The sequence below is a fragment of the Chiroxiphia lanceolata genome, chromosome 6, assembly GCF_009829145.1.
Source record: "Chiroxiphia lanceolata isolate bChiLan1 chromosome 6, bChiLan1.pri, whole genome shotgun sequence".
Taxonomy (NCBI): Eukaryota; Metazoa; Chordata; class Aves; order Passeriformes; family Pipridae; genus Chiroxiphia; species Chiroxiphia lanceolata.
Genome location: NC_045642.1, coordinates 12,808,780 through 12,861,027, shown reverse-complemented (window position 1 = coordinate 12,861,027; position 52,248 = coordinate 12,808,780). Strand labels below are relative to the sequence as shown.

General features: G+C 40.0%; 2 protein-coding genes across 2 annotated transcripts; both read left to right on the top strand.

The window, feature by feature from the left end:
• The first annotated feature begins 2,652 nt into the window (after positions 1–2,652).
• Positions 2,653–11,358, top strand: PSMA1 (proteasome 20S subunit alpha 1). Its single transcript, XM_032690155.1, has 10 exons — positions 2,653–2,764; positions 3,724–3,768; positions 6,044–6,145; positions 6,654–6,757; positions 7,585–7,673; positions 7,924–7,994; positions 8,837–8,966; positions 9,615–9,694; positions 10,412–10,516; positions 11,011–11,358. Exons 1-10 carry the CDS (start codon positions 2,762–2,764, stop codon positions 11,065–11,067), a joined length of 786 nt encoding a protein of 261 aa, XP_032546046.1. The 5' UTR covers positions 2,653–2,761; the 3' UTR covers positions 11,068–11,358.
• Positions 11,359–13,033: 1,675 nt separating this feature from the next.
• COPB1 (COPI coat complex subunit beta 1) lies at positions 13,034–33,696 on the top strand. The gene is made up of 22 exons (XM_032691205.1): positions 13,034–13,194; positions 16,285–16,436; positions 17,139–17,368; positions 18,110–18,279; positions 18,937–19,051; positions 19,660–19,752; positions 20,265–20,402; positions 21,367–21,486; positions 21,934–22,041; positions 22,137–22,283; positions 22,707–22,852; positions 23,836–23,932; positions 24,500–24,660; positions 25,337–25,457; positions 25,822–26,049; positions 26,228–26,407; positions 27,466–27,610; positions 29,089–29,208; positions 29,643–29,788; positions 31,068–31,157; positions 31,909–32,064; positions 33,361–33,696. The coding sequence occupies exons 2-22, from the start codon at positions 16,346–16,348 to the stop codon at positions 33,418–33,420; spliced, it is 2,862 nt and encodes a 953-aa protein (XP_032547096.1). The 5' UTR covers positions 13,034–13,194; positions 16,285–16,345; the 3' UTR covers positions 33,421–33,696.
• The last annotated feature ends 18,552 nt before the right edge of the window (positions 33,697–52,248 follow it).

Sequence of the window (52,248 nt, the reverse complement as noted above, 5' to 3'; positions counted from 1 at the left end):
CAACATAGATGTTTTATAAGTAGTTTATTTAAATGTGAGGGTAGTTTTAGTTTTACTTTTCACTCCTGCAGACTTTTATATTGTGATTTCTTGTTGAAATATGTTGATTGCTGTTCACCATTCACTTTTTTTCCTCTATGATTAAATTTGTATTTTTTAAATCTTCTTTTTCTATTAATTCAAACCCTCTATAGAACATATTAAGGTTGGTGTTAGGGCTGTTACCAAAGAAAACATCTGATGCATTTTTCTGTAGCTTTTGGTATTATAAAATTAATACCTGTGATATGGATAATGGGGATATCTTTACAGTTGTTTAGTAATGGATCAGATAACAGCAGTGACAAAATCATTGTGAAGTGGTGACCCACATTGCCTCATCAATGTGTCTCATAACATGGTTTGGAGAAAAGGGCATTTTAACCATCTTGGTTACTCAGCATTGCTTTTTCTGCCATGTCTACCAACTGCATCCCTGTAGCCTTTTGTCATGTGGATTTTTTATCTCCTATGAAGCTGTCCAAAGCTATCAGATCATTTCATGCTGGCCACTGTACCACCATTACATATAGCAAGGGTGACATTTTCTCAGGTGCAGAGGTCAACATAGTGCTTATGCATCACTTAAATTTTAGTGAGATTCTCATTTGAGGCCTTCATTCAAATTTTCTTACAACTTTGGGTGACTGACACACCACTAACATCACTAACTTCAGTAACTACCACATTAGGGTAAAATACAGGCAAAATGCTTCCTTTCTGGTTTGATGCCTTTGTTATCTGAAAAACAGCTACTTGATTTTGCCTTGTTGATTTTGCCTTTCTGTCATTTTGTATTTAAATATTGGTTCAAATACATCGACGGGGAACAGGTTGGGTGCTCTTTAACACCAGAGAACAGAGACGTGATCAGAAATACATTTCAAACCCTCTGGCTTTAGCCCTGCCTTTAGAGGTCTCATACTGAGACTAAAGGGCAAGCAGGAGCATCCAGAAGGAAGTGAATTACTTCCTTCCACGGTAAGCATTTCCCCTTTCTAGAGATTATTCCTGCCTCTGACATCCTCTTGTGCTGCTGCCTTGGGAATACAGTAACAGTTGTGCTGCCTGCAGCACTGGAGAGCAGCTGGGGCTCCATCCCATGCCACCCTTCCTGCTGCCACGTGACCTGAATCCGTTTGCTTTAGAATAAATTTTTAATAGATGGACATCTGGTTAGTTTGGTTTTGAATATGGTTTGGGTTTTTTTCTATGCATGTAATAAAGGGGAAAAGATTCCTCTGGAAAATACTTCAGTTTTCATTTAATAAACCTGCACAATAGTTCATATAGCTTCCAAAACTTCTTCAGTTATGCAGCTATTACCAATATTCTCTGTGAAATTTCACAAATCCTGCCTTTTTATCACTAAAATCATGGCTCCTAACATTACTTGCTGTATAAATACAGCACAATACTAAGACTTGGCGTGGTTTAGTGCTCTATCAAAGTTAACACGGGTTTGCCAAAATAAGAGGAAATGTCTGTCTATTGTTCTGTGGCTGTGGGCGGAGTAAACGGATCTTTAGGGAGTCCCTTATTGCTGTAGGAAGTTATTGCAGAATGGCATTGAGCACAGACTGCGGGAATATTTACTGAGGGCTCGGTGAAACTTGAAAGCTCCTCAGCTCACTTAAAACGTTTATATATCCTGTTCCAGCGCCCACCAAACAACGCCGAAGAGAGGAAGTTATTTCAGATCAAATGAACTTTTATTGTTAATCAGAAAGCTTAAAATTAATAAGCTAGATAATTTAAGTCAGTCTGTTTAGTTTGTTTGGGTTTTTTTTAAATTTTTATTTCTTAGACAAAACTGTAGCCCTTTCCAGGGAAAAGAAAGGAGAAAATTCTCCACTGACAGGAGAATTTTGCCTGCAGTAATCAAAAGGTTATATATACTAGTTATATACCAGTTATATGTATATATACACACATATATATATAGTGTATATATTGTATATATATATGTGTATATATATAAAACCAGTGTACTACTAGTTATATATATGCAATTAGTATATATGTATAAAACTAGTATATAAATAGTTTTACATATATTTACTAGTTATACTAGTTATACACTATTTATATAGTGTATAACTATATATATATATACATTATATACATGTATATATATAAAACTACTATAGAACTAGTTATATATACATAAAACTACTATAGAACTAGTTATATATATACTAGTTATATATATATATATATACTAGTTTTATATATATATATATATATATATATATATATATACTAGTTTTACCAGTGATATGCTAGTTCGACTTTACTGTGACTTCACCAGCTGGACACTTGTTTTAAAGAAATAAAAACACACCAGTACAGTATTAAATTCATTCTCTTTTATCTTAATGCTTGGCTCTCTTGATCCCGCGGAGGAGTTCCCGTACTACTTTTTAACTCACTTTTCAGTTACAACTGTACAAAACCACTTCACATCGTCCAAAGCGAGAGCTCCGGTACACAACTAATTTTCGCCGAGCACTTGTAGCGCTTCGCCCTTGACGGCAAAAAGACCCATTTAGAAATTTAATTAAGAAACACACGGCAGCACTTTTCACAACGCACCGGTGGGGGCGCCCCTGCGCATGCGCTCGCCATCGATGACTCGGAGGAGCGGCTGGCGCTGCCTGCGCGCTCCCGCCCCGTTGCCCCGTCGCTTCCAGGAGCCGCCGGTGCCGGGAGAAGCGGGAGGATGGTGAGGGACGGCGCGGTGGGGCGGGATAGCGGCACAGCGGGATAGCGGGGTGAGGAGAGGGGTACGGAGCCCCCCGGCCGGGCCGCGGGGCCGGCGCGGGGGAGGCGGGAGGGCGGGCGGGAGGAGCAGTGAGTAAGCAGTTCCCGGGCCACGCGGGGCCGCGGGCGCGGCCGGGCCTGGAAAGGAGTGTGGCTGGAGAGCGGGGCCTGCTGCGGTCCGGGGACGGATACAGCAAGGGCCCTGTGGGGGTGCGTGCAGATATCTCTGCAGGGGGCTGGAGCACCTCTCCTACGAGGAGGGACTGCGGGAGCTGGGCCTGTTCGGTCTGGAGAAGGCTGAGAGGGGATGTCAGCGGTACACACAAGTATCTCAAAGGCCGGTGCCAAGAGGATGGTGCCACACTCTTCAATGGTAGCCAGAGGCAGGGCGAGGAGCACTAACCGTAAACTAAAACACAAGAAGCTGCACGTCACCACAAGGAAGAACTTCTCTGCACTGAGGGTGGCAGAGCACTAGAACAGGCTGCCCAGGGAGGTAATGGAATCTCCCTCTCTGGAGACGTTCAGAACCCACCAGGACACGTTCCTGTATCACCTGCTCTAGGTGAGCCTGCCTTGGCAGGGAGGTTGGTCTGGATGATCTCCAGAGGTCCCTTCCAACCCTAACAATATGACAAAAGGAATTGAAAACAAGGAAGAATTTTTTCCTCAAAAGGGTGATTAGATGTTGGAATGGGCTGCCCAGGGAGGTGGTGGAGTCACTGATCCTGGAGGTGCTTAAGGGAAGACTGGATGTGGTACTTCGTTGACACGGTGGTGTTTGGTCGTAGATTAGACTCAGTGATCCCAGAGGTCTTAGCCAAACTAATTGATGCTGTGATTCTGTGAAAACAACCCTCAGGAACACTCCTCCTGCCCGCTCATTAGTGGCACTAATGAGTTTTGTTTTCTGCATTCCAGTTTCGCAACCAGTATGACAATGATGTCACCGTGTGGAGCCCGCAGGTAAAGCCTTTATGTGCTTTGTCACTGGGTTTTTAACTCGCTTCTTGGGTTTTCACCACCTCACAGCAGCGGTATCAGGGCTGTGTAGGTTGTTGTCAGGTGCCTGACGTTCCTGCAGGCTGCTCCCCTCTCTCTTTGTAGACTGTGGGTGTCCAGAAAGCCACTGGCACATCTCAGGACTTCTGGTGTATGAACCTGAGTGGTGCTGAGGTGGGCCCTTTCACCTCAAAGTGCTTAAGGCAGTTGGTTTCTGTGAGGTACAAAATAGATGCTGTCACCTGAGGAGTTGGACTAGATGATCCTTAAAGGATCATTCTTCCAACCCAAACCATTCCATGGTTCTATGATCCATTTACAGATCTGTAATAAGAAGTTGGTAAGTGAAGTACCAAAAGCATGAAAGTAAGCTTAAATCTTCCCAGTGTTAGGCCACTGCTAGGTCATTCTCTCTTTTGTCCACTAGATAATATTGGAAAGGAACTATTTAGTTTATAATTGGGAATAATTTTTTTTCCGTTAATCACTTTATTCAAATTGTTCGGAAAAAAAAAATCAAATTGTTAAGAGTTGGTATTTTGTGCTTGAGTGAGAATATGCCACTTCTTCAAGTGGGATATAACAGCAGCAGTTTCTCTTTCTGTGCACAATTTTAACTGCCTTGTAAGCCCCTGTTTGAATGCCTGTGTCCACAGGGTAATCTGGAGCATGGAACCTGGGGTACTGACTTTTGTGGTACTTCATTTTCTGTATTGAAGTGGTCACAAACATTCACGTTGAATAAATCCCACATATAAAGCTTGTAACCTTGAGAGCTAGAACTTGAAAGTGGTTAAATGCTTTGTGCTGCAGTTTGTGCTTCAGTTCTGAAGTCTATGCAGATATGTGTCCCTAGTTTCCCGTGTTGTGGACTGTCAGGGAAGCTTCTTGCTGTCTCTGTAGTTAAGATTATATTGAGCTTTGCACTTGAATTTGAAATTTTCTTACCTCTGAGTCAGTTCCCCACTGTGTATTGTTACTAGAAACGTACACTGGGTGTTCTGAAACTTACACAGGGTGTGTTGACTTGAAAATAAACATTCTGGAATTCTAAAAGCCAGTGTCAGCTCAGGTGTTTAATGTTGCCTCTTCTCTCAGTATGGACATTTTAAGAAGGGATACTTGTGGAAAAGCAGAGCCTTGGAAAATGACTCATTTCTATATTTAGCAAAACTAGAGATTTTGAATCCAAATAACAGATTTTGTTCCTATAAACCTAGTGTATCGTTAGTTTGTGGGTTTGTATTGCTACTGAAAATCTTCATCATGTACTACTGTTGTATCTGATACTTATTTTCCCTACATTGCAATGGAGAGTGTTTCATGTTTTCAATCCTATATGAGGACAACCTTGAATATTTGCCTGTTTTTTTTAGTCAATAGCATGATAGGTGTAGATACCTTTGAACTGTTTTCATCCTTAATGGTTGTGTTTCTCTGGCAGGTTCTGTATCAGAAACTTTAGTTTTAATTTTTTTCATCTTATCTGTTACTTAAAAAATTACTTCTAAGACTCTAACATTCTCTTGAGACTTCTAATAGATGTGGCAAAACCACCCAGCTGTGGGCTGTGCTTGCAGGGCAGCTCTGCCCTGTCTGACGTGGGCTGGAGGGCAGAAAATGAGACACTTTGCCCTCAGTGGTGCCATTAAATGGACATTGTCACAGTTTCCTACAAAGCTTCTGGACACCTCTGCAGAACTTGTGGGGACTTGATTTCCTTTGAGACCTCTACTCCTCTTTCAGACTTCACTGCAGTTGGCCAATAACTTGTTCAGAAGTTATTGGGGAATGGATGGTGAGACACAACAATTGCGTAAGACTCGTTTCTTCAGGAAACTCGATTAAAAGTTAAGTGTCCAACTTCAGCTGGAAGTTCTGTCTTTGAATCACATCGGGTCAAATACTGATTCCTCTAAAGACAGTGACAAAAGTCTCGTGAGTCTTATGTCAAGATTAGTGTCAAGATTCTAGTGTCAAGATTATTCACCCTTTCTTTTTAGCTTTCCTGTTCCTTTGTGTGCAGTAGTGAGTGACTTAGAGATGGCCCAGTTTCTGTGGGTTAGTGGTGAGGTGTTGCAGAAGATAATGGTGGATATCTGTTGGTTGTAGGTTTAAACTGTGATGCAGAAAGTGCCCCTGTTGGGGTGGGGAATCAAAGGTCTGAGAGTCCAAACCCGTTGAAAGTTGATTCAGAGGATTAACTTGAGAATGATCACCTTTGATTTTGTTTTTGTAGGGCCGAATTCATCAAATAGAATATGCCATGGAAGCTGTGAAACAAGGCTCAGCTACGGTGGGGCTGAAGTCCAAAACACACGCTGTTCTGGTTGCTCTCAAGGTAACTTCAAAACTGTGTTCTTGGGACAGTAATGTTGGTAGAAAAGTTTTGGGTTGGCAGATTAACTTTGTGCAGTCAGAACTTCTGTGTGTAATGTAAATACAGTCCCAGTTTCCTTTTGCTTGAGTACCAGTATAGAACTGAAATATTTTTCATTACCCATGCAAAGCAGATTTTCACAAATTGGTGAAGGAAATGAATGGAAGATTTTTTTTTTCCCTTTAAAAGATGATGTCCTCTTTTTCTTTTCATTAGTTATTAAGTAGTAAATATATTCCTTTCTTTTCCCAAAGCTTGAGTGAATGTCTGTTTTTTCTTCCGTTCTGACAGGTTCCTACTGAAGTGAAATTAGGTTTTTCTTACCTTCTGTTGCAAGTTTATAAATTTAATATTTTTTTTTCATTGTTTCGTGATCATATTCAGTTCTTGCTATAAATGTTAGCAGATTTCTCCACAGTGCTTGGCAGGCTGTTCAGTTTGCCACATAGCTTTCTCCTTTTATGCATAGAGAGCACAGTCTGAGCTGGCAGCTCATCAGAAAAAAATCCTGTACGTTGACAACCATATTGGTATCTCAATTGCGGGACTTACTGCCGATGCAAGACTCTTGTGGTGAGTATCCTGGTTGTTGACATAACACAGTTCTGCAATAACGAGTGAAAGTTCATTCAGACTATTGCAAACGAGATTTTCTGCTTGGCTAAGGATTAGTCTTGAGCTGCTGCTTTGTTGTACTATGCCAAAGACCTCAGCGTGAAATTCTGGCAGATTTTTAACTGGTTGGCAGAAATCTCATTTGTTTGGCCCAAAATTTTGCTCCTTGGTTTTATTGCTGGTGAGACAGTCCTGTCTGGTTTCCTCAGCGTGATGGGGTTGCCAAGCAGTCTGAGAAAGTGCATCGCTTCTTTCCCTCTGGCAGCTGCTTCTGTGTACACACACTTTAAAAAGTTACTGAACACCCAGACTGACTGCTGTATGTGTGGGCTTCAGAGGGGCTTGCTTTTACCTGCTGGCCACAGAGTTTGATCAGGTGAGGTAAATGTACACAGAAGGAGGAGTGTTCCTCGGTTTGAAAGGACAGAGAAGGGATAGGAAGACTTTCTAAAATAAATTTTAATTGCCGTAATGTTACAAAGCAATGTTACCATTTGACTGTGGCTTTTTTCCGTCTGTTGCCTGCGTGAACTTTTACCTTCTTTGCATTTGTCTGGCTGAAATACTTTTATACTCTTTTCAAACCTGTGGTCAACTTTCTAAATAACAATTATAGGTCATGGTGAAATGAAATTATGTAAAGCCCTTGACCCTTTTTCTCAACAAGCAGAGCTGAAACAAAAATGTTTACCTTAGCAGACAAGTATTAAGACAAAACTTCGTTGTGTCTTTGATCTATGCATTGGTTTAATTCTTTTGTTTTTTTTTTAATTTTTGCTTTCTAGCAATTTCATGCGTCAGGAGTGTTTGGATTCTAGGTTTGTGTTTGATAGACCTCTTCCAGTTTCTCGCCTAGTGTCACTAATTGGAAGCAGTATCCTTTTTTTTTACACTTGCAATACTTTCGCAGCTTTTTACTTGTTCATAAAATGATTTTCATATGTCACAGCTTAAAACTCAAGTTGGAAAATCTGATTGGAAAGTTTTTCTTCATTCACACTGCTCATGTATTCATTCAGAGAATATCCTATAAGGATGCCCTTTGGTGCATCTCTGTTTGGCTTAGGAAAATGTTTTGGGTGATGAACACGTAATTTTGAGATCATTTCCTTAGCTTACTTCAGAAACCCAGATCCCGACGCAGCGTTACGGCAGGAGGCCGTATGGGGTGGGACTGCTCATCGCGGGCTATGATGTGAGTAAGCTGCTCTGGTCCCCAGTGACCTGCAAGAAAATGTGATTAGTGAAACTTTGTACAACAAGTAGATGTTAAGAGGGAAAGACAGAAGAGGCAAACTCATCAAAATTCTCAGAATAAGGAAATATTTGTCTGTATCTCAGCCTAAAACATAGCTTTTAGAAGTGTTAATTAATAGTTAATCCTATCTACACTTATTAGGTATTTTAAGGTGCAGTATGAGATACTGCAAAAATCAGGGGTTTTTTCTGTAAATGTTTTGCTATTGATTTGGAATGTTTACGAGCTATTATTCTGAACACTTTCTATTAAAAAATGGATGTGGAAATCATCACTGGCCTCTCTCTTACTTGTTTAGCAGCAAGAGTTTGCACATGCAGGGTCTCTGCCCTCAAGATTCTTGAAATTTTGAATGGCTTGGTTTAGTCTACAGCCAGTTTTTACTTTTGTGCAGATAAGACAGAACGTGTTTAAAAAACCAGCTGCAAGCCATGAAGTAGGGAGCTTACATACATCAGCACAGTGTAGAAGAGAGAAAGAAATGTGTTTTGTGCCAGCCATCCTGTCCACATAAAAGCTGCATCTTAATGAACAAAGAAGGAGTTGGTTTTGGTTTTTTTTATTTATTGGTGGGGGTTTTTTTAGAATAAGTTTTGAAGGAATTGTATAAGAACAGTGATATGATCAGCAATATAAAATATGTTTCTGTGCATACATACAGGCTGTGCAATATACCTGAAGCAAAACTCTTTCAGAAAACCTCATGTTCAAGCAAAAGACTTGGTATGAATTTATACATTTGTTTCACATTCTGTTGGTTTTTTCCTCTCCCTTTGTAGGATATGGGCCCTCACATCTTCCAGACTTGTCCCTCTGCAAACTATTTTGACTGCAAAGCAATGTCCATTGGTGCTCGTTCACAGTCGGCACGGACTTACTTGGAGAGGCACATGACTGAGTTCACTGACTGTGAGTAGTGGAACCCTCTCTAGCTAATGGCATTCATCAACTCTGCAGTTTATTTTCTGCTACTGCTCTGTTCTTTTGCATTTAGTGAGTTGAAGATAAATTTTGGGAGACAAGTCCGGCATAACAGTAAATCTGTGTGAGAACGTTACAGATTCTCATGTCTTAACATGTGGATGCTTTTATTGCATCTAATGAAATGAGAAAGTGTGCTCAGGAAAGCAGGGAAAAGAGTGAAAGGCCTCTGCCCTGTTTAACTCAGGGGAAGTGTAATTCTTGCCATAGCAGTGTATGTCAGTGCAAGTATTTAGGTGGTGCATTTAAAGTGTTGAATTTATTTTTGTATGGAACGATGAGGAGGAGCCTATTGAATAGCTTCTTGGGGGAAAAAAGTCAAAGCTGGAATATCAATGCAGTGGAGGCACTGGAGGCAAGTGTTAAAACCAGATGCACTTGACCTCAAATATAGGGAAGGGATGGTTTCTCAAGGAATGCTATTATAACCAACTCTGTGCTCAGTGCCACAAGGGAGAGAACCTCTGGAAGACAAGTTAGCCAAGCTGATTTTATAGTTCTCAAATAGGAATAGGAAGAAGGTGAAATGAATGTCCAGAGATAATACCATAACTGTCTTTCTGATTCCATTTTAAGGCAATCTAAATGAGCTAGTTAAACATGGACTGCGTGCCCTGAGAGAGACTCTTCCTGCTGAACAGGATCTGACCACCAAGGTAAGTTCTAGGTTTTAGGTTTTCTTAAGGAATTTTACTGCCATTGTTACTAGAAATTGCTGTGACACAATTCTTGTGAAGTTTGTCTGACAAAGCACTGAAACTTGAAAGCTGAATACTGGTAGGTAATGTTATCTCCATTTAATGTCACTAGTTTATCTACCATTTCTTAATTATCTCAGATTTAAGTTTCTTAACAAAAACGATGCTTTCACTAAATAAGACATTATTTCTCTAGTTGCTTCATTCTGTTTTAAGCTTTGATCAGTGTTAATAAACATTACATGCAACTAGAATCACAGCTTTGCTTTGTGAACACAGTCAGTCAGTCACTGGGAGGTGAGGGAAGGTAGTGCACCAACAGCTGGTTGAGTATCCAGCATCAGAAAGGTGTACAAATTCCTGACAGTGAATTGAGGAACTGTTGAACGAGACAATTCTAAGGATATCCATTAGTTGGTGTTCTGCTTGTGGCCCTTTTCCATCACCTTGTTTTTTAGAACTCTTAAACTATTGAAAATGCAAAATGAGATTAAAATAAGGGGGTTTGAGAAATTGTGTGCATTCAAAGGAAGACAAAATGAAAGAAGTTGAAACCCTCGAATGATTTTTACTTGCACGATTTTTGAAACACGATAGCTTTTGTCAGTGAAAGCTTACAAAAAAGGTTAATTGCAGAAAAACACTTCTCCCTGCTTTCAAAACTTTGTTTGACAGAATGTTTCCATTGGAATTGTGGGCAAAGACATGGAGTTTACCATCTACGATGATGACGACGTAGCACCATTCCTGGAAGGTCTTGAGGAGAGACCACAGAGAAAGGTGTGTGGCTTGGATACAAATGAATAGGCTTTGTTGAAAGACAGCATTTAGATACAATCTATTATGTTTAAAATAAATTTAACTCTAGTACTCTAGTGGAGTTTTAGAAAGGCAGTTTTTAAAATTTGAAGTTACCATATGAAGACTGTATAATCTCAGCTGGAAACTCGGAGGCTTTTTAAATCAGTTTATGCTGAATTTATGCCAGGCTGTTCCAATGTCATCTTCTTTCCTCAACTCTGATCAAGTACAAGTTTTCCCTGTTTTGCAACAGAATTGGCTGCTTATGTTTCTCATGCCCTTCACACGATGCCTCCATAGTCTCCTAATTACCAGCTCTGTCCTGCTCATGCTTAATTTGGGTAACACTGCTTTTTAAGCTGTTTGCTGACATGAGCAGCATTTGCCACTTGTGATGCTCAAATCAGGATAAAGCTGGTTTGTCAAGTGTTGTCTTCTGCCTTCCTAAAATATTTGTTTTTCCTCTCTTTTAGCCGGTTCCGCCTGTAGAAGAAACTGTGGAAAAGGCTGAGGAGCCAATGGAGCACTAGTTGGTGGATGAGTTCCTCTGTGTTAATGTATAATACAGGAACATTTATCCATTTGCTGGTAACTTTATCCTCACCTATACATTTTCTGACGCTACATTCTGAAGATTGCTCTTAAAGACACCAACCCACCCATCCTTAAAAGGTAGACAGGAGGTCATACTTGGGTGTAACTGCTTGGACAAGAAAGGTGTAATCATTTTCTAAATAGTACATGATACTGTTTTTTAAAGAAAAGATACTGTCTTTAACTCGTAAGGACAAGTGGAAATAAATCACTTTCTTGGACTCTGCTGTGGGTTTGTTTTTATTTTAATCTGAACAAACAGCAATTAAAATACTTGTGTCATATCAAGGTGCCATCATGTGTCTGACCATTTGTCAGAGTGAGTGTTTACTTGCTGTACAGAGATGTGGTGCTCTTGGAAACTGTTGAAGTGAGAGGACCTTAAAATGCCTAAAAAACTGTAAAATAGTTGTGGAACAAACAGGAGACAGCATGTTTCCCTGTGTCAGCTTGTCTCAAACTGAACATGAAAAGGCATTTGTGATTGTGAGTGTTAACCAGGAACGTTGCAGGCTGAAGAAGTGTGAAGCTGTCAACCAGGTTTTGTTTGGGTTTTTCTGGGGGGGCTGACTTAGTCAACCCCAGCTCGTTTGGAACTGTTCCTTTAGATCCGTCAGCCAGCCAAGGGCAGCAAAGGGCTTTGAGCTCACTAAGGGCTGAAACTGAAGTAACAAGAAAGCACAAGAAATTCCCATTTCAGGTCCCCTGGGCTGTGGAGTCTCTGCATTCCTGCTCAATGAACAGGTTCTGTGGGGTTTTGTCCCTTCACCATGTTCTGCACCTGGTGCTGTTTGGATTTAAGCTGAGTGCCACAAAATTTGGGTCTAACAGTGTCTTCCTCAGAGAATCCCAGAGAGTTGGTGCTTCCTAGGTACAGAACAGGTGCAATGCCATATTTTAAGCAAAATGAGCTCAGTGTTATTTTTTTCATTTTCCATCTCAGAAATATAATACTCGCTCATGATTGCATTGAAAATTACAAGAAACAGCTTTTTGGGGTGGACCCACATAGGGACCTGTTAGCCTGCTCACTGTACTTTAAAAAAAAAGTTGCATCTTGTTTAATTAATAAATATAAATTAATAAAAATTAATAAAGCATGGTGCTGTTTTGAACAGGCTTTAAATACTGTCTTGAATCCATGTAAATAGTTCAGTCACAAAAACAGCTAAATAATGATGTCGGGGTTGTGTGTTTGGTTTTTAAACAGTGGACAAAGCTGCTTTTATTTTTTCTAAATTTATTTTTATTCTAGTTTTCCCCTATTATTCTTCTATTTTTTCCCATTATTTTTCTGTTTATTTCCCCCTTTGTTAATTTTTCTCCCCTTTACTCATTTTTTTCCCCTCCCTTATTCATTTTTTCCCTCCCTTATTCATTCCCCCCCCCTTAATTACTTTTTTCACCATTATTTATTTTTTCCCCTCAATATTTACTTTTTTTCCCCTTGGGTTTTTTTCCCCCTTGGGTATTTTCCCCCTCTGCATTTTTTCTCCCCTTATTTATTTCCCCTGTCTATTTTTCCAATTACTTAGTTACTTTCCCTAATTATTTACTTTCCTCAATTATTTGTTTTCCTAATTATTTATTCCCCTATATATAACTTTTCCCCGATTATTTATTTTCCCCGATCGTTTCCCACAATTATTTATTGTCCCAATCACTTACTTAGTTTCCACCTTTTTTATTTTTTCCCCTTACTGTTTCCCACCCTCCCTTTTTTTTTCCCCACCCCTTATTATTTAATCACTTTCCCCTTATTTATATAACTATTTCCCCCTTATTTGTTTATCCGCGCGGGGTTTTTAACCTTAATTTCAGCTGCTGTTTTCGGGTGTCCCTCAGGCCGCGCGGGGGGAAATCCCGCGGCCGTGACGTCACGGGGGAAGCCCCTCCTCACGCGGGCGGGGCGGCACCGCCCCTTTCGCGCGTGGGCGCGGGGCGTGTCCCTGCGCGGCCGCCGTAGGCTCGATGTGGCGGGGCGGGCGCGGCTCCACGTCACCATCGGCGGAGCGGCCGCGCCGGGCTCAGCTCCGCTCCGGCACCGCCCGGCGCCGCACTCGGTACGGGCCGCAGGACCCGCCGCAAAGGCCGCCCGGGGAGCGAGGGAGCGCCGGGCGCCGCGGGTGCGGTGCGCCCCGCAGGCCCCGAGGCCTCAGGGACCCACCGGCAGGGCCGCGGGGCGGGTGTGGGGGGGTCCGTGGCGCGGGGGGCTCGCGGTTTGCTCGGGGGAAGGGCGGGCGGTGGCATCGAAGGGAGTTTTGCCTCAGAGGTAAAAACCCCCCCGGGTTTGAGCTGAGAGTGGGTGCCTGGGACATGGAGGGAGAAATATCCCCAGGGCGGCTGTGGATCTGTCGGGATTTTTTAGTAAACGTTTTTTTGCGCTGTGCATTACAGATGGGCGTCAGTAAAGCGATGCGTCCGCAGGGATTTGTTTCACGGGGTGCCCCCGTTCCTGAGGCTCCCCAGGGATGTAGGTGGCGAGCAGGCGTGGCTATTTCCTTCGCTTGATAAACTGTAACTTTCGATTTCCGCTGTAAATTTCGATTTCCTCTCCTTGCCCAGAGAAGCTGTGGATGCCCCATCCCTGGAAGTGTTCATGGCCAGGTTAAATGGGGCTCTGAGCAACCTGGTCTAGTGGGAGGTGTCCCTGCTTGTGGCAGGGGGGTTGGAATGAGTTGATCTTTAAGGTACCCCCCCAAACCATTCCGTGACTCAGTACAGGTGGTCAGAAATTTTGTTGCTGGAGCAGTAGAGCAGCAGCTCCATCTGTGTCCGTGGGGCCTCTCTCTTAAGATCAAGCTGATTTCAGGTCGAGGAGGGCAACTGGATGCTGGTTCTCCCTGCCACGTCTCCCAGCTCTGCATTTTAGCAGAGTTGTTTTCACTGCTGCTTCTCAGAGCCTAAAGTACACTCACTTATCATGCTTCAGAGACATGTTTGACTGCGATTTTTGGAATTTCTGCAGTTGAGGTCTTGGTATGAGTAAAGATGCCTGGTCTGCTTTCGTGAGGCTGTGCTTTGTGGTTTGTATGAGTTGTTCTTGTAAGTGAAGGTGCTGCAGGGCTTTGAGGCAGGAGTTCTGGCTAACAGCATGGAAAAGTAAGCAAAAAACCTGCTGCTGAGGCAAAAAAACCAGTCGTATTTCTACAAATGAGCAGTAGTGACAGAATCAATAAGGTTGGAAAAGACCTCCAAGATCGAGTCAAACCTTTGGCTGATCACCACCTTGCCGACTACACCATGGCACTAAGTGCCACATCTAATTTTTTCTTGAATGAGTTGTTTATGTAGATATTTTTAAACAATAGCCTTGAAGGATCTAATCCTTAAAATAAAGAATTAATAACAGAAAGAGGCAAGTTTCTTTTAAAAACTTGTATTGCAATTGTTTTCTGGGGTAGTTGCTGTGGTACTGTTGTAATTTGTTGTTTTGTTGTGTAGAAAGAAGCAGCAGCCCAAATTAGCACAATTTCCTGCTCACTGTTCAGTTTGAGGCTCCCTAGGTGCCCATTTGATGAGAAAAGAGACTTTGGACCTGGCACCAGCTTGTGTACTGCCTCAAGTGCTCATTCAAACACTGCAGCTCCATGTCCCAACTTCCTTCTCTCCTCAGAGCTATTTGTAGGGAGATACTTTTAGCCATACTAGGAATGGGTGTTTGTTGATGTGCTGGATTTTGTTTGTTCCTGCTTCAGTAATAACACAGGAGTGGAGAGTTTACAGGGTTCACACCTCAGAAGTTGTCTGCACAGATAAAAGAGGTGATGTGGGGTGTGAGCTGGTGTCCCCAGACAACAGCTTCTTAAACTGGCCTGTTATTGAAAGCTTTATGTCATGGAGGTCTGGCCCTGCCATCACGGAACCTCGAGGAAGAGCAATCTGCAGGGAAAGCACAGCCTTGAGTTGGAGAGTTGAGTGTTTCCATCCTTATGTAAATCACAGCCTTTGGTGGGGATCATTTTGCTCAGTTCCTTTGGCACTGTTATTAGTAATAAAAATTGTATAAAACAAATATGCCTTTACACATTATTTGGCTAATGTGTGGTATCATAATTTAGAATAAAAAGGCATCTTCCTTGTTTTAGTCATTTATTAAACTAAGTCGGAGACTTCCAGAAAATTAATAAAAACTTATTTGTTTTGACACAATTTCTGTAGAAAGTACAAAATTGCTTATGTAATAAAAAGTAACAGTTTTCTCTGCTGTGCCTGTCAGTATGGTATCATAGCATTAAACAAGCAAGTTGAAACTTGGGCGTTTTTTAGGTTGATTTGATCCTAGATATCTATTATATAAGGAATAAACAAACATGAGAATGAGGATTGATAGAAGAAAAAGGTTTATTTGCTCCTAGGTACCTATTATATATGGAAAAAACAAACATGAGGCTGAGGATAAGCTTAATTGGTAATTTTATTACCTGAACTGTCAGCCACACATCAGCTCTGACAGATCTCTAACCTTCTCGTACTTCTTCACCATAAAAATACATACTTTCCTCATTAGTGTCTAGCAGAGACAGTAGAGTTGAGATGCTCTGATGATCCTTGGCAGGCAAAATGCAATCCTGCTTCCCTCTCCACCATGCTTTCTTTTCGCCCATCCTTGGTTTCTACTCTGTTGGATCTTGTGCTCATCTTCAGAGCTTCCTCCATAGGCTGATTCAACTTGCTAATCAAGTCAAGAGAACTCTATGACTGTATCTTTTTTTTTTTTTTTTTTAATGTTTTAAAATCTTTTAGCTCGTGTCAGTTCACCTAGAGGGGCACAGGACTGCAGTGAAGGTAGTGGGGATATGTAGCCAGGATCAGGGAGTAAGTATATGAGGGAGAAGCTGCTGCATCCCTTGGGCTGCAGTCAGGTGCCTGTTCACTTCTGTTAGCCCTGACTGTATTGGGAAGTAGCCTGAAGTACTGGGAAGATTTCTTTCTTTTACTTTTTTTTATTGTCTTTGGAAAATCTCGTGCTCTTCATCTTTGTGGTGCTAACAGGAATATTTTAGTGTAACAGAAAAGTGAGAGGGCTTTTGAATGCGGCTTCTGAAGAAACCCAACAGTTCCTTCAAACCATTAAGTCAGTTGTGATAATGTTTTCGTGTTTGTTAATAAAATCTGTTAACTCTGGGATGGCTTTCTTTGCTTGCTTTTAGGTTGTCTGATATTTGTGTCAAAATAATTCTTCCCTTGAGAAAACTCCTGTAACCAAGAACCATGACTGCTGCAGAGAATGTGTGTTACACGTTAATCAACGTTCCCATGGATTCAGAACCACCGTCTGAAATCAGCTTAAAAAATGACCTAGGCAAGTATGGACAATGATTGAAGGATACTCCATCTCACCTGAATTGTGATATTCTCTCATTGTGCCTTTCCGAGAATATTGTTTACATTTTATAAACTCAAACAAGTCAATTTGATGTTTATTTTCTGTTGCTTTTTGAAAGGTGTACATTCCTCTGTTTGCTGTGGTTTGAGAAGCTTCATGATATTATCTTATGTATTTTAGTTTTGCTATGTGTGTCCTCCCGTCTGTGCAAAATTTGAAATTTATTTTTTTTTGACATTTTAAGTAATACCAGTTTGGGCAAGGGCAGATTTAAGCACTGTAATAAGCAACAGGTTGTCTTGTCACTTGTTTCAGTACACTGCAGAATGTGCTGACAGAAACAGCAGTGACAGTGTCTAGTATATATATGTATGACAACATAGCACATTGTAGTGTCCTGATATAAAAGGCTGTTTAAATTTAAGTATTAAAGCAGCCTTGGAGTTTGTACTCCTTCAATTCCAATATATTGATGCTAGAATTAAGTCTGAACTCCATGCTTATTTTTAAATGTCTCTTGCTTCCTCTTTATCCTATAATAAGAGGGCATGAATTTTATTAGTATGCTCTGCTGCACTCCTTCAGAGGGGTTTGTGTCTTCTGCCGCTGAAGATTGGTATTCTTGTTAAACTAACTGTGACATGTCAGCCTTCCTGGCTTCACTTCTTCCTCCTCTAGAAAAAGGAGATGTCAAGTTGAAGACTGAGGCCTTGAAGAAAGTAATCATTATGATTCTGAATGGTGAAAAACTGCCTGGGCTTCTGATGACCATCATACGTTTTGTGCTGCCTCTCCAAGATCATACCATCAAAAAACTGCTGCTTGTCTTTTGGGAGATTGTGCCAAAGACCACTCCAGATGGCAGGCTCTTGCAGGAAATGATCCTCGTGTGTGATGCATACAGAAAGGTAGCCCATTGTTTATTTCATTACTTGTCTGGATCTTTACAGCAAGTGGATCACTTTGTGTTATTTTATCAATATAAAAGTGGTTTATACTCAGCATTTCCTTCCTGGAAGTGATGTCTCGGTGCTTCAGGGCTGAGTAACTGTAGATAAGCAACATGGCTACTAACAAGGAAATTTTGTGTTCTTTTACTGTTATAACTTAACAAAAATGTAGTTCCTCTGTCAGTGAATGTCAGAGGTGAGGGTAACATAATTACTGTCTTCGTGGTATCTTGGGACAAGCCATGGCTCATAAAGGACACTATTTTTGGAATAACTTCAGTGTGGTATATTTGGGACACTCCTTCATAAAGATAGTAAAGGCCTTCAACTTTGGGAATGGGTTGGAAGCAGATGAGTTAACACACACTAAAGGTTAGTATCCAGTGTGTGGGAATGCCCACAGGCCGAGCTTTCACACCCATGGTAACTGGGGAAAACACATACAATGCAAAAAAACATACTACAGGCTTTGTAAGTGTTACTGCACAGAAACACCTGTTTTTAAATATTGGTACATATTTAAAACGCTGGGGCAGCAGTGTTTTAGGAACTTATTTAGTGAGAAGACTGAGGTGTCACTGTGGTGACACTGTTGGGAACTTGTACCTTCGGGAGGCTGTGTGGGAGAAGGCTAGCAAGCTAGTGAGTGCGTTCATCTGGAGAGTCTGGCATTTCAGATATGTTTCCTGTTGGTTTTAGGATCTTCAGCACCCAAATGAGTTTATCCGAGGCTCCACTCTCCGCTTTCTCTGCAAGCTGAAGGAAGCGGAGCTGCTGGAGCCTCTGATGCCGGCCATCCGCGCCTGCCTGGAGCATCGGCACAGCTACGTGCGCAGGAACGCAGTCCTGGCCATTTACACCATCTACAGGTAAAGGCCAGGAACAGTTGGAAACTGTGGGTGCACAAGACCAAGGCCAGCTATAGTGATCTGCATGGGTTTTGAGATCTCAAACATTTATTTATCAGTCACTGCTGTGGTGTTTGGGCTTTTTTTTTTTGGTTTGTTTGCTTTTTCTCCTCTATCTAATGGACTTCTTTGGAGAAGCAAAAGGTACTGCTGCTGCTTTCTCAAGTACGATAGAGGTCCTTATATTGCAGGTTAATTTGCATGGGCAAATACCTTTCTTGTTGATCTAAATGTTATTATTTGTAACCAGTGTCCACAACCATGAATAGGGAAGAATCCTTGTAGGAATATGCGTATATAAATTTATTTGAGCAGGATGTTTTTGATGTGCTGCAGTTACATACTAAACATTATTGCAGTTTTTACCTGAACCCTGTGGCTGAGTGTTGCTATCAATGTTGTAATCATTGATGAGGTAATGTCTTAGCTGTCATGACAACAAACAATTTTTTAAAGCTCCTTGAGTCTGTTTGCTGTTTAAATAGCTGCACAAAAGCTCTGTATCAGTCTTTTACTCTTGAGTTTTTGTGAATGTTTGTCTTCAGGGTATGCACTTAAGCCTTGGGTTCTGCTCCTTACCAGTAGCTCTTTTAATTAGGATTTATTTTTTTTTTTAAGAAACTTTGAACATCTTATACCTGATGCTCCTGAATTGATCCATGATTTCTTGGTGAATGAGAAAGATGCAAGCTGCAAAAGAAATGCATTTATGATGCTGATTCACGCAGATCAGGTAAGGATACTTGCCCTCAGACTCATTTGGTCTAATAACTTGAAAATGTGCTGAGTAACTAGCCAGGAATTTGTTGGTAGTATGAACTATTTCTATTCATAAAAAAACCCACGTTTGACAATGTTAATGCTTTTGGTGGGATATTTGGTACTGAAAAAGTTAAAGTAGGTCTTCAGTGCTGTCTTCATTTTGAAGGAGAATTACTGTGTTTGGTGAAGGCATATGCTGGTGCTGAAATCTCTAATTAGTTTTGGCAAGGGAGCATAACCAGGCTGAGAAGTGCTCTCTTATCTACTGTTTTATAGCTTTTGTAGCAGCATGAGAAGGAAATGGCAGTTTCTGTTTAGTGTTTTGGATTATTTGCTCTACAGGCAATTGCCTCTTGTGCCTGATTACCATTAGTTTTGTCTCTCTTTTGCAATCTACAGACAGAACAGATTAATTTGCTCTTCGGGTTTACAGTGTTTTCCTAAATTGTTTTAATTTCAAATTGAAGGGTCACATAAATGCTGTTTTGTAGTTTGATTTTAGAATGTGTTTTGATTTAAAATTCAACTGAGTGAGCAAACGCAGTCTAATTTAAAATAATTTATCTTTTATTTCTGTAGGATCGAGCTTTGGATTATTTGAGTACCTGTATTGACCAAGTCCAGACATTTGGTGACATCCTGCAGTTGGTTATTGTTGAACTAATTTACAAGGTAAAATGGAAATGTTGTGGCACGTTAGATTATATCAGACTGCTTTTTAGAATGGATAGAATGTTCTGGAAAAGGTTTTATAGCTAGCTTCTAGTCCATGTCAGGAATATGTCATTGTTTAATACAGCTGAATAAGATTCGTCTGTTGAAATGATAAAGGCTCAAGTATGCACAGTGTAGAGCAATATGTCTCACCTGATTTGCTGTGATGGGGACTGTGTATTATCAGTCTGGTTTCATGGGCATGAGCAGGGCATCTCTTACAGAAGCTGGTAGAGACTGTGCCCTTCCTTTTGATCTGAGATTAAGACCTGGTGGCATTGCACTGAGTTGTCAAGAACAGCTTTTGAATAGCTTTTGTAATTAGATTTTACAGCTGTGAATGCCCCAGAAAAGGTTGTCACCTTTTGCTCACTTCTCTCCTTGTTGTAAGATAATGGAACAGGTAAACTGTAGGATTGCAGTTTCCTTTTTTCTTTATGTGCCAACTGTGCATCCTTCTTCTTGTTGAGGTCTGTCACGCGAATCCATCGGAGAGAGCTCGGTTTATTCGCTGCATCTACAACTTGCTGCAGTCATCGAGCCCTGCAGTGAAGTATGAAGCTGCAGGTACTCTTGTTACACTCTCCAGTGCACCAACAGCTATCAAGGTATGGAAGTGATGTTTTCAGATGTTCACTAGCTTTTAGTGCACTGAAATGGGTGCTGTGTGCTGCATGTAGCTTGAAAAAGCAAAGGCTTTAGTAACACTTCACACGTGAAAGTCTCTCTTAGAATTGGTCACAGAAAAAGACTGAAACTGCTTTGCAGACCTAGAGCTAGGGGACTTCATGTCACTTTGGTAGGGGACAAGCATGAATACTGTGCAGACTTGTGCAAGGGTTGGTACTAACCTGCAATCCTCTTGGCATAGTTAGCAAAGCAGACTAAAGCTGAAGATTTTCAGAGATTTAATTACTTTCTTTAGTCTTTATTCCTGTTTTCAGACCAAGGGGGAAGCATAAATCAGTGAAGATTGGTGTTGATTTCTAATTGACCTGGGGTTCCTAGATTTCATATTTGTACAGCTGATTATTTAAGAGCGCTCAGAAGTTTTGAACTTGTATGGAAATTTCAAAAATAAAATATGCAAGTCTAGATTCAGAGTAAAAGCATTGTAAATAGTAGTTTCAAAAGGTCAGGGGGAGTGTGAATTCCAACATTCTTTCTTTGGTATATCATTTTTGTTGAGTAGTCATTAAAACGATATCTAGATAGGTTAACTGCCAACTGTTTTAAGTTGGTTTTCATGCCCTGTTGTGTACTTCACTGCTGACCCAAAGTATGTCAGGTAGATTTATCTTGTTATGTCTTTCTTTGAATTTGAAATCAAGTCTGTGTGTTGTAAGCTGATGTAAGTTGATCACCTTCCAGTGTGATTTTTCTAATGTAGTGAAATCCATTTATAATGGACCAGAAAATTTTAAAGTCTGTTCTCAGGTTCATTTCTGTGCCAAATCAGAGTAGCTGCTTTAAAAGTAATATAAAAGGACTGTTTTCCAGAATTTCTCTCAGAAATTTGCTGGTTTCTCCTCTTCATTAATTAAAAAATTATTTTGATCCTTTTAATTTTAGGCAGCTGCCCAGTGCTACATAGATTTGATTATTAAAGAAAGTGATAATAATGTGAAACTGATTGTCTTGGATCGGTTGATTGAATTAAAGGAGCATCCCTCCCATGAACGAGTGTTACAGGTATGTGAGCTGTCTCTTTTCCTGCAAGCTTTAGGAAAGAAAAGCCTTCAATAACAAAGCTTTCAGGTTTTGTGATGTATGGAGAAATGGTACTTCTGAAGTTTACACTTTCTGTTGGAATGTTTTTGGTAAAAACATATTGGAGGGACTTGTATGTTTATGATTTCCTGCTTTTATTGTCTGTATAAGAATTATCAATAGCAAATGTTGTCCTGATCTTAAGGTTTAACGATGTAGCTTGCATGGTAGACTTTCATGAAAATGTAGAATGTATTAAATGAACACTGTGAAGGTCCTTATGCCTGGGATATGTTGCTTACTTGTCAGCAGATTACATATTATGTATCCAGAAAGGCTTTGAAAATCACTGAGGACTGAAAATTAGAATTGCATGAAAAGGAAGTAAGTTAAAACAGCAAATTACTTACAATTTTGTTATTGTTTCAGGATCTAGTTATGGACATCCTCAGAGTGCTGAGTACCCCAGATCTAGAAGTACGCAAAAAAACCCTCCAACTGGCTCTGGATCTTGTGTCTTCGAGAAATGTGGAGGAGGTAAAATATATGTATTTTTGATTCATTGCACTTTTTTTTTTTTTTCTTTTGAAAAGTATGTCACCTTTTTGAGTTTTATTTGATCTTTTCTGCAGCTTGTGATTGTTCTGAAGAAGGAAGTGATTAAAACTAATAATGTGACGGAGCACGAAGATACAGACAAGTACAGACAGCTGCTTGTTCGGACCCTGCATTCCTGTAGCGTTCGGTTTCCAGACATGGCTGCAAATGTTATCCCAGTGGTATGCAAATGTTTAATTATATTGCCATTAAATAGGTTCTAGCTATACCCAAAACCTAGAAAATAGCTGAAGTGTTCCTCACAGTGGCGTCACAGGAAGCAATATTATTTTTAATCCCTACAGAAATACAGGACTTCTGACGCTGTTATTATTTGTCTTCTGAGACTTTACTTTTAAATGCTTTTGCAGAACATGAGCTGAAGAGGACTTTTACTTAAAATGCAATAATTTGTATCATTAGAAAACCAATTTAGGATTATGATAATTGGCAATTGTTTGGAATGTATTTAAGGTTGTTTGACTTCAATTTTGTTTAATGGAAGATACATATGCAGTTTTATTTTTCTGAATGTAGAAGGAAAATATTATTGTACAAACTTATCTGTGCTGCTGTTTGTGCTCATGTTCACTCTTCTGTGCTAGCTGATGGAGTTCCTCAGTGATAATAATGAAGCAGCAGCTGCTGATGTCTTGGAGTTCGTGCGGGAAGCAATCCAGAGATTTGATAACCTCAGACCTCTTATTGTTGAGAAGATGCTTGAAGTCTTTCACTCAATTAAATCTGTCAAGTGAGTCCAAAATACAGTATCAAACCAACATTGGAGCACCTTGTGGCTCACTCTCATTGCCTTTAAATATGTACCAAAATTCTTTCAAACTCCACACAAAGAATAACTGAAGCTGAGATATTTTGGGAGTAGATGATTTCTAAGTGCAACCTACTTGTACAAAAGAAATTAAATGCTTTTTGCCTTGAATGAAGAAAATATATTCAAATTTCATTTCTATGTGCAAGTGGTAATTGTATTTCCACTTGCTAGGAGATAGTGTTGTTGATGAAGGCCAACCATAAAGTGATATATTTGTTAAAACAGAGTTAGTAAGGCATTTGCTCTTGTAGGCAACTGGAAACACTAAGGCTAGATTTATTAGAAAACCCAATCTAACACAGACCAGGCTTTGCAACCTCCAGAGCTTCTTTAGCACCTTTCAGGGCTCTAAAAACTTTCTTTTCTGTTGGATATGTAATGCTTAAGTCATATGAGAGCTTCTCTGTATGAAGACAGCATTCTGTCATTCTTGTAATACACAGAAAACTCTGAATCCTATCTCCATCATCATCTCATTAAGTGTGAAAAAAAAATCTCTGAAGCTTTGGTATTCTTTTCCTAATCTTCACTCATCTTCTTGTTTTTCATTTTCTCCTTTAAAATCGAGAAATTAGTTTGTCTTAGTTAAGTGGAGAATTTACAGCTGACTTTATTCACATAGAGTTATTTCACCATGATCACAGTGAAATTTAATTTTGTGTATGTCAGGATTAACGCAGATGGAAATAAATTTGTACCAGAGAATATATCTATTTTGATGTACCTGTTCATGAGCTTACTAAAGCTGAAAGGGTAATTGTTTTTGATCAAACCTGCTTTTTGTCCTTGTGTCCTTTTGGATTTGCGAAGAGTAACCTTTACCACCGAACATAAATCACTTCTCTTGATGCTAATTTGAATTTATGATGAAAACATGACTTAAGTTACTGTTCTTGTCTTAGGATTTATCGAGGAGCGTTATGGATCCTTGGAGAATATTGCAGCACAAAGGAAGACATACAAAGTGTAATGACAGAAGTGCGCAGATCACTTGGAGAGGTGTGTGTGCGCTTTGGGTTTTTTTGTGTTTACTAGCTCTTTGTGGTTTTTCTTGATGTTATGCAGTGGGTTTTCTAGGAAAAAGATGTTTTTAACAGTGTTTTGGGGGCTTGAGGTGTGTTAATGGCACCACACAGGAAATCTTAAGTAAAAAGAAGTTAGGGTTTTGCGTTCATGATCAATTTTCTTTCAAGTCTCATACTTGAGCTGAGAATAAGGGATATCTTTTAAGAGGGGAGATGAGAAATTCCTTATTTCAGAAAATTAAGGCTGCTTTAAGGTATAATTTAATTATATTCAGTGGCAAAGCAAGAGTGCTTTAAGTGGGTTGTTCTGAGAGGGATTTAAGGCAATCTGTGCAATTTGAGCTTTATTGCATGAGTAGGAAGCTTCTGGATGTATTTCAACATCTGCCTACTCCTCAAATTCTCACAAAACTGTTGCATTTTAGCTGACTTTTTGCTTATAAGAACTTCAGTAATGCAGATAATCTCTATTAAAACCTTCTGCAGAACAAAAATACATCTTTTATTTTAATTGTAACAATTGTTTCCTGCTCATTTCTAGATCCCAATAGTAGAATCTGAAATCAAGAAAGAAGCTGGGGAGCTAAAACCTGAAGAAGAGGTGTCTGTGGGTCCAGCCCAAAAGTTGGTTACAGAGATGGGCACTTATGCAACACAGAGTGCTCTCAGTAGTTCACGACCTGCCAAAAAGGAAGAAGACAGGTATTTAAGACTTCGTGCTAGGCCAGGAGTGACTTGGTTGGTTTTGTGGGTTTTTTTTTCTCTATTTGAGTGGTATTTTCTCTCAGACGGAGTTCAGTGGTTGAGGGAATTTCCTGTTTTAAGGTATTATCCCAGGTGGATGGTAGCTGATAGGATGTTGCCTGATTGCTTAGGATTTGTAGTCAAAGCTCACTGTATCAAAAAGGACTTTATTAATTATGATACCCTAAATTCTATTTGTTTTTTTATGTGTAAAGTTCTCTCACAATTTTAGTTGGATACAGAAATGTTGCCTTTAGATTAAAACATTTTCTTCCCTTGATATCATCTTGCAGTACTTAATACTTGCTATAGTTTATTTTGTTGGTAGGTAGAACAATTGTTATATTTCCTTAGTTACTGCAGATGGGCTACTTCATCTTGACCGGTCGTTATCATCTCAGTGCTACAATAAAATTATTATACATTACACCTCTCACTCCTTTGTCAGTGTGGAAATGACTGTGTGACTTGTGAATGTATCTGGAAAAAAATACTTTGAGTGGGAAGAAACCCCAACCTTCTGGGATGTTTCAAGCTTGTTTTGCTTGTACAGTGTAAATGTTGAGGTATCAAGAGAAGTAGGCTGAAGGATATCATCCAAAACTAGTTTTCTGATGATGATTTGTCTTTGCAGACCTCCATTACGAGGATTCCTGCTCGATGGTGATTTCTTTGTTGCAGCTTCCCTTGCTACAACTTTAACCAAGATCGCTTTGCGATATGTGTCACTAGTTCAGGAAAAGAAGAAACAAAATGTAAGTCATCTCTTGTGTTTTCACTGTACATACAGGGAAGAGCTGGTTGTTGCCTCTTTTGATTTTAACAGATGCAAAATGTGTTAGTGCCAGTGAAGTGCCAGTTATGTGATTGGATAATAATGATAATTTAGGTCACAAACAGGACATACTGTTCTCCAGTCACTCTATCTAGATAGTCTCTAAATCATACTGCTTGGTTTCTAGATAACAAGTACTAAAAAAATAAGTAATTCTGCTCAGAGTTTTTATGATTTGATTAATGTGCACCTTTTTGTAAATAAGTCAGAAATAAACATTTCTGTAAAGCTATGGAAAATACAGTAACCTTCTTCCATTCTCTTTACTTTGTCTTCCTTCTCAGTCCTTTAATGCTGAAGCTATGCTGCTGATGGCCACTATTCTCCATTTGGGAAAGTCTTCTCTTCCCAAGAAGCCAATTACAGATGATGATGTGGATCGTATTTCCTTGTGTCTGAAAGTTTTGTCAGAATGTTCTCCTCTCATGAATGACATTTTCAACAAAGAATGCAGGCAGTCCCTCTCTCATATGCTGTCAGCCAAGCTAGAAGAGGAGAAACTTTCCCAGAAGGTGAGCTATTATAAGTGTGTAACCAGAAACACTTGTAGTTTTTTGATGGATGTTCACATTCAAACTGGTCCAGGAAATGTCACCATTTGACTCTGTGTAAGTCAGCCATTATTCAGCTGTGTTTCTGTGCTAAGGGGTGGAATTCAGTGTGAATTCTTGAATTATTCTCTTCCTGCAGAAAGAATCGGAGAAGAGGAATGTGACGGTTCAGCCAGATGATCCCATTTCCTTCATGCAGCTCACTGCTAAAAATGAAATGAGCTCAAAAGAAGACCAGTTTCAGCTCAGCCTTCTTGCAGCAATGGGAAACACACAGAGGAAAGAGGCTGCTGATCCTCTTGCTTCCAAACTTAATAAGGTAATGGGAAATTATTGTTTTAATTATATACATGTTGCACTGCTTATGCACAGGATCAGCTTTGGGAATCTTAGGCTTGAACTAAAGAACAGACAGTGCTGGCTGATTGAAAAGACACAGGTATTTCCTGGTTGGGATTAAGACAGAGTAAAACCCCTGTGCTTGTAGCTGTTACCTTCTTCACATGGGGAGGGGAGGAATAAGGAGGAAACTTGGAGTGCTGAACTGGTGGAATATGGAGAAGAAATTGAAATAGTTTGCTGGTTTGAAGAGCCCAGTAAGGTTCACAGGGAAAAGAGTAAGGACATCAGTAGAGATTAAGAACCCCTTTCTTTCTTTGGCTGCTATATCCTATTGCCAAGTGCAGTGCATCCTTATCTTTATACTTTTTTTTTACTCCTGATTACTAGGACCTGCACAGAAGGTCCAAAGAGAAGAAATCTCTTCATTCGTTCATCAGTTAAAAAAACAAGCTTTTAAAGACTGGTTGAGTTGGTTTTAAATTTAAAGCTACCTTTTAATTTTAAGTCAGCATTTCTTTGTGCCGCTGATCTTCTTAAGAATAAATGGCCTTACAGTTCATATTTTAGCAACCTAGCAATTCAGAATACATTTCATCTAGAAAGGTTGTACAATTGTAATCTGTATACAAAAGGATATGTGAAGGAAGGATGCAGTTAGTATTCCTTTTTATTAAAAATGTGGACAATCACCGTGTATTTAGCTGTAAATTAATGAAATCTGTTTGTTTTGGAAGACTTATGCAGGAACTCTAGATTTCCTAAACATCACAACTTCTTTAAATACTGCTTTCTAGGTAAAATTTGTGGTGATTTTTTGAAGTGTTTTTCCCATTTTTCTTTTGCTTTCCTGTTTTTCTTATTACTGAGTACATTCTGTAAAATTAAAATCTCTTTGCACACCTACTTGCTTTGAAGGCTCACATTAAAGAATAATGGATTTAACTGTACTTCGTTCTTATTTTTTTGGTGATTGTTTGACATGATTCTATGTTTAAAACTCTTCCATGACATTAAACCCCCTAACCTCTGTCACAGGTTACTCAGCTGACAGGTTTCTCAGACCCTGTGTATGCAGAAGCGTATGTCCACGTCAACCAGTATGACATTGTGCTGGATGTGCTTGTTGTCAACCAGACCAGTGACACTCTGCAGAACTGCACCCTGGAGCTGGCCACGCTGGGTAAGGAGAGCTGGTGGAAAGAAAGCAACTGTGAGGTGCTGGGCATTGGCACCCAATTGTGAGGAGTTTCTCAGACACTTTGAAATACTTACGAGTTTATGCCAGTTTCCATTTTGGAAGGATGTTTTTGAATGCCTTTCAAATGTATTTGTTTATATATTTGGTGGAAGATTTTTATGTACTGGCACTGACAGTACCATCTGATGATACAAACTGCAGTCAGATTTTGTATCTTTTCATGGCTTTTTCGCTAAGGAAATAGCATTACATTTTCCCTTCTCCTTTTTCCCTGAAATACGGACAGGTTTTTTGATATACTTATTCCCCATTGTGCTGTTCTTATAGACATCAAACATAAATTTCCAAAAAAGGACAAAATCTCAAGTTGTATGGGGCACATGTCAGGCAGAGAAAGCCATCTGCCCTAGGGGATTTTTACACTCAAACTCAGGTAACACTGCATTAAATACTGCATTTACTCAGCTGAAACCATTCCCTGCACCAGTAGCTGTACCAGAGTCTTGCTTTAACAATACTGAAGCTTCATTAACTTCTTTTAGAGGAGCGACTGGAGCAGATAATCTAAGAACAGTGACCCTTTTCTTATTAGTTGTCCTCTGCTTTGGCAGTCAGGAGGTGAAATATGTTTACAATACACCAGGAGAACTCGTTACATACTTTTAATTATTGTAAATATGACTGGAGAGGCATAACCTTTCTCCTGAACTTCTAAATCATTTCATCAGACTAATGATGGAAATGAATAAAATGAACATATTACTTAATATTTTTCTATTTGGCAGCTCAGTTAAGTGGAATTCATTTCCCAGGTGATGTCTTCAGATGTGGTGCAGGAGCTGACTTGATGCATCACTCCTGTGTGTAGAGCTCATGCTGTTCCTGCTGCGTTCTCAAGTGGCAGTTTAGTGGAACTAAGGAGTCTTTCACAGTTGCTTGCTAAAGGATTAGTAAAAATGCAACCCTTAGTGCTTCCTTGGAGCACTTATATTCAGAGTCAAGGTGATACTTTGACCTGTTTATAAATAGCTTATTGCATGTAATACTGGACGTTGAACTTTGGTTTTGAGGCACTTGACTATAGGATTAGGTCTTATGATGTTGTCAGTGATTAAACACAAGGTAGAATTAACCATTTCCTTGTTAAAAAAATAATACTATACTTAATCCAAAGCCCACTTAAGCTGGTATTTGCATTTGTTTTCAGTGGGGTTTGGGTGAACACAGTACTATTTTAACCAAAATTTTGTATGTAATGTAAATTACTTTATCTTACAGTTAGCAAACTGTAAAAAACCCCACATCAATTCCAAGTCAACTAATATCTTTATGGTGGTGGTTAGTGCAGCTCTGTAGATACAGAAATTGATTGACAAGAAAATAAAATGTTTTTCCAAAATCTAAGCTCATTGTGTACTGCTAATGTTCCCTGATGCCCATCTCCCAATTTCTTTACACAGGTGACTTGAAACTTGTGGAAAAACCATCTCCTCTGACACTGGCTCCACATGATTTTGCCAACATTAAAGCTAATGTCAAAGTCGCTTCAACAGAAAATGGAATCATTTTTGGTAATGTTGGTAAGTAAAAGTTTAGTATGCAAAATTAACATTAACATGAAACATTTCTTAACTACTTAATGAGCCCAAAAATAATTAAAGCTTTATATACTGAGAAAAGAAATGAAATGGTCTACCATGCATGAATATTTTGTGGTGATTTAAAAAAAAATACATGTTGCTTTTACTTAAAATCATGGTAGAACATGCTGCCTTTAGAATGACTGTCAACTTGAACCCAAGCCTCTGAGTTTGGAACAAGCTGGGCAGCCCTGCCTGAAAGACCAACACACTTAACTCAGAGTTCTGTGGCAACTGGGTAAAGCTCTTGAAGAGGACAGAGGTCAGCCATGAGACTGAGCAAGGGTTGAGTGCTGTTAACTGGCGGGTGGTAACCTTATTAAGTGCAAATTCACTTTTTTAAACATTAAGGTGGTTTGTGTTTTATGTTGCAGTGTATGATGTCTCTGGAGCAGCCAGCGACAGAAACTGTGTGGTTCTCAGTGATATCCACATTGACATCATGGATTACATCCAGCCTGCTTCTTGCACGGATGCAGAGTTCAGACAGATGTGGGCAGAGTTTGAGTGGGAAAACAAAGTTAGTTTTATTTTTTGTATGTTATTTGGGGTTTGTTTGTTGATGTGGTATAATTCTGTTTCTTGTTCTACACCAACTGATTAAATCAGCATTATTATTATGTATTGTCCTATAAACCTTATTCAACATCCACATTGGATGTTTGCCTCAAGTAGCTCTTTCTCTTACTGTTATCTTATCAGTTTCACAAGCTTAGCAATGCAATAACTAGATATTTTTTCTTGCAAAAGTGGTATTTGCATTGAGCTTTATCTCCTGTATGGAAGGTGTCCAAACTGATTGGTGACAGCTGTGTATTTTGGCTCAAAGGTGAGATGGCAAGCAGGTATAAGTTTATGCTGAGGCTGCAGAATGACTCATACTGCTCAGCCTCTCCAGTTCTGAATTGCGTTGTGTTTTGGGTCACAGGGGACCTTTTAAAGGTCATTTAGTGCAGCTCCCCTGCCATGGATAGGGGCATCTTCCTTTTACTCTGTCACTTTGCAGTACAGCTGTAGCATAGAGTTATGGATGCTGTGCAAGACAAACGAGGTGGTGGGTACACTTTATATTAACTGAGGGTGCCCAAACAGACCTGTTAAAAAAGGGTTTGAGGGACATAATCTCATAGAACAGAGCAATATAATTTAAGAATAGAGTAGAAACATTAAAACAGAATGGAAAATATTTTACATGAACTGTACCTTGTTTGGTACATATATTCACGTGTGTTTGCTTCAGACTAGATTTAAATGTCTCAGGGGAAACTCGTGCACAATAAATTTTAAGACATGGTATGTGAAGCCTTAAAATTTATAAAGTTGTGTTAAAAAGAAGATTATACCAGACCAGACCAACAATAATCAATATGAGGAAGCCAAGGCAGCTTTGTTGCTAGGAGGGAAAGATAAAAGTAGTTTTTATCATTAGTTAAAAGCAATCTTTGGACTAGATACCTCTTTTTTTGTGTTTTGGCAATGTGCACACTGTATTAAGACAAGAAGTCCACTATTTGCTCTGGAGAGTCTACATGTTTGGCACAATATCATATTCACCCAATACATTTTGGAAACCATGGTAATAGCATGAAATCCTCCATCTCTAACAACTGGATGGCAGGAGGGGAAGACTTCTTATGATACCACCACATAATGGGGAGTGCAGCCAGCTTACTGAGTGTGCAATTCCTCAAGGGGAAATGGAGTGGTAATCTCCTTTATGGAGCCCCAAAGGAGAGATGGTTTCAGAAATGCCTGAGGTGCTAATTAAAGTAATTGCCTTTTTTTTTTTCTTTTTGAAGGTAACAGTGAATACAAATATTGTTGATCTAAATGAGTACTTACAGCACATACTGAAGTCAACCAATATGAAATGCCTGACTCCAGAGAAGGTGAGCTATTTCTTGGAGGCTTTTAGACACCCTTTTTAGTTTGTGTGCTTTACCATTTAATTTGTTCAGCATTTGTTATTAATATTATTAGAAATTCTTACTTACAAAATGAAATGGAACATATACTTCAAAGTTTTTAAATGAGTGGTCTGAAATTACTAAAAGCAAATTAAGTTACCAGAATTCTGTGTTCCTTAATCACTTTGGCTGTTTCTTCCCCAGTTAGAAAGTCAGAATGTCCCTTTTAATTTGTGGTAGCCAAGCTGTAGTATAGACTTAATGGCACCATCTGTTTTTATAAAGGTTTTTTTTCAGTAGCTCCAAGTTTTTTCCTTCTCTGCCAAAATTTACCTTTCTTTTGCAAGTTTAGCCTTTTTGTTGTAAAGCAAAATAAATATATACAATATTTGCTATTAAGGTATAACATGTATAATAGCTGTTAGCTAACACATGTATAGCAGCCAGACAAGATCTGTTGTTACTATTTAGCTTCTTTACCACTTTGCTGTTGGTTAAATCCGACCATAAAATGCCATCTTACCTTGTTTTGAGGAATACTGTAGGTTGCATGTTTTCTGATATTCTAGAAAAAGGCCACCACTCTTTCCCAGAGCACGATTCCCACATTTTACGAAGGAAAAAGGAATTTAAGCGTTCCGCGCTGACGTGTTCGCCTCGCTAACCTGGGGCGAACCAAAATGTGTTTAAAGGATTTTGGCCTTTCTGAAGAGTTCAAATGTGCTTTCCACAGGCACTTTCTGGCTATTGTGGCTTTATGGCAGCCAACCTTTACGCCCGTTCCATCTTTGGGGAAGATGCCCTTGCGAACGTCAGCATTGAGAAGCCGATTCATCTCGGGCCGGAGGCGCCTGTCACCGGCCACATACGGATCCGGGCAAAGAGTCAGGTAACGTGGCTTATATTGTCTCCTTGCCACTTCTGTGAAAATGTACCAAGCACTCTAGAAAACCTGCAAATTGTTGTACGTTTGTTTCCAGTGCTAGATAAATGGGATTTTTTTTGGGGGGGGGGCGGGAAGGTGAATATAGGAACTTTATACTTAGTTTTAAAACTCTCTTTTACAGATTTTGTGAGGGAAGAAAATCTTTGTAATTGGGTGTGATCATACCCCAAAACCGTGTTGTAGGTCTTTTCTCCTGGTGTGTTACCATAAAATAGGCCTTTGGGCCAAGATTTCCTTATTTTATCTATAGCACTGCGAATAGGATGTTATGTTTTATTTGGTTTTAAATAAAGAGCAAATATGCCTCAGGGTTCCATGACCTTTTTCCTGCTAAATTGCACATTTTAGTGTCACACAACAAGGACATTTTATGCATGTAATTGCTGTTCACTGAAGTTTTTTTAAAAAAACAGCAAAACAAAACCTGGAGTCTTTTAGTAGGAGTATTTTCTGTAGGTATATCTATGAGTCTGCTTTGGATTTTAGAACTTCTGCCTCCTTACTAAAAATAAAGTATGGGATTTGGAATACGTACAGTAAAAAACCAGTGTAAAATAGAAGTATTTTAAACGGGGTACAATAAAAGATTACCAGTGAGTTTTCACATTTAGAGAAATCATTTACTTTGTGTGATGTCACTGTAAAGATTTTGAACTGGTTTAAATTCATGTTTCTGATAGGCTTACAGCGCCATTTTTACATAAGACTGCATTCAGTTACATATTACCAGCATGGTTTCACCTGGAAATCATTCTGCTATTGAATATGTGGATTTATTCATGCGGTTTCTTATGAGATTTCTTCAGTTTCTATGCAATAATAATGTGGTTCTGTGATTAAATTATTTCTCATAGCTTTAGTGCATTCAGTGCTAGTACCAGCTCTGAGACTTTCAACAGCTGAATTTCAGGAACTGGACTGGCAGTTGTAATTTCTCCCCTGGCAGTCTACTTTCAACTGGTGGGAGGTCAAAAGGCTTAAATTTTTAATTCTTCTGATGACACATGTAACATTTGCCAACTCATTTAGGTTTCATTGTTTCAATAATACATGTAGATCTAACCTTTACCTGGTGTTAAGGAAATGTGCAGTATGATGTGTACAAATAAGCGAACAGCTAGAAATTTCCATGACTTCACAGATTTCTATATATGCAACTTCCATTTTAATATAGATAAGATAAAGTAATTTGGAAGTGAAGTATCTGTGCCATGATTGTCTTCTTTCTTTTCCTTACAGGGAATGGCCCTGAGTCTTGGAGATAAGATCAATCTGTCTCAGAAGAAAACAAGTTTATAAATTTTACCTAATGCCTTTTCAGGTCTTTTACAATTTAACCTTAGGTATGTGGCTTTTGGGATCCAGAACATCTTGTATTCTTCAGTGTTCTGTAATTGTAGAAGCCAAGCTTTTGAGCTAAAAGCATTCCAGCAGATAATTTATAGATTCTCCATGATTGATATTGAGCAAAACTTTAAATCTCCAGGTGTTTTTTTCTTTGTCCTGGAAGTCATGTTTTCTTTGTCTCTAATATATGCTGATGCTCACAGTACAATAAACAAATTATGCCAGTTACTGTTTTGTCTGTAAATTATAAGCTCTATATTATCTCATCTATACTGAATATTTGGCTAGGACTATTTTGCTAAGAAAGTGGGAGTCTGTAATAGCTTAGGTGTTTACAGTAATGACTAGGCCTGAACTGTGTGAATGTGTCATCATGGCTCTTAAAATACTCTGGTATACCTAGGAGAAAATATATTTGCCATTTAAGTCAAAGGCTGTGTGTTCTAGAAGGTTGGTTTAGTAATGTAATAGCTTGGCACAGACAAGTTTGTAGTATCAGAAAGGAGGTTGTCAAAATTTAGCTCTTTCCGGCAAGTTGTAGAACCTTAAACTTTCTGAACTGCTTTTCTAACGGCGTTATCACAAGTAACGTAACATTGCTGGTGGTGTTCTTGTTTTTCAGTTAATGTGGAAAAGGCAGCCAAATGCAGTGTTAAAGCTGTTGCAGCATAAGCAGTATTTCAGTGAATGCAGCCATTAACCACATATGTGAGTTCAGGAAGGAAGGATTCAGACTGATTATGGTCTTGCAGTGAATTGAACTAAATTGAAAAATTGCAGAAAAGGAGGAATTGTAAGCGAAGGTCAGGTCAGGATGTGGAAGTCAGTTAACACCATTTGGTTCTAAATATTATGCAAATTAACAGTAGATTAAAACATATAACCATTAGATTGAAAACAGTGTTAGCTGAATCTCTTAAGCATCAATTCTGAATTTGTTAAATTACTGGAAGCAATTACTTCTACAGAAGAATCTCCAGAGCCAACAGTACTCTTCCAGTTGGCACAAAGTCTGCTGCTGAAGTTCAGCAGCTGTGACCTGCTCCATTAGGACAGAAGAGAATTGAATTAGTATTCTAAAACATTTAAGGCCTTGGTGATGAAAATACCTATTTTTCACTCTGAATAAGCACAGGAAGGAGCACACATGTTAATTCTGAAATGAAAGAGTCTGGGCTGCTGTATTTTATGTGGCTAAAGGATGGCCCTGGAAGTGCAATGCAAAACCTGAGACATTCATGTAAAAATTTAATTACTTGTTCTTCCCATGACTACTTTTTGCTGGCCACCTTAGGTCTGTTCTTATAAGCATTAGGTTCACTTTTCATTCCAATTCTGTTCTTAAGCTTAGGTGTTAGAAGAAAGTAGTTTGCCAGATCTGTCAACAACTAAAGCTTTGTACTGATGCAGCTCTACAAAGCTGAATATTTGGTACATAAAAATCATAAAAGCAACAAAAGTCTGCTGGCAGTAGTTATTTTTTAAGCCATTTGCCATCAAAGCCATGCTGTATCTAACAGTACTGAAGTCTGTGTTACTGTACTCCAGTGTGCACCCCTCTGTTACAGACAAGCCTGTACACCTGCTAGGGCCATGCTGTTTGTTAAATATTCTAGGTTTGAAATATGTGACTTCCAAAGCTATGGTGTGTTTATTTCGCTGTTTTCTCATAGGCACACATCTCACACTTACTACATACAATAAGAAAAAAGAAAGGGTCTGTGAGAAGCAAGGGTCTTGCCATGAGTTTGTGTGAGCAGAGAAAATAATTGAAAGTAGCTTCTGAAGGCTCTGATTACCTATTGCACTTCCGAGAGCATTGAATGTGGCAATGAAATGCACAGGTTGCAGTAACACTTGTTTTGTTTATAAACAATAGATACTGTTGACACTAAGTATCATGACAGTGCAATTTTAAAAGCCTTCACCTCCTATTGTGGGGGTATCCAGCTCTTGTATTCCAGCAGATGTTAGAGACAGTAAATCAATAAGATAGTGCATTTTGGTTTTGCTGAATGACCTGTTTGTTTTGCATGTTTTGAAATCCCTTTTTGGCTCTGCCATGACTTTGTTTTTTAATGAAAGCTCCAGCTCATGCACAACATGATACCAGCAAGAGCTGAAGCTCTGGGTAGGCAGATCTGCCTTGGTAATGTAGTTATGTGTCTGCATGATCCCACAGCAGTTATATTCTGTTCTGGGAAGTTATGCCAGATTCACAAGGATGTAGTAGACATAATCAGATTGTGATCTTAACTGCTTCATACCTCATAATTTGGGGGTGGAAGGTGGTGATGGGAGAAAATCACTAGAGGTATGTTGTGTGTGAGCTCCTGTGAAATTCCATGGATATTGATATGCTGCTGGGGGGGGTGCATGTGAGGGACCTCATTCTGCAATCACTTGAAGCCAAACCAAGAGAAGAGAAAATCCTGTAAAGACTCCAGTGAGTGGTTTCATCTCTCCGTGAAGATGCTGTGAGTAGTAAGACGCTAACTGAGACTGAGTCGTGTCTCTGTGTACTGACTGGTTTGAATGAGATGGATTTGCTGACCACAGGCAAGGAAAGGATGTTTTTGGAGAAGGAGAATGACTCACAGTATTTGTTATCCAAGCCTTGTTTCAGTCACAATCTTCTGTCCTCATTGGAGAGAAGAAAAACATCCTGGCATGTGCAGACATCCAAATTTCAAGCGACTCTTAGTCAGCTGGGAGGGGCACATAAGTTTGTTTAAGATATCTTTTGCTATCTAGATTTTATGGAAGGACATGAAAACACCTGTTTGGCAGAAGCTACCATGACTAGGATTCATTTTCCACCTGCCATGTGTTTCAGTAATTCTCCTGCAGAATTGGTTTTTTACAGAAGTTTTGATTGAGACTACATTTTTTCAATAACCTGAACACAAAAAAAAATTAGATAATGTGTTTCATGTCTGTACTTCAGAGGTGAAATTCCCTTCTTTTTTATATCTTTCCTATTATATTTTGGCTAAGCTTTTGCTCAGTAGCAAACTGATTCTGGTTCTGTGTGTACAAAGGAATATCTTGCACAGGCTATCCTACTCGAGGATCCACTTTGCAGCTTTTTCATTGCAGTAAAAGCTCTTGTACAGCTGTGGATCTACTGAATTGTTCAGAACTTTGTACAAGGAGGTTACTATAACCTGTGTTCTGCACAGCAGTGTGTATTGCATACATGGTGCTTGGGTTAAGGTAGTGTTATTCCACAGCTCTGATTTCAGAAACTTTGATAAGAACAGGAATAAATTACCAGGAGGAGTAAACTGAGCAAGAAAGCTTGCTGGTTTTCCATTAAAAGTTTTATAAAGTCATTGTAGGATGCAGTGCTGACATAGCAGGAGGCCAGTTCTCTCCTATGCCCCCGTTCCTGATGTCCCTGCTGCTGTAAGTCAGGGCCAGGTTTCTTTATTCAGGGCCTCATGAGAATTTATATTTGACTTATTTAGTGATAACATCAAAGGCAGGAATGTCCATCTGACGACAGGCATGATGTAGGCAACTCTCAATTATCTGGAAGAGGAAGGACTCATCCTAAGAAAGCATGAATAGGAAGACTGGACTCATAGAAATTTTATAGGTAATGTAAAAAAAAAAAAGGCCACAGAGAAACTTAATTTGTACACTGATGTTCAGAAAAATTTGTAAGTGGTTCTGTAGAGGCAGCTTTACGCACCTCTGAGAAATGTGAAGCCTTGTGTGAGGAGTGTTTGCTCTGTATCATGCACTTTTCAGCACAGAACTGCAGCTGGAGTGTCGAGGAAAGACCCAGTCAGTTAATCCTATTAGTTAGCTGCACCCTCGTCACAAAATTAAGGTATTTTATAAATTCATTCAGGTTTTCATGTGTTGCTACACCAGGGGGTGCTGTCTCGCAACGGATAAATTTTGGTAGGGTGTTTTTTCAGTTTGGATTTTTTAACTGTTAAGGAAGAAAGTAAAGGACCTGCTATAGGGATCTGCTGCAAGTTTCATCATATAAGCAATACAGAGTAATTTTGGCCCAGTCTTGGGGTCACTTTCAGTTGTTTTTTGTGTATTTTTAGGTTGCCTAGCTAAGTGTAAGCAGTGCACAGCGATTCACAGCTCAGATTACTAATACAGTACATCTGTTCGAACACTGCCTTCTCTCTGGAGATTTTACTGTTCTGAAGCACAGTGAGAGAGATTTGGCTGTAAACAGCTGGCCTAGGGAGGATCTCCTGCTTGAAAGACATGATAACAAGTTCATTAAGAAAGGGATATAGGTGTAATATAAGAAATTCTGGCTGTAACTTTGCCTGTACATTTGTAATGCTAATCTGAGCCATTTTCTGTTTGAGCAAAGCCGTAAATATCTCTTGTATTTCACTAGATATTTCTCCTGATTTTTTTGGTATATATTCTATAGCTTTAACCTTTCCTAAACTCTATCATTTTTTGATTTCATCAGTGCAGTATATTTCATCAGAGGAATCCACAATTGTCAAGAATAGAATGGAGTTTCTACCAAAATGTGACTTCTTTTGTTTTGAAAGATTGACATAATTCTTATGGCTACAGATTGCAGACATTTCATAATTTGGTTATAAAATATATATATATTTTATATATATATATATAATGTAGACATTTTATAATTGAGTTATTGGAGGCAGTAAAAACCAGTTACTTTGGATAGGTGTAAAATCTGCAGTTTCTGTAGCTTGCAAGTGCCTATTTTGCTCTCTCTTTCACTGGAATTTCATTTAGGGGAAGCAGAACATACTAAGCCTATTGTTATCCTGGCCCCAACACAAAAGTAGTGTTAGTGGGTTTCACTGTTCCTACATCTTATTCACAGTGTTTTTCAGGTTTGATGTTTCATGTTTTTTCTCTAATACCTGATCAAAGGTCTAATCTTCTACAAGAGGTGTTCACATGAGCATCTTTTCATTTAAAATGTGATCTCTTCTTTTTCTAAGGTTTTACTGTACCAGAAAGAGTTGTAGAATTTATCACGCTTCTAATTTCAGTTACTTCCAAAGTTTGGAGATGACAGCTAACATACGTATTTGAAAAGGTTAGAAAACCATTTTCTTTTACAGAAATGACCATTTGAATTTCAAAATGCAGTAACGACTTTTTACCCTGATATTTCCGAATATTTTCTGTCACTCATATTCAGATACAAGAATAAAGAATTACTTCCACTGGGTTGTTCTTAAGCTATATGTAAATATTTTATTACTTTGTAGAAATTTCACTCAGATGTGATTTCCCATGTACTTTTTTCATTTTTTCCTTCCCAGCTTGTTGCAGGGATCTCCCTTTTTTACCTGTAAAACTAAAGGATGTGGGACCTGTGGGCACTGTGAAAACCCCTGGGTTCATTTGTTTTAGTGCATGGGTTTAGGTGTGAATCTGATTTGTACCTATAATAGTCTTGTGGTATGCACTTGACCTTAATGCAGTTTTCTCCTGGTGGGACTGGGCTGAAATTGTGAACCAGGGCACTGTCTTGGTCTCTCTTGCAAGGACCAGGACCTTGCAAGTCTCTGCCAGGACCTCCAGCAGTTAGATCTGTATGTGTGATGTGCACGTGGGACCAGCACCTGGTGACAGCTTCATTCCTAGGTAAGACTGAGCCTGGACAAATGGTACCAGAAAGGCAACAGGCCAGACCCAATCCAAGCTGATCTCCAAGTTGGTGTCTTCTTGAGCTTCACTTCAAGCATTAACTAATCTCTGTCTTTCCTACCTCAAGCAGTGGCTGCTGGTGGAGAAGTAGCTGGCATTATCCCATGCACAGACATCACTCAGGCTGTTCCTGTACCTGTCAGTAAGATGCTACTCAGTGTCATGAGGCATCTTGTCAAGAGACCAAAGGTACAGTTCCTTGTACCAGATGGGAGTTATGCTCTGGGCTTCAATCTATGAGGTCTTAAGCAACATTTCTGCTTGTTTACAATATTATAATATCTGAAAACTGCAGCTTGAAATGGTCCACTTAATTTATTATACGTTACGCACAGATGTGATACCAATGTGTAAGGCAAGTGTCCCAGTTTATGTGGTTAGTACAGCTGAGGTTGTCACCATGTAGAAAGTGATGGTGTTCACTGGCTCCTTACAATTAGATCCATATGTATTATTTTCCTAAGGAGAAAGAGTGAATTCTTATTCTGCAGTAGCTATGGTTCTTTGAAATGTTGTCATCTTCAAGGATCCTGTATCCCTTCATCCATGCTTGAGCTTGAGGGAGAAGAAGAGAAAGCAACTTGAATCTGTAACTTGTGGCACATACAGCAAAGCAGATATTATTGTCTGCAGAGTCCCACACCTGTGCCCAGGGAGAGTCCTGTTGACTGCACCCACTCCTAAACCCCCTATTTCTGTAAATCCAATCTTCCCCAGTTTACTAGGCTGCATTCAGGCAAGTGTTTGCCTGCTCAGATAGCACCTACCTGCCAGTAAAAACCCCACTGCAGGAGCATTCTGCTTTTCTGGTTCATCCAGCATGGACTCGGTAGAGGTTGTCTCAGAAGAGCAATTTCACCCTAAACATGGTAGCTGGCTCCCTGTGCCATCCTGTACTGCCCAGTGAAACAAATGTCTGTCTCTTGCCTAAACTTCTGGCATGTAGAAGCCAACAAGGTGATTGACAAAGGTGACATTTTCTTTCTTATGGTTTACTTACATAATGTAAATGTTTCCATCATGGAAAAGGGATTTCGCTCAGATTATGAGGAACTGCCTTGGATTCCTATATGAGATATTTTTTTTTAATGCCATATAAAACTTTCTTTTACAAAGGTGCAAGAAAATAACCTGCCTTAAGGTATTTGACCTGTCCATACTCTAGTGCTTGTATTTTAAAGCAGGTAAGACTATGTTAGTGCATCCTTAACATGAGATACAATTATTCCAGGGTTTGTGTGCCTACTCCATAAGTAAGAACAGGTGTTTTTTCCTACGCCTGTTCTCACTTACACTTTCAGACACACAAGTTCAGCAGTGCTACTGCATGCAGCCTTAGTAAACGCGAACGTTGCCGTAGAAACAGTGTCACTTCGGGAGAGGTATGGAACGCCAGAGAAACCTGTTCTTGCAGCGTGCAGATGCTAAAAGCAGATGAAGACATTTATCAGTTAATCAGTCAAGCTTAATATTTGTGGAAAACACGGATCATGTGAGGCTATGGAATGCATTTGTTAATTAAGTGAAAAACCAGGAATTGTGTGCGCTCCAACCAATTCCTCATGTGTTACTGTAGAGCATAAAGATTCAAGTCCTAACAAATACATACTTTCATTTCTGGATGCAAAGTAGCCCCTAACTTCCCAAGTTATATATATTAAAGCACATAAATAACAAAGATGCAAATCTTGTTCAACCTTTGCTCGTTTTTTTACCGACATATTTTTGCATTACCAGTTTTCTTGGAAATTAGTGGAGTTTGTAATTGAGGCAACAATGTTTTCTAAAGCTTGTAACTAATTTTTGTAGCAGTATTTAATGGAAGCTTATGGGAGTAGGTCTTGAATGAAACAGAGTTCTGCAATTTTTTTTTAATATAGCCAGGAAATCACCTTAGGGCCTCAATTTCACAACTGAGGAGATATGTTGCCTCTGTTGTGATGAGTTCTGAGATCTGTTGGTGAAAAGTTCTGTATGAAAGCTCAGTTGCTGTTGTGCTTCTGCAACAGTATCCACTTTCTTCCTCATCAATAAATGGGAAGTGGGTGAGTGTAAGCAGGTTTCAGAGAAAGCTCTGGGTGGGTGCAACAAGACAGAACTGGGAACTGGATGGCTGTGCACATCTTGCAGGGATGTTCTGGTAAGCAGCTGGCTGTCAGAAGAACAGAGACTCTGCCAGCTCTGTGCTGTGATTACATTTTGCTGTAGTTTAATATGAAGACAGTAAGCTCTCAGCACAGCAAGACTAGTTTTTGACACATGAAAAAGCTACTAGACAGCTGGGTGTGTGAAGGTGTTGTTTAGCAGCAGCAGGACCAATTTGCAAGAGTGTCAGCCTAGTGTGTTTCTAGTGACCTTTCCCATGAGGTAAGGAAAGGAAATGGATAGATAATTGAAAGCTGGGCTTGACAAGTTTGTTCTGCTGCTCTCATGCTGCCTGAAGTGAAAAGACTTGTGCAACACCTTATTTGTTACAGTGAAAGTGTATTTCCTAGCTCTGTTTTCCAATTTCTGTCTTGAACAGAAACAGGCACAACCACTTTTGGAGGGCAGATGCAATAGTCCTGTTGACATTTGTAGGCAGTAGTTTGGAAGGTCCTTCTCTTTTAAGACTTCTCATGTTAAATCATGTCCACATCCCTGGATGCAGAGGGCCAAATGCACTTTTAGAGGGCTGTACCAATTGTCTATTTCAATGCCTTTGAGGGGATCCCTGACCCTCCTGCAACGCCCTTGCCACCATGTTGTCCAGGGGAACCCAGGCACAGGATGAGGAAGGGGCTGGAGCCCAGGCACAAGAAGGGGCAGCAGAAGGGCACAGGAGAGCAATCTTCAGGAATGGAGCCCTCACCCCCCCTAACTCTTCCCCTTCTTTCAGGCCACAGTCCCCAAACAGCCATATTTCACGACATGCATCCCCATAACAGTGGTCTCCTGATGTCACAAGCCATCTTGCTGCCATTTGTTCTGGACCTTAAAAGTACAGGGAGCGAGGCAGTTGGCTGAGTTTAGGTCCTCAGGTTCCAAGGATGCCTGAAACCAAGAGGTCCAAGACCAAAACTTGTGGCTGCCCATCTTTGTGTGGCTGCAGGAACCACAGAGGAAGAGGAGGAGGTTTCAGATGGGGTGCAATCAGCCCCAGGTACCATCTGGCTCATAGTTTGGAGCCCACAGAGGTGGATCCATCCACACATGGATCAAGAACAGATGGAAGTGGGTCCACCTCCAACACAGCTCTCCTGACACTACTCACTATGCCAGGGCTCCCTTCCATATTTCCATGGCACAGGTCTGTATCATGTGATCAGAGTTTTCCTGGGTGATGTAAGTGATGCAGGTATTACAGTCACTTGTCTCTTCATGTTTTTTGATGGCAGCCTGAATTGTGATATAGCTCTAACATTATAGGTTATCACATAAATTTCTTTCATCTCAGAAGTATGTTGAATTGGTGCCAGTCACATACAGGGCTTTCATGTAACCATTTCAAAATCCATCTGAATGGAGTAGATTTCCCAATGGCAATCCAATGCATTTTTGTTTGGTCTCTTGTATATGTGGTATGTTCCTGTGTCCAAAATTAATTCTTGTGCTTATGACTGAGCAAAAGATACCCATCTCTCTGAAGTTCCACTAGGTCTCAGCTTTCATAACTTAAGCAGCTACTTGGAGAAATGAATCTTGTCTTAGTTCTTTCCATGAAGAATTTGAATTATGTAATGAAAACAGGATTTAAGCTTGGGGATATCCGATGATCATCCCTGTCCTGCAGTTTGGATCCAAGGAAATATCACCTCATGCACAGCCACACTGCAATGTCAGCAGTGCAGTAACTGAGTGTTAATTCAAGTGTCCTCAGTGCTAGGTTTGGGACTAGTACATCAGATCAGACAAGGAAGGTTGTCATTCCCTAGAGGGTGGTCCTGAAGCGGTGAGGAAGCTTCCTGGTGTCCCAGTTGGAGCCAGGGTAGAGATTCTTGGAAGCATAAGCAAGAATGGAATCTTGAAACCTGGAGCACAAGAGGCTTGGAGCTGGCTAAGGCTGGACTGTTGCTCCCTGAGGGAAAAGGACAAGGAGGAATGGACCTGAGGGCCATGGGAGGATTGTATTCATTACATTATCTGCAGACCAGGTGCTGCCCATGGTTGGAGTAAGTTATTACTGGCTGTCTCGTTGTCAGGGCCCCAACTGATATCCTTAGCATGTACCCCTTGTATCACTTGCAAATTTGCTGAGGAGGGCTAATGCAAGGTTGAATTTTAAAAAAATACATTTGATTTGTTTTAGTAGTGTGTTTCAGGAGGGTGTAGCGGTTACTTTGTTCTGGAAAGACTGCGTAAAAGAGTTGCAGCTCTCATCTAAAAGGGATTAGGGGTCTCTGCCAAGGACTGTGTTGTATTTTGAAACTCAGGTACTGTATGTTTCCTTCCACAAATGTTTGCTACTGTATATAATGTAGCAGCATATAAGTGGCAGAAGGGTGTTCTTTGGTTCTCCTACATCAGTAAAACCTACAGGGACGAGCACTTCCCCATCCACACACAGGGCCATGTACTCTCAGAGCATCTGAAGCTTTTTAAAAGGATCTATAAATCTAAATTTTTGAAAACTTCCTGAAAATTAAAAATCAATCAATTTTCTTGATCTCTGTCAAGCCAGTAATCTTATGGAAGTACTTTCTGTGCCCAAAGAGAAGGACTGACAGGAGACAAATGCAGTCATTTACCCTGGCAGACTCATTCTCTGCCTGACCTCACCCCAATGGCATTTTGAAAGTGTGGGCACGTTATTTTGTTCAGGTGAATCATTCAAAATTACCGTTTGTCCAAAAGAGTTTATCAAAAACTAATGGGATTTTGCAGAATAAATGGCTTCACAATTCTTCATCTAGCAGATTGGTGTGAGATGAAATGAGTCTCTGAGATATTTATTAACTTCTGTTGTTAGCTCTGAGTATAAGAAAGGTCCGGGCTGGAAACTTTTGTGCAGGAAGTCTTACACTCTTTACTTATCAGTGAGGAGTTTTCAATGCACAATCAAAATGCCAATCATCTGGTTGTTTGCTGCCTATAATACTGTTTGTAATGCCAGAAAACTAAATGAAGAATTCAAATTTTCTAAGAATAATTTTCTAAATATTATAATTTTTAGAAAATTCTTTAGAATGTTACTTTTTGAACAATCAGTCTTTTCTACCGGCTCAAAACACTAGTGGGTGCCTAGTTCCTGAGGGGCAGGAGAAGTGTTTCTCATGGAAGAAAATGGCAGCTATGATGCTCACCCTTCTCTGAAATTTTATGAAGCAGTTCAAATACAGTGTCAGGTTTTGATACCAGATGTAATTATACACTACAGGCAAGTGTATATTTAATCCTGTAAGGTAGGAGTGTTAAGTAGGCAGGATAGAGTTTACATGTATGGACTATTGCATTCTTTAATGATGCTGGAGCAGGCTAAAGCTTATTCTCTGCTTTCATATCTGCATGTCAAAGCATGAACACAAATCAAAGTCTTCGTTGGTACAGTGCAAATGTGCAACCGCAACTTAATTGGTGTGAACTGCATCAGCCAAGGGGAACTCGCCTTTCCCAAAAGGGACCCCTCACGCTGGGCTTTAGCCAGAGCACTGTGTCAACTAGACAAACTCTTCCCACTGTAAAATTGTGATTTGAACCCTATGTAGATTGTCAGATAAGCTTTATGGAGACGGAGTGTTTGTAAACATGCTAGACATGTTTGGACCATGATGTGCATGGGTTAAGACTGCGTTATCTGAGCAAGACCTTAACACAGGCTTTGAAGGATTTTTGCCTTCTGTTTACCTACTGATATGTATATTCTCTTTCTCCAAGGAGCAAAGAACTGGGAGAAAGAAACAAGGGAAGATTGTATGTAGGAAGAGAAATTCCTTCTAACATTCTGTAATTTTCCACAATCACCTGTGTTAGTGGTTTGCTTATACTTTTTTTTTTTTAAAAGCACTTAACAGGCCCAGAATAATAACAGACAAAAAGCAGAGAACACAGTATTACTGAGAGATTGTTTTAATTTTGATGGTCAACAGAAAGACTGTTCAGTGGTGCAAGGGAAAAACAGATGGAAGCAGCCACTCTAAAATCAGATGAGGCCAAGATTAGTTTTTAGCAGAATGTTTCATTTTTAATAGCTAATAAGATCTCTTTACATTGTACTGTAAAGGCACAATATTTTTCAGGTAGTTTTTTGTCCAGCATCCTGCAGATGGGGAGAGTTTGGGGATTTCTTAGGAGATGATTGTCACTAATGAAGTGTTTTATGGCTAAGACCACTGCTGGAATACGACTGTTGACTCCTTCTGCCTGCAGCTTCTACATCAAAATTCTATATACATTCATTAAGTCTAGCTTCCTCCTTTCTTACTGGCCTTATTCATTAGTGAATACTGTGGGTTCCTTTATTGCATCTTCTTCATCCTGGATCATTATAGGGTCACTAAATGTAATTTTTCCCTGTGGGTATATATTAGCTGTTCCTGCTCATTTCACAACACTGTAATTATGGAGAAACCAGAGGTTTCAAATTATGAGAACAATTTAGTTTAATTTAGATTCAGTGTCAGCTGCAGGGGAAAATCCTTTTATGGACCCACTTTGTTAGTTGTATTTTTTCTGTTTTGTTTTTAATAGAAAGGGACCTGGTTTTACTGACCCAGTGCCTCATACAAGGTAGGAATCCTGTAACAGCATTCCTTTTTCATAGCCAGTTGGCTGTGAAATATTAGTACATTTTAAATTAAATTGTTCTCCTTTCACCAGGCAAATGCACCTGAGGTCCTGAGCAGCGACCAGTGAGCGTGGTGGTTGGTTCCCTGGAGGACAGTGCTGTGTGTGATGGTGCTGGCTGTGTGCATGAAAGAAGTGGGGAATGTGGCTGCTCGAGGCCTCTCACTCTGCTTGGGTTTTTCCTTTCCTCCTTTGAGCAGAGCCAGGTCATGGCATAGGGAGGGTGCTGCTAAAAGGAGTTGTGTTTCTCTCTTGTGCTGTGTGTGCACTTGGTAGGAACAGCAGCTTCAAAAAGATGACAACTGACTCCTCTGTTTTTTGGAACAACAACTACTTTTTTGATGATGCTGGCATAGAATCGATTTCCCGTCAATGACAGCTGAGAGTGGACTGCCCATGTTTTGCTTTTCTAAGCTTTCAAGGTGAGGGGCAGCACACCTTACTTTGCATACACACTCTCCACTACAGCACATGTCCTCATGCTGCTTGTATTCCTCTGGATGTCCCAAGGAATATATAGTTGTGCCCTTGGTAGGGAGGGTTGCCAGCAGATGTACACACGTTATCTGATTCAGAGAGAGATAAGGAGAAGGGGAAATATGCATCTTTCACTGGTCAGTGGCAGAAATGACCCACTCCAGGTTTAGTATTACTCTGATCGCACTCGTGTGGTTGGCATTTCAACCCAAAGATGACAGGTACTTCATGGTACTTTTGACAACAAACAAAGCAGGTACTGAGTGTGGTTTTCCACACAGTGCTGCTGTTGAACCTCAGTTGTTTCTGCTCACAGCACCTCCATTACTTCAGTCCTTAGACTCTGTTCATCAGGAAATGGCTACTTCGCGAGTGCTGCAGTTGGAACAAATCCCTGAAGTGTCTGAGGGCTGAAGCCCATTTCACCTCTACCCATGCATCAAATATGAACTCATGTCTCCAGTGACTTAACTTTCTGCACCACTGGTCTCCAGCCCTCTCTGTAATGCTCTTATTTCTGTATGGGTCACAGGGGATCCTCTCAGGCTTTTAATCTGGAGCTTATTGTTTAAAGATTTATTTGTTTTGCAAGACTACTGCCACTGCTGGTCACAAGCCAGCATCCATGGAAGGAAACTGGACAATTGGAACAGTGTCTACTTTTTCTCCAAGAAGGAGCAGCCTTACCTGTGAAGAGACTGCTTTGAAGGATTCAAGTAATTTCCAAATGTCATCTTGAAACTGCAGATGCTTAATTGTTTACAGTGGAAATGTGTAAGAGAAAATGAGGTGTGACCAGCAAGTCCCTTAATGATGCAGAAAAGCCTTTTTTTTTTTTTTTTTTTTTTTGGTAGGAGTGCCTTGTTTCCATGGCTACCCTTTGCTAAGATTCCTGCTATTGGAATCAACTTTAATTCTGCAAGTACCAAAGGATGCCCAATAGTGGATGCTTTGGTCTCAGGCAGGGTGTGAGGGCAAGATTTTCCCCTGCACATATTACCAGCACCTATATTTCTGGGCTCTGCTAATCCCTCCTCCTTCTCCCTCATTTTAAAGAAGGCAATCTCACATTTCTTTCTGTGCCTTCTTCTCCCTCCAGCAGACTTCCCCACTTCAGGGACACACTGCCACAACAGGCAAATTAATTAAACCTGGAAACCGTAAAGAAAACACCAGTCTTTTTCCCTGCTGCCAATTCAAGACAGTATAGCCAAGGGAACATTGGAATTCTTGCCCTGATCCCTCTGCTTACTCAGTGTTCAGCCTGTAACCTTCTAAAAAAAACTCCGAACAATCAGAAAACCCAAACCCCAACCAAAACAAAACAACCCCCGTCTCTTGGAACTGCGCCTAATTTCAAGTCAAGATATGAATGTTGACGTTTCTGTCTCGGATTTTCCCATGATTTTTTCCTTTTCCAGATTCTCCCTTCCCCATGCGACAGCAACAAGTTGATGGAATGTACTGGTAAATTTGGTTGTTAGTGTAGCTGTATCAAAATGCCATGACCTCAGGAGTGCTGGGTTGGAGATGAAACAGTAGTTTTCTACTTATTCAGATACATCTGTAATAATAGGAAAAAGTTTCTGAAAGGCTAATGATGGTTTGATAACATTAGTAAGTTCTAAAAGTTTGCTTGAGCGTTTCCATGAGTTTTTAAGTGTGTCACACATTGATCATTTGATCCCCTCTCTCTCATCTGTATTGAAATTGCATGTTCTTGTCAATGATGTGTGTCCAGAAGCAGCAGACTTCAAACCTATTCATGGGTATTTCTAATTTCTCGTTATCTTTCTCCCTTTGGAACTGATTGAATATGGCTGGGGCTGGGGCTTTCTCTCTTGTCACAAAAAGGAGCAAAGCTGCTTGCAGCCTTTCCTCCTACTTATCTATTTCTGTAGCCATGAGGTACAAGAGAAATCGCAGCTTCTATTTTCTTCAATTTTCCACTAAATTTCCTTTGAAGGTTATCTTCCCTGGAGGCTTCAACTGATCCATTTTCTTTTCATTTCCTTCTCTTTTTTCTTTTCTTTTTTTTTTTTTTTTTTTTTTGGTACTGCGTAATGTGTTCGTGTAAAGAAGAAAGGACAGGAAAAGAAGGTGTACCTTTCTGTTGGCATAAAAACTCTTTGGTTCTTACTCTGCTTCTGGGCTTTCTGCTTATACAGCCATGCGTCTCTTCTGTGCTATAAAAGGGAATGCAGCTGTGAAGGATGCTATTTGAAGTAATTTTCCGTATGGACTTTGAAACAGGCCCTCTTGTAGCAGGCCTGTTGTCCATATACTAGAGCTATGTAAAGAGCTATGTAATCATAGCTCTTTGCTTAATTGATTTAAAGTCAGTTTTAATTAGCCCTTATTTTTCTAATTCATCTGCAGCTAAACCGCATTTATCCCATTTTGTAGAAGGTATGAGGTTAGGAAGCTTGTTCCTGTTCCATAAAGATGCCCCTGGCTGCTCCTTTGCTCGAGGATGGGAGATCCTGACACTCCTGCAAAAGGTCTCTGCCAGAACCAAGCAGCTGAGTGGAGAGCAGAGCTGTGCTGGTGGTGAGAGTCGTGCACGTGTGTGCGTGTGGCTGTGTTGTGTGTGCCCTTACTGTGGCTGCCTGGTCCTGAAACGGGGTGTGCCTGTTTGTGGTGTTCCTGGCCTGAGCTACCTTTCCCTATATCCCTGCAAGGCTGTAAAGATTGGTTGTATTTGCCCTGTTCTCTCTCCGGATGGGGCTCATCGAGAAAAGTTTAGAAGCCTTTGTCATTTACAGAATTAATTGATGGCGTCTTTTCCTGAGCACACTCTGCCCTCAGCTTTTACTTATGCCTTCAAGACTTAGTGAAGCATTTTCTTTTCAAGCAAATTCATCTTTTGATCCTACTTTTTCAGCAACCTTTCTGGACTTTTTAATAGTTTCTGACTGTTTCTGAGTGTGTCTGTGAGCTGTCTGAGAGTCTGATTAGTATTTTAAAAGCATTTATCTGCACATTTCACAGCATCAACATATAAATACCCAAACCCATGGGTAAGTCCCAGTTTGTACCTCAGACCTAATATGGGGAGATTATTGCATCTCTTCAATTCAGAACCCCTCTTATCCAAAAATCCACCTTAAACATACTTAGAGTTGTTTGCGTTAAAGGAAGAGTGGATGCAATGCATTTCAGAGCATTGCTCCTGTCACATTCTATTTGAGGAGGGTTGTAGGATGACTGGCACCACACAAAGTCTCCTCAGATGCAGGTACTCTATGCTAGAACCTCTGTCTCATTTAAAAGTGCACTTTATATTGCCACCAAATTTCCTTAGCAGGACGAAGGATTTGGCCTGTTCGTTTCTCAGTTGAAAAGCACAACCATAAAATCCTTGAGAAAAGCAAGTCTTCTGTTCACAGCAGAGCTAATGTAGCTTTCCTACATGTTTGTGCTCTGTATCCCCATCACATGGTCATATCCACACTGCTTTTCCTTCTGCTTTTGTAAGACTTTCTAGTTCCCTTTCTGTATTTCTCTGGCGAAGCAGCAGCATTTTAGCTAATGCAGAGTTGTGGAGGAGCTGACTGGTAGGTCAGTATGGATGCCCTTGTTAATCTAACTGCTCCTTCATAATATCCATTTTTCCTCTCTATGTGACTACTTGCTTGGGTTTCTGTCCTCCATCCAGCTGATTTGCATGAAGAAAAAAATAATCTCAAGTGGTATGTCAAATTTGGCTGAAATTGGTATTAACAGGAGTATCAGTTTGCTGCTTATGCTGAAAAACTACAGTGTGCTCCTTTTTAGCCCCAAGTCATCTTATGTTTTATTGAAATATTTGCCCAAGAGCCTTAAAGGATACCAATAATTGAGCTTTCATCCTCATTTTTTTTTTTCTGAGGAATTTTATTTATTCATGGGGGATAAGCTATCATCTGATAGCTTATATAGCATGTAGACCATTGGTTATATGACTTCAGTAGAAGGTCATTGTGCAGAAGATTAATAAAGGTATTTGACTGTGTTGCATTTCCTCTTTATTCATTGTATGAACAGTGTTGACGTGTGCAGTACACTGATACAGATTGTACTCTTTCATCCAAGTACACACAGTCCTATTCTCCCTATTTTTTGCCTTTAAAGTGAAGCACTTGTAGTTGTGAATGATGTGATTTATTTTATTAATGGTATCTTTGCTGCAGGCTGTAGCATTGAGTCTCTTTGTCCCCATGAAGTCTTTTTTTATGACAATGATAATATATGACTTAGTGTTTGTTTCAGGAACAAGGAGACAACTGTATTTTGCTAGTACTTATTTTTTCAGTCTCAAATTCTTTGGCTATTCCCAAAATAGACAAAATGGGCTGAAGCGTATGCAAAGACCCTTATTTCAAACTTAAAATTATCTATCGGCACACTGTTTTAAAGTGGAGACAACAGCTCAAGAAAACCAATGCATTCCTTAAGCATATCCTTAGGTTTTGTTGAAATCAATGAGATTCTAGGCCAAGTTCAGCAGCCTCAGCCTGTTAAATTTCTAAAGTTAGATAGAACTGTGGATCATCTTGTTTGTGGACTGCACATAAAGAGAGTGCCCAGGACCCTAAATGGAGTTTGCTAGTGGGGTGAATCCTTTTCTCCAGCTGCAACAAGGAATTAGGATGCAATTGTATAGGCTGGGCTTTGTCCAGGGTATCAGGAAAGCCTGCTCAAAGAGAAAATGCTGTTATTGACCATGCATTACCAGGGCTGCCCTTTACAGCCCTGTGCAAGAAGTGGCAACACTGCCAGAGTAATTCCTTCCAAACCTCATCCTGCGGTTCTGGCTCAGCAGCGGGTCAAGCCCAGCTCTCATCAACATCATTTCCTGCCCACGCTGGTGCCACCTGGAGACCTTCCACTGCAAATATTGATCCAGCTTACACTGCTTTTGCTTATGAGACCTGAGGAGATGACAGCATTTGGCCTTCTGGCTGTTACAAATGATTACAACATGAATCAGATCCTCCGCCTACCTGCAAGGTACCGAATTTGGAATTCTTTTCCATCCCCTGCCCACTCAGTCTTTGCCCCAAAGACTTCTACCTCTGTAGACAAACATGTCACTGGAGGGATCAGGCTGGCACGCTGCCTTCTGGTTTGTGTTTCTGTCTCAAACACATTATCTTTTTCTGTTCATTATATGCATGTGATAAGGCCTTGGGTGAGTGGCAGTGTTTGGAGATCTTTAAGCTCCAGCTGTGTCACTGCTTGTTCAGCTCAGTGTAATGATTCACAGGTCTGTATTCTTTGTACTGAATCAGACATTAAAGATGCAAAAGGTCTGTTAGGTCATCTAGCACGCCCTTTGGTGACTCTTCCTTTCAGGATGTAAGTGCAGTTTTTGTTCCACTAGGAGAAAAAAAGGAAGCACTATTACACAGTGTCTCTGCAGGTCTGGATTGCTGCGTGAACCTGGGGCTCTTTGGTCGTTTGTGCTCGTGGAGAGCTTTTGGGGCTTATAGATTCAAAAAATTGGTGTTGTTTCTTTTTCCCTAATCACATGTGAGTTGATGCAGCAAGAGCAGGATAAAAGGCGCAGTGCATTGGATCAAGGGAGAAAAGCTTTCTAAATAGTGGGGTTTGGGGATTTTTACCACCTGGTTTTTTCCATCACTCGGGGACAAACAGCAAATGTGTATCTTCCCTGGCTTATTTGTCCTGACATTTCTTTTTCTGCTACACTAAAAAGCATTGTTAGAACTGATACTTTTTTGATGTGCATATCCAGGGTTTTGTTGATTGCCTCACTTAAAAGAAAAACTGGTGAAAGAGAGAGGTACTGCTAGGATCTTGTTTGTTTGAGAAACCGGTAGTCCTTCCTTCAGCACCAGAGAACCACTGGAGATGAGA

Excerpts from the sequence above, each read along its gene's own strand:
- PSMA1 (XM_032690155.1), top strand. Across the intron at positions 3,769-6,043 it reads TCACCGTGTGGAGCCCGCAG|GGCCGAATTCATCAAATAGA; the intron begins GTAAAGCCTTTA and ends TTGTTTTTGTAG. Across the intron at positions 10,517-11,010 it reads AGGAGAGACCACAGAGAAAG|CCGGTTCCGCCTGTAGAAGA; the intron begins GTGTGTGGCTTG and ends CCTCTCTTTTAG.
- COPB1 (XM_032691205.1), top strand. The coding sequence starts at position 16,346 with ATGACTGCTGCAGAGAATGTGTGTTACACGTTAATCAACGTTCCCATG. Across the intron at positions 18,280-18,936 it reads GCCATTTACACCATCTACAG|AAACTTTGAACATCTTATAC; the intron begins GTAAAGGCCAGG and ends TTTTTTTTTAAG. Across the intron at positions 19,753-20,264 it reads TTGTTGAACTAATTTACAAG|GTCTGTCACGCGAATCCATC; the intron begins GTAAAATGGAAA and ends CTTCTTGTTGAG.